We start from the raw sequence: 60,948 nt of genomic DNA on the forward strand, positions 1-60,948 counted from the left end.
GCGCTTGCCTCGAGTGTACCAGTTCCTCCTCGTCTCGGTTCATCCAGCGTATTAGAAACCATAGCTCATCGTTGTACTGAGTAATGCCTAGGATCTTCTCCACTGTGTAACCCTTTGCAAAGCCGGTCATTGCGATTTTTGCTTCCATATTAACAGATTGAGATGTTTTTTTGAATTTACGACGTTCGCGGTGTTGTAACTATTATCCGTTGCGACATGCGTTCAATAGTTGTTACCAAAAACAGCAAAATGTGTTTACTTAAGCACCGCCAAACAAAACTTTCCGAGTTTCTATACTTCTTGTTTATGTTCTCTACGCACGCATACCGAATTCTGATGTTACGACACTTTGCATTGCCTGTTTATGAGCCTCCGATTGAAAACTTGACCCATTTATGAACACTAAATCAACAGATCGGCCTAGATTCACACCAATGTAACGGCCGGGCTTCCTGATTTTCTAAATAACTACGCCAGGACATCAAACGCCGAAACGATTTCGAATAATATCATATCTCTTCACGGAACACCGTCTTTAAAATCATTGCCTCTAGCAACCTTGTCCAAACGGACGGTTGAAACTCTTGAAACTTTGACATATTTTAATTTTAAAATCAACCAATCATAGCAACCGACGCGCACCTTAGAACGGTCCATCAACAACAACATAAGCGAATTACTAACCATCATACTGGAAACTTTCGCCAAAAAAACATATGCTCCTGACGCTCGCAATTGCCGCTACCGTTTGGACCCACAGCGTTCCAACGCCAGGCGGCCGGCAAAATGCCATGAATAATCATTTATTAATTATGATACGGGAAGTTTTCGTAGCCTCCCACCCCCAGGGAAAGCTGTTAATGTTCACCACTTTGGGTCAGATTGTACGAACATTGCTGCTGCTCGTTCGCCACCGCTCGGTATCGGCTTTTCAGAAGGCTCGCTTCTTCGCTTCCATAATGCTGAGCAACTCGACAAGAATTAAGGGCCTCGAGGCTCGCTACAACGTCCCCCATCAGGTCGGTAACTGAGCCACAGGGTGGGGACAAACAGGTCGATACCAGCGTGCGGAAACTTGACCAGGTTTTGTTGTCACCCGGCACTCGGCCGAAAATCTTGGCTCCGGCGCATTGTCCCGATAGTTTCCCGCTGGGTTCCAGAAGCGCCGGGCCGTGCCGGGCAAACTTTGACGGTCCAGAACGTTCGTTTGCGTTCCCGTGTGTTCGGGTTGCGCAGACCCCTATTCGGTCAGGCCCCGGTCGGTCGGTTCCTGTTTGCTGTGTTTGCCACTAGAGGCTCCATGTCCGCCGTGCCACAACCGGAACACCGGAGGCTGGCCGGGCTGTGGTCGGCCAACCGATTTTCACCTGTCCTTCCGGCGTGCAAACACTTGCCAGCAGCCAGCCTCCCACCCTCCGGTCCACCCCAACCACCCACTAATGGGTGCGGGTTTTTCCCGCAACAAGCACCAGGGCCGGGCCAGCATACTTTCGGGTTCACGCTTCGCTCACTGCACTCACTTACTGTCTCGGTGAGTTTGTAATTAAATTAGCCGAAATGTTAATTTTCGGCCCGGTCCCTTTTACAGCGCCACCAGCAGCAGCAGCAGCACATTTGTGGCCACCTAGCCGGGAAAGTTGGTCGGGAGGTCGGGCTCGGCGGGCGCCACCTGCTTGGCCGCTTTTAGGCAAATTGATCTTTTATGCTGCCCCGGTCCAGGCGCGTAACTCGATATGCTCCCGAGTTCGGCCGGCCAAGCTGCTGTGGGCTTTCTTTCTACCGAAGAACATAAAGCACAACTCAACGATCATACACACCGCTAATGGCGGCACTCTTCCGGGCAGGTCAAGTCCACTCCACGTCCAGTCCACGCCGCTCCAACGAAAGGATTTACGCAAATTTGAAACTGTCCAAAGTGCCGCCAGTGGGCTGTCAGTTCCGTTCAGTTTCGGGTGTAGCTGCCCCGTTTGGGCTGCCAGTGAGTTTTGAGCGACGAAGCGAAGTGTTTCAAAGTTGTTGCCGAAAACTTACACACTGTGGGGTAACCGACCGAAAGGTGGTCATTCGATTAGTCTGAAAAATGGCTAATTGTACCAGCAACATTACAGCTGATGCAATAACGCTCATGCTGAAAACCATCCTAAATTAAACCAAATTCTCACATGTGCTGTGGTGCAGAATGTAACACTTTTCCGCGTGCATCAGCAACCTTCCTAGCGCACCATTTTGAGCTCCTTTTCAGGGATGTAAAGGCGCATTAACATCGCGGATGACTTCCACAAAAGAACCCGTCGCCACATTAGTGGGGCTTACCGGGTGGTAGTCGGCGTGGAAAATCTTTCATTCGCACCGACGTTGGACCGGCTGATTATGAACCAACCCGGTGCCCTACACGGTGCCGTACATCGCTGGAGATTATTGCATTTTCAGCGAGCGCCGAGCTCGTGCCGCGTGCATCTAGTCGGGGCCGGCTTCCTCTTGCTGGCTGCCGTGGTTCGTCCCTGTGGAGTAGTTATTAAAAAAGCATTTACTACGGTGGCCATGCAATCTCGGCGTGTGGAGATCCACCGCTCGGTAGCAGGTATTCATTAGAATGCTCCCCGTTTACTGGTTGCGGTTGTGTTGCCTGATCACGGCCCCATGATGAGGATCCGCCAGTTGGCCGGTTTTTTTTGCTAAAGCGCTCTACAGACAGCATTTCTGGCGAGACACTTTGGGCAACAAGGACTGCGCCGGAGCCAAATTACTGAGGCGTGAAAAACTTGCTCCTTCGCACCGTTAATATGCAAAAGTTTTTTAATTATCTCATTTTAAGTATGCTAATACCCGCCCGTCCGCCAGTTCGCCCGGGCGGCGATGTTTCTTTTCCTTTTGTTTTTTTCCCCACGTTCCTTCGAGCTGTTGGCCTTTGAATGAACTCCTGGACCGGGACGTGGGTACGTGGTACACCTGCAGCACACGCGTGAAGTGTAATCTTAACGAACGGGAAGAAGCTTCCAGCAGACACAAACGCCGGAACGAATATGCTTGTTCATCACGTACCGGGCCGCCGTTCCCCGATGCGCACCGGAAGAGCGTGAAAATGAGGCCCGTTCTCGTTCCGGAAGGCCCGGAGACAAGTTTCTTGGAAAATGGCCGGCCCCGAATGCGACAACATTTTGGCTTTGGCCAAATATTATGCAAATGCACACCGAGGACACGCTGGCCGTGGTGCTGCTGGCGAAGTGGTTTGTTAGTTTTGTAACGCGACACTATTTGGTGAGCCGCGGTGCCGTGAGGACTTCGAAGAAAGTAATGAGGCCCACCAGGCAGCAAGCGGCCCTCAGGAACGAGAAACTTTTAATGCAACAATAAGCAAGTGAAAACACTCGACGGAGCCAGTGTCAGGCGCTTTTGGGGCTCTTGTAAAGGATGGCCCATGTGCGGCCCACTGCGTGTGGCCGAGTCTTGGTTGTTTTTACTTTACAAACTCCAATGAATTGGTGTTGTTGTGTTCAAGGGCGCTCAGAATCATCGGAAACAGAATCAGAATCACACAGAACAGAATATTATCCGCCTTTTCCGCCTCGCTGTAATAACACGGTTTGCAGATGTTAACGCTGTGACTCTTCGGTGAGATAAAGGAAACATCGAAAAATCATTCCACACTCCAATTGGCCTGTCCATTCGCGGCCAGAAACAGTTTTCCGCAACAATATTAATGTGTGCGACAAAGATTAAATCTCCTCCGGGCGCGCGCACACGATCGGTCCTGACAGGACTCTCGGTCCCAATCGATGACAATCAGCTGTTGGTCAGCGCGTTGGGTGGATCCCCCGAACGTTTCGGCCATTTTCCACCACCTGGGATTTCTGGTGATCCGAAGAACATCGCACCGAGGCCCGCGCCCTAGGTCTGTTTTCGTTGTTCCGGCGGTTCACGGAGAGCTTTACGGGAGTTTTATTGGTGCTGAAAGCTATTTTTATTTGACAATTTATGAGTTCGGCGCGGCGCTTTTTTTGCTTCCACGTGTTGGTGTTGCGTGTTTTAATTTTAACTCGGCAGCCGAAAGCCGTGCACGGGGTTTGTCACGAGCTTTCCAGGGCCGTCGTCGACGATGTGGCTTGTGGCTAGCCCGATAACACGTGGCCCACACAGAGGAAACCAGGGTGGGGGGAAAAAACAGGACACGCGCAATCGGACACGTTCGGCAAAATCGGAATGAAAGGAAAACAATTGGACGCTGGACAAATTATAACGTTGTCAACATGGCGGTCCGGTTTTTCCGCGTCGTCGTGTTGTTTCCCAGCTTTTTACCGGCCACCGGCGAAAACAGATGCCGGATACGGATGTCGCGCAGCAAAAAAGTGGCACGAATCGAAACAGGATGCGTGATAATTCGGTGCGATACGCACCAGTCGTCGTTTGTGGCGCGTTAGGTTTTTGTTTTCCGAAAACTCGGCCCGTTCATTTATTCGGTACGTCCGCGCGACTGGCTGTGTATTTATATTTCATTTCCATCTTTTTTCGGATTCGTTTCGGTTTTTCTGCCGCCGCTGCCGCCGAATGTTTTCTGTTGCTTGGCCCGGTAAACGATAATATAAGCAGCGGCATCGAAGCGCAGGGGCCGGCCGATGGCCGCCGTAGGAATATAACCAATTCTCGAAAGCAGCCCTCCCGGGGTTGCTCATCCGGGTGAAAAGTTTTTCCCCAAAACACCCCAAAAGAATCATCGCCCAGCGAGGGGGGGGAAAAAAGCGGACAAGACGTGGAATCGCCTCCAACCAGGGGCCTCCCCTCTCGCCCATTCTGTGTTTGTCCCTTTTTACTACAGGCCATCGTGTTAAAACTCCAGCAAAATCGTGCGCTCCAACGTTTATCTTATTTTTCACTTTCGTTCGGGCTTTTTCTTGTCTCGGGTGCCCCACTGAGGGGCAAAAACGGAGAAAATTCTGTGCCTCGAGGAGCTCCATTTTAAAGCGTGCTCGGCCCTCGGTTTGCTTTGAAACTTTTGGCCGAGGCTCCACTAAGATTCGGCGGCCCTTTCGGTGGCCTGCGGCAAGCGAGTGCACTCCAGACGCTGGTTTCGCCCGCCTCAAAGGCCCAATATCGCCAAAGGCCAAACATTAATTGAAAGTTTTTCATCGACTGTCTCGCGTTCTCTCTCTCTCTCTCTCTCGGTCTCTCTACTTAGGGTGGTAATAATTGTGCCCTTCGCCCATCATCACCAACAAGCGCCGACGCCAACAGCAACAGATTGTTGGTCTGTTTTGTGCTGGCGCTTCCTTTCTGGAAAATTCTCACTCTTGCACTTTTTCCATCGCCTCAATCCGGGTTCTTCACACTCGAGGATGCTCGTGAGAGGCCAGGCCAGGATGCTGAGATCAAATCACCCACAGGCTTATCTCGCGTTGGCGCGGAACTTCTTGCCACCGTCTGCCGGCTCGGAGGCGGACTTTAAGCGGGCGCAGGCATCAGGATGTTTACTGCTTTGAAATTAAAGCTCGATTTATCGCTAACCATTAAAGCTTTGTGAATTTCGCCGCATACATTACACACATTTGGCAACATTCATCAGTTTGACGAGATATTCGTTACGGTTTGTGATGTTTACTGAGCTGCTACACGCTCAAGACACCCGCCACGCCGCCGCCGCCCGGAAGTGGCTCATTTCGGGACAGAACACACAATGGTGCAATGATATGTGTGTTACCTTCGCTGCAACCCAAAAACAACCATCGTTCATCGTCGTCACGCTCGTAGCAATCGTAACTTTTGATTACAAATCGCGCCATCCGAGAGCCACGGACCAGGAAGCCCGGCGCACTTATGGCGTTGGCGTGCATATTTACCCTGCCACACACAGGATCAGGAGGATTCGCTGCGCGTCGGTCTCACGCGCGCCTCGCTTGAAGGCAATTTAAATAAATTCACTTCTTTGATCGCAAGCCCCCGGCAGCGCCTCGGTGCCATGATGGTGAGCGATTGCACTTCACATCCGGCGCCTCACTCTTCGGTCGCCACTTTTGTTGTTGATCTACTGCAACAAACGGAGCCAAATGTGTCGCGTCTGCCAAAACCCCCCTTTCGCGACGACAACTGTGTTGGACGCACAGCACATCGGGACCGGATTGCCGGAAGTAAAAACAATTGCAGCTGGTTCGGCCCTTGCGGTTGTTTATCGTGCGTCGTTCGGAATCGCAATTTGTGCAGGTCGGTCGGGCGGTCGGTCGGGCGGTCGGTCTTGCTGCGAGCGTCTTTGTGGTGAAAATTTCGCCCGAGCTACAGAAATTGAACCGCTTTTCGCGATAAACGGAGCGTAATGAAGGGATGCGCGCCCCGTCGTTGGCCAGCCACTTCCGGTGGCCCGGTGCCGTTTGGGATGTCGGACGTTCCTCGGACGCCTCGCACACGTTGGCGTACGAACGGTGGTGTCGTTGCATAAATTTAGAGGCCCAACAAGGATGAGAAACAGCTTCCGGGCCAACCATTCGGACTCTGGGTCTTAACGAAACATTTGCTCAAAGAACCCGAAGAGCAGCAGTTATCCTTAGCACATAAAGCATTTATAAAAACTGCGATCCTGTTTTTAGAAAATCATTAAAATGACTTCTACATACTAAACTTGTTCCACTTTAACGTTATGGAATGTTGCTGATAAAGAGTCTCAAAATGCGACGGAACTGGAACTGCTTCACAATACGCATCGCCGTAACAATAAACAAGGTGCGTCATTGCGTGCATATTTTCGGTGCTTATTCCAACACAGAACTCACCATCACCTGCATCAGCTCACGAAGAATCCTTGCTCGTTCCCGGTGCCTGTTGCAACACCGTTCCTCGTTCGTTCGGAAACCCGGAACACGGATGCATCCCTCCCCCGGGGGGACTAGCGGCGTCTGGCAAAATGGAATGAAATGTAAACAAAACATAAAATAATGATAAGACATCAACAACACGATTAGCTCCTTTCTAGCGTTGCTGGTGTCGGTCTGTCTCTCTGGTGCTGCAGATCGTCGACGATCGACGACGTCGAGGGTTTCTGTCCCCGTCCCGAGTACAGCGCCTCAAGACGCGTGCCGGAAAACGCGTTGTCTACATTCGTCCTTATGCGTGTTGCTTTTCCGGGTTAGAAGCGGGCGAGTTTGTCGAAGTGTTTCCATGTTTACACGGCTGGCTTCTGGGGCGGGTCCCCGAGCCAGCAGGCAGTCCGGAATCTCCTAACAGGCAGCAGCAGCGACACAGAGCTCTTCATGATTGGCACGATGGTATGACAACTGCATCTTCTCGCTGTCGACGTCGTCGTTGGATCCAAGGGCCAAGAACAATAGACAACACGCCCTGTGTATATGCCGTCACTGGGTCGTTGCCGACGTCTTTGAGGATTACGCTCGAGTGTTTGCATTTAGCGCCAGCTATCGATGCACTATCAATGAGCGCCGATGGACGGAGGGGCGTGATCCCTGGATCTATAATCCATGCCTTGATTATTAATTCAATTATGATTATCGCAAAACCGGGAGGGATGTGGATTTCTCTGGAAGTCTTGTTTGAGCCCGGATATTGATATTGCAAAAAGCCATATACGCTCTTTGCGCATTGCCGATGCCGTCTTTAAATATTGGACCGTAATCAATGATAATACATGAAAACCAATGACAAATTAAAACAAGCTTAAAGCACAACAAACCAGGATCGATTTTGGTATTCACCTCACACGCTCCTTTGGAGCAATAATTTCTAAACTGACAATGGCCAGTGAGAGCGTTTCTAGGCAGCGGCCCCCAAATTCGTTTCGCACCGAAAAAAAGCCAATCAACTTGAACGACTAAATCATAAAAATGGCTCATAAACCCCGCGCTCTATCCTCGGCCAGGTAATGGAACCATGCTACGTGGTAGCGAAGCAACGAAGGACAAAATTAACGTCATCAATCGTAAAACTGTCATAACGTTCCTGTTTTCCAGGGGATGGTTCTCCGGTTCCCCGATAGGATTCTGATCCGAAAACTGCAGCCCCACGGTACGAAAACTGACACGGTGGCCGATAATTTACTGCTTAAACTTTTAACGAGTGGTACCGTTTAGCCGTCGCCAGCGACGCAGAGGATCATAATAGGACACCGAAGACATACGCGCCTAGATCGGTGGCTCTACGAATCTATGGTCACCGTAGTCGGCATTGTGACTCCCGTCCGCCGAAAGACGGCCAACCCGAGCCGGTACGGTTGGTTGGGGTTTTTATCTGTTTCTGTTAAGCCATTATGGCCACCAGACATCAGACAGACACCGGGAAGGAACTTTGCGAAAACGCCATCTTCCCAAGGCACGTGAGGCGCGTCCAACCATAACAACGGCCGCGTAACAACACAATAGTCCCGCCGGAGTCCGGAAACTCGGGCTTGGCACGGGTACGAGGTATCGTAAAAATGAGGTATCGAATTCCTTGCGACTAATGGATTGCGAGTGCACCGGGATGGTGGACCGAGCCGGTTCCGGCGGGACCATAAACGCTCAGAAAATTGACATCTTTTATACGCGACACGGGATTTCGTGTGTAAAGGATGTTTTATGATTTGATGGAGTTGTGCAGCCAGTTGACCACCTCGTCATTTTGAGGACCAACTATGGCCATTTTGCAAATTATGATTTGATCCATTAAATTATCCAACCCTTCCTGCGGCAGTCTGCAGGCTCGTGGCGTTCGGGAAAAAATCAGTCTCGTTAGGAAAAGGTTTTCAAGTTTTAAAGTACCGTCCCGACCGGGCACTCCTTAAAATATGCTTAGGCCATGCCCTCGACACTCCCAGCTCTTGCGCATCGCGCGAACATATTAAGCGAAGCAGAACCAATGATGGAAATGGCCAATAAATCACCGCCCCGGGGGCCAGCAGGATCGCAGGGCTGCAGTTGAAGTGGCGTACCAAGAATGACACGCCATTGGCCAGGAGTTCCTTCGGTGCACCTCGCACACATTCGTTATTTGCATTTGCGGTTTGCGTTAGTGGGAAGGGTGCGATCCTGGAATTGACAGTCGATTCGTATGGATGCCCTCGCCTCTGCACCTGCCTGCACCGAGGACGGCGGGGGGCGAGTCGTCCCGGGGGCCACTCGAGACCCCATATTTGGGTCAGCAACTTGTGCCGGGTCCAATCAGGCATTACGTCAACACCGTTCGTGTTCCATTAACGGTGTCATAAGGCTTGGCCCCGTTACGCTCCCTCGCTCTGCGGCGGTAAGATGTTTCCCAGGGCACCGGCCACACCACGCCGTGCCGTGTGCTGCAGTTTTCGTGCCGCCCCACCCCACCCGGAGCTGGCCGTTACATTATTGCTTTACCGCAACAAACACGGTGACGGTAACAACAATTAACGGGCTGTGCGTTCATAAATCTTCATGCACGGCACACCGTAAACGCTAACGACGGCCAGACGGGGGCAGTACCGTCTTTCGCATCGTTGGTCGGTAAGGAGCGCCGAGGTACTGGTAGCACGAATGCCTCGAAAGCAAATTATGCTTAACGTAAGCCGTCACTTCCTAACGACGACGGGTGTGGCCAGAAGCCGTGAACTGCTGAACTTTGAACCGCGGCGGGCTGTGCGGTTCCGGCAAACCCTGGCGTGGAAGTGTTTGATCGTAATTGATTGAAACACATCCGCGGGCCGAACACGTCGATGCCGGGTTGGCGAATAGTTAACTAATTTCGTTTGTATTTTCGGAGTGACTCATAGGAATGGAACAATACAATCGTGTAGTAATCAAGGATCCATTTCTACGGATTCCCGCGTTTCGACTAATGCGTTGGTCTTGTAAGGTTTTAAAACCCGCAAGTAGCTCTCAACCTCTTGAGTTTCTCAGCATAAGAATTGGTAGGATTTATTGTTGAACAACCGGGATTACTTATTAATGCTGGATCATTGTCTTTTAATAATTAGACTGTTACCTTATAAACACTACACACTAATTTTGATTCAATACAATACTACCATCGCCTGTGGTTGGTGAAATATGATTATGACTACCTCAAACTCATGCTGTAGTTTAGGAAAAAATTTAAGAGCAGTAGTATTGTCTATTTCTCTTCAATCATCATTCATTGACTTGAGCAGAGAAACGGTTTGGAAAGTGTTGTGGAATCTGCACTTCATCACGAACATCCATTTGTTGACACAACAAGGAGTTGAGAAAGTTGCGTTAAATTGCGTATTCCCTTTTAAAAAGAATCATTAATTCAGTCCAGAAAACTTTTTCCAACCAAAAATCTCAAATCGAATATATGAATCAAGTTTTCTCACTAGTTCAAGTCAACAGTCATCAGCTATTATCATTTTTAATCAATATAAGTTCAATTACCAACAAACAAAAATTTAATTTTTACAAACCTAACAAGAAGTGCAATCTTGGTGCTTCAAAAACACTTTTACATGGGCAAACATTTCATCAGAAACGAAGGACAAGTTCCTGTTTAACGTACATTGATAGGGAATGGATTGACGGAAAAGACTAGCGCAAGGAGTAAGTTAAACATTACCAATACAATTGATAAAATAATTGTAAATCAATCCAAATTCGTCCGTTAACCAACAGACAATTCTTAAACACTCGAGGCAGGCTCGCTATTCCCATCAGTGTACGGCAAGTCGCTGGAAAGCAGCACATTTTACGACCAACGAACTTATCCCGCTCATCCCATCTACTTTTCGATCGTTAAACGAGAAACGGGCTGCCTTATGCCTTACGCTTCACGCGTCGTATTTAGAGAGTCATCCTGTGCCTGTGCCGGCAATTTATGAGTCTCCGACTCTCCCCAATTTCTTAACCCAAACCCGCACCAACCAAACAACAGGGCGCAGTTCCTACCACGAAGAAGAAAGTAAACTACTAATGTTTTATTAATTCGTGTCCTCGGAATGGGAATAGGCCCCTCGTAAAGTGGAACTTTTTAGCGCGCCCCACGATGGGGAACTCCACAAGGGCTCTGCCGGTCGTGGTTGTTGTTGTTATCGGGACGATTTTCACGTATTTTTTCCGAAACTTCACAAACAGGAGGCACACATTCACGAAAACATTACTATTTTATTCCGTTTGATATTTCATCGTTTTCGTTTCTGTCGCACGGTCGTTATGTGGCCGATTGTCGTTATTGGGAGGCTTCGTCCTTCCGGCCCGGCCGGAATGGCAAAAGTTGCCCTTTGCCAAGAAGATCACCGACTCCTCACGGAACCCTCGGAGCCTACCGGAAAATGGGACAATTTTGCCCCCGCTCACAAACCAATTCCACCTTGCCGCCCGGGGGCGGACAAAATTGGGCTAGACGAGTAAGAACACACAACTCCAGCAACTGCATCCCGCTGTGCCACGTTCAACTTCACTTTCTTCCCTTTTGTCTTTAGGTTTTCCGGCCCACTATCTTCCGGCCACTTGCGGCCATCTTTTTGTGTCTCCCCTTTTCCGTCGCTGCCCGGAAGTTAGATGGTGGAAATTTTCCACATTATGGCCACCATTATGGTGCCTCGGACATCCTTCCGCTTTTTTGTTGCCTCTTAGCGGGGTGGGGAGGGGGGTGACGAACTGTCGGCGAACTGCTGCTCTTAAAGTATCTGGCCGTTGGTTCACCTCAATGAGGTCGTTTCGGAGCCTCGAACAGAATGAAGAAAGTCAAAAGTCTTGAAATACAATACACAAAAAGCACAGCCACAAAAACGGGCCTCGGAAACGATGCCAAGCCGAAGATGTAGTGCCTTAAAGACTTGTGCGCCTGACAACGGCCACTCCACCCGATTGGGGCGGTTCACCTCGGGAATAAAAGCCACAGTATTAAGGGGTGGAATCGAAATCGCAAGAAATTGGAACCATTCGACGGTGGAATTCGCTCCTCCGGAGCTTCTGTTTCTTTTGTTGTCTCTTGTGTCCCTTTCCGCTGCGTCCTTAAGATGCGGCGGGTGGGCTGAACAGTAAAAAGTACAAATGAAAAATAAAACCCCTTGCTACCGACGGAGGACACACAGATTATCTTCCTTACCCGGTTTACTCTAGCAAGGATTCAGCGTCTCTCGGTCGCTTCGGCACCGGGAAAGAGTTAATGGTGCCGGTGTCAGGATCGAAGTCGTGAGGGGCTGGATTTAAATCGTCTCCCGAGCACGTCGGTCCGGAATTTGTGGCATTGCAATAACGCACCGCCACTCGTGGGGCGCATTCTCCTTTCTCGGAAGTCGGAACCAGAACGCGCCGCGTCGGATAAGTATCGCAAACGACAGCTCCCGGGTGGGCCATAAGCACCGGTTGGATTCCATAGACGCTGCTCTAAACGATGGTTCGCCAATAAAGTGCCGCCGACGCCACCGATAGTCGCCAATGATTTGCGCCACGCCAGCAACCAAAAGTCGACTCTCGTGGAGGAAGCAAAGGAAAATCGATTACCTGGCCAGGTACCGGTGCGGCTCTTTAATCTTCATAAATCACCTGAAACCGCCCAATGACCACGGCGGCCATTGCGCGCGCGGCCGAGACGGCAGCAGTTTCCGATTTGCCGATTGCATCTCCGGTTCCGGGGCGGAAGCCGGCGGATCCTCATTGAAAGCCCAAACCGTTTCCTCCGCCGGTCGACGAGAAGGGCCTTCGTCGTTGTCGTCGTCGTCGGTGTATTTCATTTACTCAATTCCTTTGATGACACCTGGAGTGAATTCCTGGAGGTCCACCGAGGACGGTGGACAGCAAAGTAAGTGTTGTAGCAGATTACTTGGGCCCGCCACTTGATGCCTCCCGGCGGGCGGAATCAGATTACCGGCGATGGTAATCCTTCTTCGGCGTTAGTTGGTGAGCTGCGTCGCGGGGTCGCTTGTTACTACTGTTGGTGGTGCCATTTTTCTTCTGTTTGCTGCCCTCGTTTTTATGGTGGGTCGCACTGCAAATTGAGCGTTTAATGTACTCCACAATGGGTTACATTGTGACACTTTGGTTCGTCGATTTGGATCGGAAGGATCAATTTTATTTCGTTGCGTTTTACTTTTACAGTAAAGCCATCGTTGCTGTCCTTTTTCAGACGATGAATGCAGGACGGTAAAGTAATCAAAATGAAGCCCAATGTTATGAGAAAAGTTTAAGTAACCGAAAGCGTTCAGCGTTCGTTCGTCTTCTTGAAAAGATAACGTAAATTATCTACGATAACGATAACGGAAAGAGTTAAAGAGCTCTACGATTTCAATAATTACCAGCCGTATCGATCACATGATCGATAGTCCTTGGAAACTTATTTTTAGAATTCCTATATACGTTTTAGCTATCAGATTTATGGAGAGACCATTCTTGGTTCAACTTCCTCAGGATGTTTTTGGATCACATTTTCACATCACAATAATAATTATTATTATAATAGGAATTATTATAATAGATTTAGAAGAATAGAGAGAGATATTTTGAATCATAAGATAATTTCCAATATTTGTATGAACACAATAGTATTATATTATGGAAAGAGATATCGCGCAACAGTTTCTCAATTCCGTTAAAGGTCAGCATATTTCATAAATTGATCATCATTGATAGGGCGTTTATGGAACTCTTTCTATCTTTATGATCGCTCGCTCCTTATACAAATACAATGCTTTAAGAAAACTGAGAGTCTGCTTCTTATAAACGTTGTCGTGTTCTTTGGCTCTCAAAATATGTATTCGCCTCTGAGAGACTTCCTTCCGTTGACTTCACGCTGAGAGTGTTTTCAGATTGATGTGATTAAGACTCTAATCGGTTGCTAAACTCCTCTAAAGGAAGGCCTCCTCATCCATCCAATCGCCTGCCCCGAGAGCATCGAATTGGGCATACTTTGCAAAGGCCTCACAAACATCGATTCCTTTTCCCGGCCGTTCATGTTCCGGGCAGCCCAACCGAACGATCGATCGATCAGCTCGTGCTCGAGATTAATTCAATCAAACCGTTTCCCCGCCGACACGGTGGCTTCCTTGATTCTTGATCGATTCCGATGGGTTGGGAGGGTCCGCCGCGTGAGAGTTTCACTGCGCCCGGACCGGATCGACCGGAAAAGTCCGGTGGGGGAGGGCAGGCTGATTGATAGTTGGTGCGGAACGATCGGCCCCTCAGCACTTTGTACGCAAAACAATCGACACAACACCGCACCGAATGCGCTCCGACGGGTCGAACAAGTGCTCACTCCTTTTCCACTCTTGGGCAACGCACGGCGTGCACCATTCGGTCGGTGCCTTGGTCAAACGTGCTGACGGTGCCGTCATCGCCGCTTTGTAGACAAAATGTATTTTCTAATAAAGTTTACCTTTCGGCCGAGGCCACCCAGCCACCCAGCGAACATAGAATGGCTACCGTGCCAGTGGGGTGAGTTCGGTAAGTGCTTCTAATATGAAATGATAAAATCGTTCCGGCCACCGGACCCCAACTTGTTCAACCGAACGAGAACGCTAGTGAACAATGGCCAACATTCGGCCAAGTTACTATCTCGCGCGGGGCGCTTTTTATTGTTTTCGGGAGGGGCGGAAAAGGAGACCACCCAACCCGGACAGAGTTGCATCGGTGCATCGGTACACAGCTACACATCAATTCTGCTGATGCCGCTGCTGCTGCTGCTGCTGCTGCATCCGCCAGTGGCCAGTGGAGTAGAAAAATAATACTCTCCAGCGCCGAAAGTCCGGGATCTGTAAAATATGCACAGCCCCAGCCATTCTCCCGATGGCCGCCCGATGCGGGTGTGCTGCTGCCGCTGCGGTTGGTTATAAACAATTTTATGCTCACCGCAACCGAAAGGGGTGATTCCAACCTCCCGGGCGTTGGCGTTTGATGTTGCAGCCACGGCTCACGGTCCCGGTGGCCAAACGCCAATCCTCATTGATCCTTCGCCAAGCGCACAGCTCAACCCGGGCGTCGGTGCTCGCCCGTTTGATGAAGAGCTTTGCCGCGACTGCCGGTCCGGTTCCGTGGCAGGACCGCCAGTGGCGTCAATCAGGCTGCAATGTTCACACACGCGGGATCCGCTCATAATGTGTGCACCAGCGGGCATCACAGCGGACCGGCAGCGTCACCGACCGACAGTTGGGACACGCTGCCAGCAGTGGATCGATGGCGGTGGCAAAGTGTTTGGCTAACAGATTACATGTGCTTTACGCCCGCGCTCCGAGACGGACTTGAATGACATTTATCAACACGCAAAGTTGTCAGATTTTGCGTAATCACATTTTTGCAACTCTGCGAATTGATATTCAACCACTTTTAAATCGCATTCAAACATTTTCACGGTATTCGTTCCCTTTTTAATGTGTATTTTTATTGCTGGACGTTTCGAAGTAGAAATAAATTTTGATCATGTCCGGTGCACCGTGCGCTGCTTGCCAACAGATTAATCTCACGCATTGCGTTTGTGTCCCGATGCCGGAAACGATGCTCACGATTTATATCCCAAAACAATTCCCGAAATTTTGGCACGGTAACCCATATTTTTGCCACGGCCGGATGTTTGTCCGCTTTCGCCGTAAAGCCAACTGGCGCCCGGTTTGAAATAAATTGTTGCCGACCTTCGGCTAGCCCGGTCCATTTTGGTCTCCGAATGGGGAATCGGGAGATGATTGAAGCGAATGCACAACTTCGCTAAGAAACAATTTGGCAATCGGAAAGTTAGCCAAACAGTAAAAAGCGACTCATGTGACGGTGATGGCTAGTTCCATGTTCGATAGCCAGTCGCGAGTGCTAATTATTGTAATTCCAAAACACGGAGGCACTCCGGTCGATGGTGTTAATTAAGAATCGGCCACAGGTTGTCGTGAGTCGCATCATCGCTAGGCTCAGTCCGGGTTTCTTTTTATAAATTAAGAGCAGTCGGCTACTGTCGGCTCCATCTCGGCAATGTTGGAGTTCCCAGAAGATGGTGGACCGCATGGGATGACCGGAGCAAAATCCGGCTCCGGGGATATCCGGGATCCACAATTGGTCACCAGATAGATTTCTGCAGCAGCTTCAAATCGATCGCGATCGTAAATGTTCCCATCCCGCTCTAATTAGCAGCGACTGTTTGCGAGTCTTTCTAATTGCCCAGGAATTCACCGGTCCGGGGAAACCGACCCAGGAGCAAAACATCGATCGTACCACCTTCCGGAGAACCGGATTATTTATAATATCTGCGACAAGCGCCACCCCGTGGTTCAGTGTTCGGGTTAGTCGCTTCGCGCACGGATCGTCTCTAGGTCCAGTATCCGGTAATAGAAAGTAAATTCCAAAATGCAGCTCGTGTCAATCGTGAGTGCTGTGTTTAAGGACACATGTTGTTCCACCAAGCCATTGGTACGGTTCAATGTTGCGATTTTAACCTTGCAGCTAGTGATAGGCTTCCTGAACGGAGCCAAAGCGTACAGCATCGATGTGAACATTCCGAACGCGCAATCGTACCACGAACAGCAAGATGACGAAAGTAAGACCCACGGTCACGGTCACGGTGTTTGGCACATTTGAAAGTTGTCTCCTTTTTGATCAAGATCACTTCAAGTACGGCTACCAAGTGGAGAACATAAGCGAGCAGTTCCAGCACAAACAGCAGGGTCCGGACGATGTGACGTACGGATGTTACGGTCATGTGGATCCCGTTGGCACCAGCCATCTTACGTACTTTGTGGCCGACCGCCGTGGCTATCGACCGGTGCTAACCGGACAAGCCGTGACCGTTTTTCCCTTCTCGGAACCAAATGATGGGTAAGCTGGGACCACCTGCCGAAAGTTGCACCTCTCCTTTCTATCAATTTGTGTCCATATCTGGCCAGCTCGGACGACTCCTTGGGTACGACGATCGAATGGAAAGATCTACCGTTTCCTATCGCTTGTCAATCACCGTCCGCCACGGGTAGCCCTGCAGCACCAGCAACCATCGATCGTGGCCAACGGATCGGCGAGCCTCTGGTCGGATCGGAATCCCGCGGTGAAGCAGGCATCCAGCGTGGCAGTGAGATTGCCACATCAGGCGATGGCCTGGAGGTACCCGTCGAGTATCAATCATTTGCCGATCACGAGCTGGCCGAAAGTCAGCTAAGCAGCAATGACCAAAGTGTGATTTACGTACAACCGAAGCCTGACGACGATGGCCAAGGTTACGCCGAGACAGCGGCATCTGCCAATTATCAAACCCAATCCAGTTCCTGGTTGCCGTCTACTTGCAAAGGTGACTCACTGCAACTGCGACCAGCGGTCTGCGAACAGCAGGGACACGGATCGAGCCCGGAACAGACTCCGGTCACGTTGTACATTCCGTTCCGCGTTCTGTGTTCCGATATCGAGCAATTCCAGGTGGAACTGCAACAGCTCGTCAATCGATTCAGCCACTAGTCGTTTGAAATTCAAAATAAAACGGAAACGGAATCACAATCGGTAGCATTTTTTTGGGGTGTCGCAACGATCGGTCGGAAGTAAATCGATAGACAGTAATACGGAAACTACGGCCCATCGTATTATTTGCCGTGTAGTTTAACATACTCTCGTCAATCGTTACATCAACAAACGGGCGATCAATGCGCTGAGCAAACGCGAATCCTCTGCGAATCCTAAAGAGACGATTCGGCGGAGAATGTTGCTAAAATACACCAAACGGCGGGCAAATTCCAGGCCCAAGTGGCCATCGCAAAAACATTGAGTTCTCCTATTCTCCAGCCTCGAGGAAAAAAGAAGCAAGAAATCCAAACACAGTGAAGAAAAGTCGCCCCGAAAAGAGAACGATGAATTGCAGATCAAACATTGCTGCATAAAATATAAAGACATCGCCTGTGACCTTCAGCCGAGAGGGGCGTTATCCCAAAGGTCATTACTTTCTTTTTCGTCTATCGTTTTGGGTCACCCAAAACGGTGACCAACAACAATGGCGTGTTTACCCATTTCATAACCCATCCTATCAGCGCGATCGCGAGAAATCCGGTTTGGGAATTAGATCTAGCCGCGCGGGTCCTCGAGAATACCGCTGACGGCATGAGGCCTCCTACCCGTTGGGAGGGAAGTTGATGGGGAACTCCCCACTCCTGCAACGGACCGGGTGCGTCTGCCAAAAGTGTGCGCCAATATTGATTCATCGTGTGATGACGCTGACGATGATCACCGAATCGCCGGTGATCGAAAGCTTTAAATTGAACGCCCAACTCCATGGCTACAGTCAGTCCCACCGGAGACTGCCGTGCGATTCCATCCATCTTCGCCGTGTAGACAGTTGACCTTTCACTGCCCGCCCGAAAATCGCCAGGTGGCCATTTCATAACCAAGCCGTTGCCGGGCCAGTGACATCCAGTGCCATTTTGCTGCTCCTTGGTCATTAGTGTAACGAAAGTGGAAGTGTTGGGTCATCCGGGCGCCGTGAAGTCGGAGTGTATTTTTCACGGTCATTCGGAGGTGCTAATGAGCGATGTTTGTGAGTTGTAACCCCAAAACGTACCCTCGGCGCAAAGTGAGTGATTTTACGATGTTGGTGTTTGGGACATTCCTTTACAGCGCCTCGCAGGAACGGTCCTGGCGCTGTGTTCCGTCGCGCTCGTCTCACCGTTGGACGATACGTACAACATTGAGCTGAAGCAGAAAGATGCCGAAGTGTATCACGAGCAGAGCTTCGGAAGAAGTAACTATGCGAGGGACCCACCACACGTCACATTCGCGTAACTTCTTGACCAATCGTTTGCAGACGAGTTTAGCTACGGCTATCAGGTGGAGAAAACGAACAGTCAGTTCCAGCACAAGGTGAAGGGTCCGGATGATGTCACGTACGGGTGCTACGGGTACATCGATCCGGACGGGGAGAAGCATCTCGTGTACTACATCGCCGATCGGCTGGGTTACCGATTGCTGGCACCGGACCAACCGACCAAAGTGTTTACCGATCGGGTGGCGAACAGTGTGTAAGTGTCCGGAACGGAACGGACGGAACCGGCATCGAGAGGAATCATTTTGGAACTTCTTAACAGGAACAAACTGGACGCCGAGTTGCAGGGCCGCAAGCTGGACGAGAAGGTAGTGGCCTGGAACGATCTCTACCTTCCTGCGACCTGCAGACGGCTGGACGAGATCGTCAGCATCACACCACCGCCGACTCCACCGCCGACACCGAAGGCCACGACTGTCCCGAGTTATGGAACAAACTCAATTCGACCCGTCCGAACTGAACGGCCCCTTACGGAGAACAGTATTGACTCGTTCGGTGGCATTCAGGTCAACACAGGTCCTTCGGCATCAGACATTGGCAGCAGCTCGGGATCACTTGTCGAGGAAGCACCCGTGAAGGTTCTATTACCGACCGATATTGACGAGAATGGAACACTTGGAGCTGCCTCTGGAGATGTGCCAGAGCCGGCAAAGGACGTGCCAAAAAGTGCGATCGGTGTGATTGGGATCAATCAAGGAGGTTCCATCGATGTCTCAAGGTCCGAAGTCTTGGATAATGCTATTGTTTCGTTATCCACGGCGGCGAACACTTCACCGGAGGCTAATCTGATCGAGCCCGTTGGCCCCTTTGGAAAAGGACCTCCAACAACCAAGCCACAGCCAAACATCGCCGGGCAGAATCGACCAAATCTCCAACGACAAGCGCCAGATTCCGGGTGTGGTGGCCCAGGAACGCCGGCTGATCGGGAATCTCCACGGCCAAAGTTCCCATCCCCGATGGGCCAGTTTAACGGATTCGTGTTTCCGATCAACCGGAACTGTGATGCCAGTGGCCGCAACACCGAACAGCTGCTCGCCCAAATGCAGACCATTAACGAGCTGGTGCTGCAGGTGAGCGAAACTCTCCACCGACTGATCGGGGACGATCGCAATCGGACCACCGCTGGCTCCGACACCTGCGGGCGAGTTTTGGAGCTCCTTAACATCCAGCAGCCGGTGCCGCTGCTCGTCTACGTGCCCATCATGCTGCCTTACCTTGACGGTGGCATTAAAGGAGCGGAGCCCGGGGGGACGACCCCACCAAAGCTCCTAATCAACCCCGCCAGCTACGCGTACGCCAAGACGTGCAGCGAGTGTAAATAGAGAGACGGTATGGTCAATCGACTCGCAATGTTGACATTTCGACACTCCCCGCGGCGGCAGCGACAGTACTTAGTGCGCTACAGTGCGCCGCTGTTTGTCTTTTCTACCTCACTCTCCTACCCTCTCTCCTCCCCTCTCCCTCGTGCGCTCTATCTCTCTGTCTCGCTCGTGTGGCCTCCGGCCAGGACGGTGTTGGCCTCTGACTTTGAGCATCGTCATTGGCCCGAGGCGTAGATGATTGGCCGCCGAGAGTTTGTGATTAAGCGCATGATGTAATTTGGCGACGCGTGATAATTCTTGATGCGTATGTTTTTTGTGTACAAGTTTGGGAACTGTAAATTATTTTTATTTAAATACAGACACTACTCCATTACAGTTCACTATTTAAATCTTAGATGACATACTATTCTATTGAAAACTTATTCGAAGCAGGGAATTTATTACTTATTATTCTTTTACATTTTTGTCGTTGTCTTTCAGACTTTAGGTTCGTTTAAAATTTGGATTGATTTGGTGTTCATTAATCAAAACAAGACAAAACTTCCAAACTTCCAACGAATCAATTCTATTTGCACCTAAAGTTTCGCTTCTGGTTTGTGAAATTACTCGTGAACACGCTGGTTGTTGGATTAATTTCACGAAGATTCCACAACTCGATGATGCCATCGCCAAATTAAATGATGCTCAAGTTTTCCGCAGCAAATACGATCGATGTCTGCCGATCGGCACCGTCATCGCCTTCACGCCTTGGTGCAATTTCCAATAGCGGAATTTCGAAATTGATTCGCTGATAAAGCAATAAAACAATCTTTTCCTTGCCGTTGGGTGCACTTTTCCCTTCCGTGCGCAAAACACCATGAAAAATGATCCCCCCGCTTTCCGCGGGCCGACCTCGAAGGATGGTAATAATTTTCCCCGGGCGTTCAGTCCGCAATCGACAACTCACGCAAATGCGCTGAAGCCGGAGGAAAAGAAAAAACTACGAATTATGATCAACTTCCGAGGCCAACCGAAAGACGCCACTGCGAGAGCGTCTTCCGAATTTCCCGGCCACGGGGCATCTTCGTTGCAACGAAACCGGGTAAACTTCGTCTCCTCGTGCCGCCCCGCGTGAAATAGTTTTCCCGAGGCGCGCACTTTGACGGGTCGGGAAAAATGAAACAATTTCCTCGCTGCAAATGGAAAATTGCCGGCGGCCCGGATTGTGTGAGGCGGCGGCGCAATGAGGCGCAGTGAATGGAAACTTTTAAATAGATTCCTTGCAGCCGTTCGGAGGGCCACCCGAACCTGCGGGAATCTGGTGCACACGGGATTCATCGTCGGGATTTAAATGGTACCGTTTCCTTAAGCTCCATGAATTTGCTGAGCGATGCCAAATTTTCAGCTGCATCGCAAAAGTATTATTGTTGTCGCGTCATTTAACGAAAAGATTGTGAGGAATCCTAAATGGCGGCGAAATATTGGTTTGCACATTTTAAAATTACTTTCTTTTTGTTTGAGTTTACATATTTCAATATTGCATAGCGCTGGTTCCACTTTAATCCATTCCCTGCAACTTCCGCGGGACACATCTGTGAGTGGAGACCTTTTTTCCGTGTTATTTACTTTACAAGAACATGTCATCCATCGTTGGGCGTGTAAAGTGTGTGCTCAAAAGTAACATTCTGCTTTGAAATATTGCCAACTGGAGAACGCGCCAACAAATCCGCACAATTCTTCCTTCCGCCGGGCGACGAACTTACGAACTTCCGAACGCACACATTCACACACTCAATCTTTGTCCTCGTCAGCCGGCGTACCAGTAGTGTGTTCCGCATCCATTTATATCGTCCGCTCCTGTGCAGCTGGGCGGATGGAGTTGCACTTCGGGTCTACTCAAGCCGCGTCGGGCCGTCATGCATCATCAAAATGAAAACTTCTCACCACCCTTTAATAAACTTTTAATAGTAACATCTGCACACTGCCGATCCGGCGCCGGGACCGGGAACCTACTGCCTGCCTGGTCGTAAGAATCCGAGGCGAGTTTGAGTGCCGACTGCCGAGGTCTGCGCCGTGCAATGTTGCGGCTGCAAAACTCACTGACAGATGGAAAAATAAGACATCGCCCGAAGACTCGGTGGCAAATATTCGGAACTCGGCAGCACGGGCGCCGAGCCGAGCGAGGACCAAGTTTTGCGAATTGCGAATGGCAGACCGAGATTTTCCCCGGCCACCCCTGAGGGACACCTGAGCCCCCCCTGTTCCGCCCGCTGGCAAAACGGATTATAATGAAGAAATGTAGATTTTCTATATCGTGTTTTAATTATCACCTGTTCCCGGGGCTTGCGCTGCGGTTGCGGCTTTACATTCATTTGCCCATCCGGGAAGGGGCTTAACATTTTATTAGCAGACAATCGGAGCGTGCCAAAGTGCCACAGTGTCTCCTAAGCTCCTAGGCCCCCTTAAACCAGCTCGTTAATATTCGCTTACCGATGGCTGGCCGGGCTGAAGGATGAGTTGGGGGCCTCGGGAGGGCATGTGTGTGTCCGGCAGAGATTATGCCAACTTTACGATGTTCCGATGCTGTTGAGCGCGATCAACTGCGATCGGAACCGAACACTGTATATTATGGAATTAAATTAAACTTCAATAATACCGTTTAATGGTGCTTTCGTCGAGTTCGTAGCAACGGTGACAGAAAGGAACAACTTTCCGGTCCCATTCACGCATCAATTGGTCTCATTCTTTAAAACCGGCCGTAAACTATGGTAGCTGAAAACCGCTTTAAACTCGATAAAACCCGGGAACCGGCCCCGGCTGATTGTTCGGTTGTTGTTGATCGCTCGCTTCTCAAAATGGAACGTGGAAACTTTCCCACGAAAAGCCAGCCACCTCGCAAATCACTCGATTTACAAAATTTCCCCATTATGGTACATGATGTGAAAGGTCACATCATGGGTCACCGAAGGGCCGAGATTATGTTGGGCGAAAGTTTGCTCACATGCCTGTATGTGTGTTTATTCCCAACCCAAAACCTGGGTCGAAACTCCAGTGGACAGAGAATGACTTCTGTCCTTTCGCTTTCGCATCGCCTTTGCCTTGGGCTTGACCGAGACCAGGAGGGACCAACTGAAACCACTCTTTAAGCATAACAAAAAACACATCGTTAACATCAACGTTGCTTAACCGGACCGGCCGGTGATCCTGCTGTTGTTCCGTGCTGGCCCAAGGGAGGTTCGCAAAAGTCTTCAGCACGAAAGCTTCCACTCTAGCTGAATAACAACGTTGCACTACTTTGCCCATCGTCATTATGTGCCCGTGGGCCATTGATTTTCTTCCTTTTTTATTATTGTTCCGATGTCCACTCGGCCATCCCTGTACTGATCGCTACACTGAAACCTGGGACCTTCGTCGGGCGAGAAGTTTTCGGAGCTAAAGTTTTAAGTTCCCCAAAACGCCAAAGTTTCACCGAGGCAATTTGTAGCTCACTTTGTAATTGTTTGACACCCGTTAGAACCCGGTGTCCGGTGGGCCATTGTGCTTCGGGGCAACAACGGCCCAGTCATTGTTTGCTCATTAGTGTCACTAAGTTTCGTTCAGTTTCGCCTGAACCCTGTGTTGGGTTCCACTTTCATAGACTTTCAGAGAATGTTTTGGTAGATTTCAAATATGTTACTATTAATTAATTATTAGAAGCATCAAAACCAACAAATAACGTTGTACATGAAACAGAAAAATTATTAACGATTCTCAATGCATTTTCGATGCCTGCCGGTTCAGCATTTTTCCATTTCGGGTCCGTGTCGGGTTGATGCAAAATTAAAATCCGCCAATGCATAGTAATTTAAAAATAAAACGGCCAATTCCCGTGCATGCAGCCGGCTCCGCATCAATCACTAATGAACCGATAAGCTGCCAACCAATATCTGCTCCACGATGCGTCTGCTCGCTGTTCGGTTCACACTTAAACCACGACCGCCGACCGTGTGGCCCTGTGGCGGTTACTTTCGGCACGACCCGGGCCGGATTCGGTTGCTGCCGGATCCGGTGGCCCCGAGCAAAGGTCTTCAATAATTTACGCGGGCGCACCGCAGCCCCAACATGATGTAAGCATGGCCCAGAAAATCCGATACTCCGACGGACCAGATGCCAGTGCCGCCGGACATGGAAAACCCATTTCGCATCGGATAACCGTTTTCCGTCGTTTTGTTCCGTGGTGTTCCCATGGATGTCCCCGGATGGAACTTGTCCGGAGCATCCATGACAACCGGGTTTCCCGTAACCACAGAGACCTGCGGATGTCGAATCTGCGTGATTGGAATTAGATTCGACGCGAACGGAGATTGTATCGTTATTTTGGATTTGAAGTAAAATAATACTTCAGTGCGTTACTTCCGTGCGTTTGGTTTCTTGCTCAAATTTAAAGCCTCAGAAGTTACGTTACTTTAAGATCAATATTATGTCTTCGGATTGGGCGGCCGCAGAAATCTAAGAAATGCTATTTGTTGGGCCAGCAAGGCCCATGTTAAGGCGACCGCCTCGGCTTGTTTGTGGTCAGACCCGGCACTAATACCACCACGATTGTTTGATGACCGCTTGGCCGTTGTTGACCACCGCTCTGAGGAAACGCTTGTGACCAAAACCAGCTGCGAAGGCAGCATGTTTTATATGCAAATCCTTAATTGAAGTTATAAATACTAACGGACTGGGGAAGGACAACCGATTTACAGCACCTTGTTGTTAAGATGTTTCTTTTAAATTAGAAACGCCATAAACTTAAGAGAATCCTACGAGAATTCACGTCGCAATATTTATCAAAAGGAGTTTGATCAAAGGAGAAAGGATACTTCATCCCGCTCACAGGCCAGTTCTTGGAGAACACAACTTTTGCTGCTCATCGTAATTCAGTTTCCCGTTTCGCCTCCAGAATCACGTTATAGAATCAAACTTTATCGGACGAGCCGTAAGGCCTGTTGCTTTTGCCTCAGCCAACGCAGAAAAGACGTTTGATGTTCCTTACGCCGAAACATTTCAATTCATCTTATGTTTATTCAGCTTCGGTTTGGCCTTCGTGCCCAAGCTCATCAATAATTCAAACAGCTGATTGCAAATTTGGAAATTCGAGTTCCGCTGGTCAAGAAGTGCTTCGGGCATTGTTTTAATTCTGTTACCAACAGCAAACACCACAAAAGGATTTCTGGCATCTCTTAACAACTCTAAAGACAACTAATTATTGTCATTTGTATAAGCTTTATATTTCATGTTTGCAACATTGAACTACTGTTCTAATCAACTGGGTACGCCATTCATTAGACATCATCAGCACAATCAGACCTCATCGCGAGAAGCGCAGTGCTTATCAGCGTCTTATGCCTTCAAGGAAACTTCAGCCCCTAGCCATGGCAACCCTTGCAACCGGGTTGCCCCTGAGACTGATACGCTTCCGGGCGGGACGAACCGATCGGTTGGTTAATGTTGTACTGGCCCTGCACGTACGGGATCAGGATCGGCACGTAGACGAGCTGCGGAGTACGGTTCTGGGTCTTGAGCAGCTGCACCACGCTCCGGCAGCTGCTCTCGTTGGCGTTGGCGAATGCCGTCGGATTGGCAGCCATTCCGGCCAGCAGCATGTTGAGCGTGATGACCTGCGAGTTGACCGCCTCGATCTGGGCCAGCAACTGCGTGACATTGAGGTTATACTGGGAGCTCGCGAACTGGCCCGTAGCCGCGAAACCCTGCAGAACTTCCTGGGCCGATCCGTCGTAGCTACCGGTGTGGATCGGATAAACTTGCCCATTGAACTGGTCCAGGTTTATGTTAGCTGGGTTGATGTCCGGAAGCGAACCCTGCCAGGTTTGCGGCTGCCCTGACGGCTGCTGGCGACTCTGGTCCGGTGACTCTGGTACCTGGATCACTCCAACTCCACCCTGGTACACGGGGGGCTGCTGGCCGTCCCGGTGGTGTCCTCCAGCGTACGGGTCTGGCTGGTACCTATCTCCAGTCTCCACTTCATTGACCGTATAGGCCGGTGTCGTTGGAATCGTGTACTGAGTCGGTTGCGGAATTGCTGGTGCAGGTTTCGCGGGGTACTGTACCGTTGGTCTATCCTGTCTCGGAACTTGCTGGGAGATCCTTGGGGGTTGTTGCTGCTGGGGCGACTGATTGCTGGCGGCCGTGTCCAGAATCTCGTTCAGCCGGAAGCAAGAATCGGGCATGTACAGATTGTTCCACTCGACCACCCGCTCGTCATAGTCTTTTCCCTTGACCGCACCGTCCAGCTTGTTCCTTGAAGTTTACCAACCAAACAAAACCCGATTACAACGCCCGAAACGAAAACGAACCATGGGACCAAAGTCGGGTCGAAAACATACAAACTATCCGCCAACTTTGCGCTGAAGATCTTCGTGGGCCGATTCGGGAAGATGATCCGGTAGCCCATCCGATCGGCAACGTAGTACACCAGGTGCTTCCGATGCGAAGGGTCCACGTACCCGTAGCACCCGTACGTCACATCATCCGGACCCTTCACCTTGTGCTGGAACTGATTGTTAACCGACTGGACGTGGTACCCGTAATCGAACTCTCCTGCGTTCGGAGAAAACAGGACACACGATAAGGCGTTACCCTAGAAGCACCTCATCAACCCACAGCGCATACCCTTCTTCATGTCCTGCCGGTGGTAAACTTGAGCGTCCGGTTGATTCAGGTTTATATCCATAGTGCTGCCCACCACCAGCCGGATAATGATGGCCACGACGATCTGAAAATGGAAGGGGGGGCACAAAAAGTTTACCGACAGCTTCGAAGAAGTTTGCAAATTCTGGAGAGCTCCACCGACTTACGGCTCCCAAAGCACCCATCTTGTCGAGTCTGTTCCCGGGTCCTGCTGTGCGGTCTCTCCGAACGGTCACTATCAACTGATTGCCCGCTGCGTTCTCTCGAGCTCTCAGGAGTCGGCTCGGATGTTGGTGGCCCAAAACAACCGCGACCTGAGATTACACGCCTACTGAGGCTCGCGAGGGCACCCGTGTCGAACGGCTTGGGTGATAATAGGACCGAAGCACTCTTTCGCCTCCTTCGATAAGCCGACTGTCGGAGTTCGTTCGCGATGGAAACTTATCAATCCAATTAACCTATTTTTGTTTATTTTATTCAAACCACCGACGGCCGTTTGCGATCGTTACCAAACATGACGATGAGGTAATCTTATTTATTAATTTCAGTCTAGGGGACGCCACAAATACTTTCTTCGTTTGCAAAGGAACCGCATTTTCTTGACGACAAGTTTTCTGGCTGAAGCTGGCAATGTTGATGAATTAAAAGTCCTCTTGAACACAGCATCCTTCGAGGGCGAGTGTAACGTCGGCCAGGTGTTTCGGGTTGCCTGGAACGGAGAGAGAAATCCTGAATTCGTTTGTAAACTTTGACCATAATCTAGCTCTGTTTGACCAACTCAAAGGCACCTCTTACCGACGGGGCGGGTCACAATCACCAATCAAGCGGCATCGTGGACACGGAGTCAATCGGATGTCCGTGCCTAGCTGAAGCACACGGTCAAGAAGACGGCAGCACGGTAGAGCATTAGCAGCACCGACGCGAATGCGGTCACGATGAAGTCCATCTTGAGACTGCTGATTAGCCGGTCGTGCCCGGCGACATTTAAGCTCGGTCAGCTCTGCTCACCACCGTCGGCCAGTACCTGCGGGTTTTTTGCTAAGGACGTCCATTAGATGCTGGGTAGAATGGTAAAGAATGGTACACTCTGCACAGTTCGAAGTCCTTTACCCGTTCGAACCCAGCGACAGTAACGATGTTGTTATGGACCATCGATAAGGGCCATCTGTACCTGGCCTCAGCATTGGCAATCGTGCGGTAGGATTGTATGCTATCCTTTGACAGGATACAAACATCGGCGTCCAGTCGTCCACGTTCCAATTGCCAAAGCTGTGTTTGCCAACCGCCCGGTCCGGCGCCCGGAAATGTCATCGCCCAACCCACGGCACGCCAAGAAGTTTGTGGCCCGGAACGGAACCGGCAACTACAGCAACTCATCCGCAAAGGCCGTGCCGGGTGGCGCTTTTATTATGCGCGAAATTAATTCCCCTATCGCGATTGGCTTGGGCCCAATTTGCGATCGGTCGCGCTCAGCGGTCCGTGCTGGCGATAAATTGCAAACCCATCCTCGGCGCCCACCGACTCGGAGCCTGGCCATGGCGGGTGGGCGGTACAATTTCAATCAAATTAAGTACATTTATGCGTTATTATTACCTGCCATTATCGCACTTTTAGCCCGGTAACTAACCGCCACAACATTCCGATTGGCCGGCGGGCAGTCGCAGGCTGGGAGGAAAATCAAACATCAAACCACCGGACAAGCGGAGCCACCCCGCGTTTCGGTTTCGGTGTTTTTGCTTCATTTCGGTATCATTCCGGAAAGCGGAAATCCCCACACCATCACTCGGGTGACGTGCCCGACGAATGGCCGTTTGCCAGTTTTTACACCATTTAAAGCGAGACAAGGCGCCGCCGTCGCAAAATGATTCCCAGCCGGGCGTGACGGCCCCGGCGACTCCGGTGCTGAAGTAACAATAATTGATATAAAATTTGAATAAATTAATTGAAAATAAATACATCGGCACAATCGCGCAGGACTGGCCTGAAACCGGAAACCGAACCGCGCACCGCATAGCAAGGGCCCGTCGGGGGACCAAGGGATGATTTTAAATACCGACCAGCGAACGCTGCTGGAACGCGGGAAGAAGCGAGCCAGTAAATCTACTCTACCAATTATTGAAACATTTATTAGCCGGTGCCGTTTTTAAGTGGATTACACCGAACAACCGAAATGCACTTTTGCAAACATTCGCCAATATGGCGCACTGGCGTGTGGAAAAAATGGCCCTCGGCATCGTAATTCAGCGAATTACGGCCGGGATGCCTAAGCTCGGGCGCACTGTTTTCATTAAAACCGGATTAGTGGGCTCAAAGCTGCTGACAACTGAGCTGCTGCTGTACGGCGTAAATGTTCGGTCAGTTGTTTAACCAGTCACTATCCCGAAAGCTCGTCCAAACTCCGAAACTTGCCAACCGCGACCGAGGTTATCGCGACGGACTAACGACCCAACTTGGCGCGGCAAGATCGCATGTCATCGCGGACGTGCGCTTTTCGACGAGAAATGATATTAAGTAATCATGCCCTGTAGAGCTCCGGTGAACGGCACGGACTTTCTTTTGAAGTCCTTCGGCTCTCCGTCCGCATCACCCGGCGAGTTGGCGATTTTCGGAGGCACTCGCGAACAACTCCAAATCTCATGACCCGAGAGCATCTTGACGTTTGGCATCATCGGCACAAGACGCTCGGCTTCGATCGCTACTGTAACTTAGCGGGGATTACGGACCCCGACAGGCGAAATCAGCAACGTCGTCATCGCAAATGCCACTCGACGGGATGTACCGATGGCGGGCAGAGTTTGTGCAAAATTGATACCGACCGGCAGCCGGCGGGCCTCGGGCTAGCAGGACACGGGTTCCGTCTAAGTAAGTGAGTCTGGTACGCTCTACTCGGAAGAGAGGCTCCGAGAATCGCATCAGCAAAACATAAACCTCCATCCATAATGCACCGAGCCTTCGGTTGCAATCCGTTGCACTTTGCATCCTTATCGTCCGGTCGGTCGTTTGGTTGGTGGTCGAATGACAATCAAACCGCCCTCACCTTCGCCATGCAGTATGTGTGACCCTAATCCTTGCTGTAATCCGCTCGCTTGGCTCGTTAGAACGGGGACCGGGGGAGAGAATGGTAATTGCTTCGATGTTCCTTCGCCGGGGGCACTCCGGATCTTGTGTTGTAAGTCTCTCGGAATTTTCTTGCATTAGCGTTGAGGGCTTTGATTTCTTAAGCTCCTGAGGAGATTGGTCCTTTTTTTCATTGTTTCGTTGCGCACTGATCGGGTTGATGTCGGATGATCGATTCACTCTCGGTATTGCTCGAAATCTAAACCAATTGCGATTGAATCGCTAGCCTAAGGGTGCTTCAAAACTGTTGCCACGAACTAAACCAAATAGTAACCAAATAGTCACCAAATTGCAGAAAGCTTGGCAAAAACCCACGTCAACCGGAACAGGGATAAATCTGCTGCGAAAGCCCGTCAAACACAAAAAGCAAACCAATCGGGCCCGCGAATCCGCAATCCAGCAAACGCCACAAAACCACAAACGGACCCAACCCACTGCGTTATTTTTAGGTTTTTGTTTAAACAAATATATCCCGCGCACATGAGAGTGGAAAAAACCGGGACGGCAACATTACAATCACGCGCCCACCGGATACGTGGTGAAAATATGGACCGAGCCGCCGCCCCCGGGACGGAAGCATCGGAATTGCGTGCCCCAACGGGCACGCCAATGAAAACATTAACATTTCTTACTAATTTGCATGCCAGACGGCCAGACTTTGTTTGCCGTCCACCGAAGTTCGCTTTGCCCCTCGCTGATGCCTCCGGTGTCATATGGTTTTCGGTGGATTTTGGTGCGTTTTCGGATGCAAAATTGTTAACACGATTCCGGCCGGAATTTTCCTCCTGAGTTCCTCTCGGCTGTTGGCCGCATAATGACAGGATTTTCCCACAGTGTAACACGACACCAATCGGGCCAACGAATTAAAAACCACCAACATTTTGCTAAGCACTTTATTTTATTCACCTTTTTGCCCGGGCACTGTTTTGCCAGCCGGCAGCTGGTTGAGTGATAGTTTCTGGTTTTTACTGGCCGCGGATTCTCCTAAATATTCATGGCCACGCGGCCGTGGCACTTCACCACACCGCGAGGACCACGGAGCACTTGAAGCTTGAGCGATTGAAAATTGCTGCCAAGCGCGTCCACTTTGGGAAAATTAAAATTCATCCCCCAATAGCGGAAACTCTGTGGGGTCCGTGGGATGGTAATAAAAACCCACTCATTGTTTGGGGTCCCAGATTCGTCCCGTTTGCTACATTTTAATTACACCATAACTGTTGACAACAGGAAAGATCGCATCTCGGATATGATGGCGTGCGCCAATTTTTACGCCCATTTCTCTTTGGCCCAATGTGTTTTGGGATGGTTGGTAAAGTTGAAGCAGATGACTCTGATTTGTGCATTTATTCATTACTCTAAGCCTTCCCTTATACAGTTTGGTTGTGTTGTAATTGATTTTGACACCTTTTTATTAGCCACCGCATTTATAACAAAACTATCACCGATCTGCAATCATTTCGCTAAAAACTATTCTCGGCCATCACCGGTGAACCGTGTGACCGACCAGGAAAAAAAACGACCGGACCGGCTTCGGTGGATTTGTGCCAAATTTTGCATCCAGTCACGTGTGATAAATCCGATTCGAAAATGTTCACTCCACTTAATTAAAACAAACCGATTCGTATCCGATGATCGGTGCCGCCGGTCGGAGCACGGCAATCCGTTCGTTTGCTCGTACATTCGCTAACCTCAGCTGAACCTGGGACCAGCTTCCGTGTGAGCTGTTGTTGTTCCGGAATGCATTTTAATTTTTGGTTTATGCGCTGCCCGGGCCGGGGCTTGCAACCGGTGACGCCGTGCAACGATGTTATGCTTTTAGCGGAGGCTGCTCCCGTACGCCATTTTTCTAATCTGCGAAAACTGGCTTCCAATTGACATAAACAACGGATTGCTTTTAGCTAATTAGTGCGCACCGTTTCCCCGGGCCGGACGGCGAATTTTGAAAGCGCTTTGCGATGGCAAAATTTACTCCGTTTTCGATTGGACGCAGGCGCAGGCCCGTGTAAATCCCTGTCCGTGGCCATGCTTCGAGTGTGGCCGGTCATATACTGTGACGTCGTCAGGGCTTTTAGGCGGCCAGCACCAGGACCCTTAGACACACTTGTCGGACATATCGATTGATCAACATAACCTAAAGTTGAAACATGCTTCTGCTTTCGTCGAAAATAAATTATGTTTTATTCAGCGTTTCGTTTCTTGTACCATACGTTTAATTACACCAGAGCCAAAGCAAACAGCCATGATTAGGGAAGAGACGTGCCACCAATTTGTGACTATAAATTAAGTTCCCCAGACTGCAAGTCTTTATAACCAAATTTTAAAAAAAATCCCCAAGCAACTGTAAGAGTTCCTTGATCAGCCTTTGCTTCTACCAGCTTATCGGTCTGCCTGGCCATCCAACCAACCAACCAACTTCGTGCTCGGTGTTAATCCGCCCTTTCGGTTCCTTATCAAAGCACGCAACTCACATCGTCTCACGTCGGCTACCCCCCCAAACGCCACGAAACGCTTTAAAGCACGCAGTGAACGCGGATGGAGCTCAAAAATGGGAAAATTGCTCCTTGCAGCTTCGCCGTCCTGCGACTCCTGCGGACGGGCGGGGAGTCCGCTGTATCAGAATCTTCAACTTTCGAGCCACTCGAACCCAACATCATCTGCGGAGACGTGATCAACAGTCCGATTGTTGATAGCCGCCGCAGATTGTGCATCTGTGTGTGAAAAGGGATGCAGTTTCCCAGGGGTGGTGTGCTTGCGGTGGTGCCGGCCACCGGTCGGGCAAGCGGAAGATGAATGCGCCACGCTGCACCGGTGTGCCGTGTGTAATAATCGAAGATCAAATCGCTTCCGATTCGTGCTCGGCAAGCACAAGCTCCGGCGGCATCGACGTCCCGCTTCCTGCCGACTGCCCGGAAGTCGAGCTGCATTCCGGTGCCGGTCCTTGCTGAATAGCTCGAGGTCCCGTGCAGTACGGGATGGGACGTGCCTTTCCGACAAGGGGGACAGAGCCGCATGTGTGTGCCTTCTGCGCAACCGAAGCGCTGCGGTTTTCGGGGCCCGATGCTGATTGTGCCATTCCGCAGCATATCTCACGGGCGGCGTAATGGCCTCTTGGCGGCCAGCGTGACGGAACTATGGGCTTCATTCTTGTCGCCCGATAAGCCGGCCTGACTCTTAAGTGAGTGATAAATAATTAAAAAACAGGCGTATCAACGTTTGAAACAAACCTCAATAGGTGGAGAAACTGTTTAAAATACTATTTCGGTGTTTAAACTTAAACCCTTTTTAAAGGCATGATTTAATATTAGATATTTCCAATTTATATTTTGCCTCGCAATGCGCCTTAGTGCGCACAAGAAGTTTGGTCAACTGGCTAATTGAGCACACTTTACAACCGGCACGATCAGGGCACGGACCGGTCCTAATCTATGCTTTCCCTGATTGATTGCTTTCTACGGCGGTAATGTCGGTTTCCCGATCCGTGCTTTGGAATCGCCAACTGGACGGGGACCTCAGGCCCCAACGCGAGTTGTCACTATTACAAAACCCGCGAGAACATTGAAAATCCAATGCCGTCGTCATCGTCGTCGTCGTTGGCAGCTTATCGAACAGGATTTCTGGAAGCATGTTGTGCCAGGCCCGGGCCAATCGCAGTGTCAAGCTGTCACAGCCCCGGGGAAAATGTAGCCCCGGCACGGCACAAAGAGTGGCTTGAAGGTGGTAGCACCTCATCAGCGGTGAAAGCTTTCGCGTGGCACACAGGTACACATGTTCCACATCACGGTGGAGAGCCTTTTTCACCGGAATTTCATCAACGGAATCAAAACAAAAACCATTTGCCAACAAACCGAAACAGACTGTGTGCTTGTGTGTGTCTATTGTGATATAAATACGGCCGCCGAGTCACGAAATTCCGGTGAAAAAAAGGCATAGGCCCAGGTGGAACGGATGCCGTTGCTATTCAGTCCGGGCCCCGACGTCAATGTAATTTCGGGCCCCAGCATCAACGGGCCGTCGATGACACTCGAGCCTGCGGGCGCTACATTATGCGACAACAAGCCCGACGCGTGCTTTTGGAATATTTATGAATGAATCAATTTTGGAATGAAATTTGATTCTCTGCTCAAACGGTGGGTCCTTTGTGTGGCTTAGGATGGTTTTTTTACGATTGGCAGGTTGGAAGGATTCTCCTGAAATCCTGAGGTAGGTTGAATCAATTGTGCATGCCGATTTACATAAGAGTTTTCTAAAGTCACTTCCGTTCGGTTTCCATCTAATTTCATGACTTTAATTAAAGAGACGATAGCTTTGGCAACAAGAAAGGACAATATTTTCAAGTTAACCAGCAGCAGCAGTGCCCTCTTATGTGGCCTCCTGTAGTACTAATAAATACAAATCGTCAGTCAGCCAAAACAATATGAGAAGTGATGTGTTGCGTTTTCGGTGCTCCATTTTTGTGTGCTAAATCAACGGACGCCACCGCGGGGGAAGCAAGCGAGTACCAATAACACTTGCCGCATGCTGCCTTCAAAGGCTCGAGAGACGCAACGAGGGGGCTCCGGACACCCTCGAGCTAATCAGTCCTCCGAGAGTCTGTTCCAAGACGACGACGACGACGACGTTGGCGACCAAATTATTCCATCTTGCCACCCAAAGCCCCGGCGGCATCCGAGGTGTTCCCCGTGGAAGAAACGGGGCAGCATAAACCATGGCGGGCCGGGCCGACCGAGATCCGTAGCGTACGTTTTATTTTCGGGTCCCCGGGATTTTTTCCCGCTTCCTCACGGACGCCAAGAATCACGTATCAGCGGCGCATCGCCGTTCGTCTTGAGACGGTACCGTGGGACACACTTGACTCGTTATCCTTCGTTACCGTTGCGTTGGTTGAACCTGTAAATTGAATGATATTAAGAAGCAGTCCTAGGAGTCCCGGGGCTGCGTTGGCTGGCTGGTCGGGTAAGAGGCCGGTTGGGAAGCTCCAAGAAGCTGGTAGCTTACGGGCACGGGGGCACCCAGTTTTCGGGCAGCGGTTCTTTTTTTTCCCCATTTATTTTCTGCCGTCCCCGGGAGGAGACTTTCGGAGATTGGCTGTTAGTGAATCCTGCTGACACCTGGCAACGGCAGATACCCACACCGTCCCAGGGACACGTTTGCTCGCATTCACATCACGCCTCGCCACGGAGCCTCGGAACCCCCCCGCCTTATGTCACCGCCAGGTCCAGGGCCCAATTTCAACCCCCCCACTGGTGTGTGTCTGTATATTACTTTTCTCAAGTGGGCCCCCCGGAACAGGAGTAAGATGTTCCCCGGGAAGAAAGTGATACATTTCGTCGTTTCGGTTCGCGCCGTCGGTGGCCACGGGAGAGCATAATTTTTCTCTCCCGAGCATGGCGCCGTTTACCACTCACTTACGGCTAATAGGTGTCGGCCCCGACCCCGCCAGGGCTAGTGGGGCTCATACTCTAAACTTCCCGCTTGGGTGGTTTTTGGGCGCCAAACCGAGGAACGACCCGAGCCGGTGTTCGGGTGGGAATCATAATGGAAATTAAATACGCTCCATGCTGAAACTGACACCAAATTTGTCGGCAGCAACCCAACACCGGGGTGCCGGAGAAAAAGGGCTCTCCTCGTTCTGTCGTCGAGACGAATAATTTCAGTATTCGATCGGGCGTGACCGCACCAGCAGCGGTCGACGACGACAACTGGAGCATAATTTGTTCGAAATCATTAAAAATATTCGCCTCATTAGGCTCGCGGTGACGCGATACACTTCACTGCTCACTGCCTTGTGCCTCCCGAGTTCTTCGGCACGGAGCGGGAAATCGTCGATTCAAAATCGACCAACTTTTTGCCACCAAAGTACCACCACAATTGCTACAACTCCAGGCTGCAGGTTCGAAACGGGGCGCGTTTCGATACTTTTTGTCGGGCGATTCCCGGTGAGCACTCTCTGGACGCCGGCCTTCTCAAGGGCCTTTTCCGGATGGCCGAATCTTTTGACTAGTTCCACCGTTCACCGGAAGGGAGTAGAAAGTAAGCACCGGTCGATCCGGTCTCATTGATACTGGCGTCTTTCCGAGTCTGGCATGATGCAACGCAGAGCGCACCTCTAAATCGGACTCCTATCTCTTTTTTTACCATTTGAAAGACCACAAAGTTTTGATCCAACGCTTCACAATGTTTCTTCAGTTTCAAGTCGAACCGGATCGTGAGCCTTCGCCGGACAAAGTTTGAAACAACTCCAAAGCCGAAGGGTGCAAATTGTTAGTTACTCCTCCCGTTAATGAGCTATCGTATTGGAAAGTTTGAGGCGCATCGAACACAAACGCTGCACATTGCCGCACCGAAACTCATCCAATTTCAGCCCGGTTGAGGGTCTATAATTTGTTTGTTTTAAGATTCTGATTTCTTTCGTGCACGTCCGCGGACATTGCAACTCCAACTACAGCACAGCTTCGCGGGGAACTTTTCTCACCAACTCCCGTGAAACCTCGGAACCGAAATTAATCACCACTTCACGGGTGGACCACCGTTCCGGGCGGGACCCGAGATCCAGTTTTAATGTTTCCGGAACCATACTCCGGAGTGTACCCGAACAGAATGATGATGATGAAAATCAGTACTCGGTGCGAACTTGTTGATTCATTAAAAAGTTTGATGATGGGAAACTTCATCCGGTCGAGAATGGTTCGTGTCGCGTCCGGGCCCGTTGGCCATGGAGGGCCCAAGAACTAAGACCTTCGGCCCGTCTCTCACTCGCTGTAGTGTCGATATTCAGGCTGAGGTCGCCTGTAAACTATGCAGTGCGAGTCGCCACGCCCGGAGAAAGGGTGTTAATCTACTCTGAAATCAATCAAGCGAACTGTCGGCAGAAATCTGGCTTGTTCGTAGTAATTAACTCGAGAGCCGTGCGGCGATTGGGGAAGAAAATTGAGCGCACAAGGATTAAAATTAGTTTCGTCAAGCCATTACTTAAGAACCGGGGCGCCAAGAAGCGTCACTTGCGGCGCTGTTATAGTGCCATCGTAAACTTGGGGAATAATCTAAAGAACTGAATCGAATTCGAATGATGTTGGTCTAACCACAGCGCCTCGAACTCGATTGCTTGCGTTTGCATTGCTTCTTAATCGGCATTGAGCATTGTTTTTGTTCCTTACAGGGCTCGTAGTTCATTCGCTTACATAATTCATCCTTAAGCTGCACGATCTCATTTCTCTACTTTACTGCTGCTGTTTCATTCAGTCTCTCGTTAAATTGCGAAAGAAAAATTATTCATCCGAACAACTTTAATACCGTCCAAAACGGAACGAATGGTTGCCCTGATTAGCCCCCCGGGTTGCCAGTTTTGTCGCGCTTATGACCATCCCTCCAAAAATTCATCCATCGCCTGCCCATCGGGAGCCGGCTGAGAGGCTGGGCGCTTGTGCAAACATTTTACGCCACTAATCCTCTTTCGTCGATTCCATCAGACGGCGAAAGTGAACGAGCGGCCCCCGGAACTCCGTCCGGCGCCCATCGGAAGGATGGGCTACATCGGAAAATGGAATGTAAAATTCTATCAAATCCGCCGCCGAAAGATAATCAAGATCGGGTGGACCCGGTGGGGAACCGGGCAACCGGAAGCATCGACTTTATTCTTGGCGTTCAAAAACAGAAAGTTTTTCGTGAAAAAGAATAAATTTTGCCGGGCTCGGCTTCGAAGCCGAGTGGCGGAGTAATTCGAATAAAATCCCGAATCGAAAGTTTGGCCCCGAACGGAACGAATCGTGCTCGTTGGCAGCCATTTTGCTGGGCGAAAGTATCTTTTTTTTTGTCGATTGGAGGGTAAAGAGGAAACTCATTTGATGCTTTCCCGGGTTGCAATCATTACAAAACTCTGGTGGCCCGTCTATTTGTAATCAGACTGATGAGATAATTTGCACAAAAAAACACGAAACTACAAGAGGTGCCTATCTTTCTGGTGTGCTCTCCGGAGTCCGGGGGAATCTGCTGCCCCAATCTTTTTGTGGCCACCGGAAATTCCCTCCTAGAGGTGGAACAATCGAAACCGGAGCAAAACCACGTTACCACAATTGGAACGATTTATCCTCGACGATGTGACGTGACCGTTCCACCGTTCGGTGTAATCACAATCGTTCGTTTAATTCCTATCACCTCCGACGATTTTCCGGCTAAAGCCATTCTCTGTCTCAAACTACGACAGTTGCCTTGCCACCGACAACTTGCCGGCTTGAGGACAACAATTTTCGGCACGGCTCTTGCCCGTGGCGATCCCGAACACACAATAGAACGCGACAGAACAGATAACACAAAACACGGCGAAGCGCTTTGCCACGTTCGCGGCAAGTTGACGAGAAAGTGATAAATTTTTAATTAATTAAAATTTAATTAAACGCTTTCCGGGCCATGTGGGGGCCCACCGTTGGGACCCGGGGACACAGATTGCAATTTTCCGGTGGTATTTCTCACTCACCAGGATCTCGCGTGCCATCGAACGCGTTTGGGGTTTGACCGGGTTTTGATGTTGGTATTAATTAAAAACGGTAATTTTTGGATCATAATCAAGCGGCCTTGGGATTGCTTCGTGGCCCAGTTCTAAGTTGCTGAAGTTGCCGGTGAACAGACATTAGGTTGATGGTCTCAGTAATTTACTTGAAAGTGTTTCCCAAAGCGCGGTCCGCAATTGCATCGGGCAAATATATTGCCATTCGTTCGGGTTCTAAGGTATGTCCGGCATGCAGCATTCGATTCCCGAACCGGAATTGCAGTGATTTCTCTTCGCTTTTCCGGTTTTTCACATTTCCCCCCCGATGCACTGGGACCGCCATTTTACTTCACCTCCCTTTCCGAAAAGGCAAACCGATCGTTTGTGGTTTGATTTATCGTCAGCGCTCGTTCCTCCGCGCGCTGGTGGGAGAAAATGAAAATAGAGCGAAGCGGCAAACCCGAACGACGTACTTTTCATTTAAAAAACTATCTGCCCACCGGGAACGTTCCATACAAACCCACATACACGGGAACACATGTATCGATCGAGAACCGATTATTAGAGCAATCAAAATTACCAACGGCCATTAAAGCGGTGCTCTATTCTACTCGGCACATTTTTCCAATTTATATGTGTGGCGCTCCAGCGCCGAATGGAGGCGCCTGGTACGTGGTAGAATCTTGGGAATGTTGGAGAATTGGAGTAAAAAGTTTGCATGACTCGTTCCCGTCCAACAAACCACCGTTCCGGCGCCATATTTCATCTTTGCTGAAGTGCCAAGAAAAAATGATTGAATACTCTTCAATCCAAATAAACATCGAATGCAAATTGGAAGCCGTAAGTGCTCGCTAACGGCGGCCTATGAATGTTGAATGAGCCTTCTTCCTTCCTTGTGGGGCCATTTGGAAAAAAGACACGACCACCACCCATACACCCATAGATTACTTATGCACCATCGGCAAACCTGGAGGCTTAAAAAGTTCGGCGGATGTCCTCGCTCGGTGGGCCGCTATTAAGAGAACATTCAAAGAAAATGATAAATGATGCTGCGGACGGGCGCGCGCCCCTTGGCCGAATCGGTGCAGCCTTTTCGCTGCTTGTGACAATCGATAAGTTGACACTTTTTGCAATCTCGCGGCGCCATAAATGATTGATTAGGGATCTCGCCAAATTGCAAAGTGGCACCCCACACACGTCCGAACCCGGCGGAATATCAGCATCGATTAGAGAAGATTCTGAGGCTGACAAGAGTTTGAGATAAAAGACTTGGAGTTGCAAATCTGTTTGGAAAGATTTTCAAAATTCATTCAGGCAAGATTTTATCGCAGGGCCCACGGAATTCCCACCTGCTCCGAGGATTCTCCCGACGAACATTGACTCCGACGTGGAGGCCAATTCCATCCCGGAATCACTTTTCGGTGAATTACACAAACGTTTCCATTGGCATAATATCAATCACTGGGTGCGGGAAGCGGAAACCGGTAGCTGACGGGGAAAATGGGAAAAAGCTTTCACCCGGGCCCGGTGGCAACCCATTGTGCCGACACCGTGACCGATCTAAACCGCCACCTATAAAGCACATGCTCCTCGAGGATCCTTGGCTCGGAAGCCAACATTTATTTACACACGTGTTGTTAGCTCAGTATAAATTGGTTTCAATTTTTCTTAACCGACACCGGCCGCGCCGGCCCGTCCTGCCATTCCCGGTGCAGGATACGGGCGCTGAGTGATCGAATCCTTCGGCGAAAGCAACGGCACTCGATTCCGCCTGGGTGCCGCCTGGCTGGCTCGGTAAAAGGTAAGAAAACATGACCAAAGTCTTTGTGGTACAATTACTTGAGATCGGGAAATTTATTGGTTCCGCTTCGAAGCCCGGGATCCCGAGGATGTGTGTGACGTTGGACAACCCACATACGCACACATACACACGCTGGCGCACCTTGATCGGCAAGGGTGACCTGCCATGTCTGAAGCGGGAGCATTTTTACCACTTTAAAGTGTTTGTTAAGCCTCCGCAATCCGTAAATCGACCGTGGCCACAAAAAAAGTTGACTGTTGGAGATTGTAAAGCTATCACGCAATAGGTTTAATGTTTACTTTCTGTTACAAAAACGAGCCAGCAAACATTCGTAGGGATTCGTATAATATTCACTTTGCGTAACGTTTTTAAAGTCTGCCAAATGTTTCTAAATAATTCCTTCAGCGAGTTATTTAATAAAAGTCTCATAACTTTGAATTTAGACAAAATAAAATCTAACGAATGATGGATGGGAAGATAAAGATCCTCGAAGTTTCACAAAGTTTTTCAAAATGATTACCAATTATTGGCTGAAAGTGGAAAACAGAAAGTCACTCAACAAAAGAAAACCAATCGTTTCATCAATCAATTTTGGTGTGTTTGTACAAAAAATCAAACTTATTAACAACCACTGCGTTACATTAACCATCCGCCCGGGCTCGGGTTTTGGCCAAACTGCCACAGATCCGGCGAAAGGCTCCGCTACTCCGCTTCCACGCGGCAATCAATTTCAGCTTAATTTGTTCGCTAACCCTAAAGAGCCGAACCCTTATCAGGTCCGCTTTCAACTAGCGTTAAATTTATGCGATTGAATCTCCAGCAAAGCGATGGCCGTGGCGGTCCGTGGGAGGACATCCATCCGTACCGTCCCGGTCGGTGGCGTTTTCCTGCGCTAAGGGAAACCCGAAGTGTGGCCCGAAAAACCCCTAGCCCAGCCGGCGGGAAAAGTGAGCAACACATCTGAATAAACTTTAATTAACAAAGCGCCAAAGCGCCAACAATCTTCGGGTTCGGGTCGGGACGGATCTCTTTCGGCTTCTGTGTGTATGCCCGGTTTCGGAGGACCCCGTCATGCCGTGCTGCTTTTCACTCATTTCGAAGCGGTTGATTTGTTGATTGAAGCTCTGGGTGAAAAACCGGGTTAAGCTCTGTTAACGATACGCGAATGCAACGAGTTACGAGGACCTTCCGGGCCGAATTAGTATTCGAACACGAAGGATCGCCGGACTCGGCCCAAGCTTTTGGGTCCTGCGACTTCAGTTGTGAATGGTTGAATGATTTGCGGGGATACCTTCTTCTTCTACTGGGCGAAAACTAACAATTACAGCCATTGGATACCTTTCTGCCCTGGCGGTCTTTCTGGTCGTCTCCTCTGGCCGACATGGTTCCACCATTTTGGGCCTACAATGGCTCCCGGGCACGCTGGGGTCGCCTATCGGAAACGGTATCAATTTTACAACAATTTCCGTTCGTTGATTTCCCGTTCCCGCTTTTGAGTGATTTCCCGGCCCTGGCCGGCCAACGCAACTCAAAAGTCCACAAACAAATCTGCATTCGAGCCTCGGTCCCGCGGCGCAAATGGAAAAGTTTACCGTACGCATTCCTCTACGTGGCCGGGAAATTCTTATCCCGAAAGTGAGAAAAAAACTCCCCGTCACAGACCGTGGCGCCGAAGTACGTCATTTGCGGAACCGGAGTCCGTTTTGGGCGGAGGCTTTCGGCATTTCTCTGTCACCTTTTGTGTGCCTCGCACTTTTTCTGGTGCTCTCCCGGGGCCATCCGAGCCCCGGGTCGGGAGTGACGCAAAATGGGCACCGCGTTTTTTTTTTGCCACTTTCCGACGGAGACAAACCATCGTCAGCATCCGTGGAATGTTGCAGGTCACTTTTCAGGGAAGCCGCCGGAGAGCCGACCCAAACTGCCCAACACACAAAAAAACGAAGGAAAACCATTTCTTTCTCCGGATTTGTTTATTGTTCATATTCCCACCGATCATTTAACCATCCGATTCTGGTTGAGGGTAGCAGTCGTTTTTCACTTTTCCCGCGATTTCCCCACGCCCGCAGGGCCGTTCCACGGGATTTCTTGCCTACGAATCTCGAAATGGGGGCCCGGTGAAGGAAAGTTTTTCCTTTTCTGCTCGGTGGCTGGCTTTTATTGAAGAATTATTTAAATTATTTCGCCTATCGGTGACCTCGGTTGACGCACATTTTTGGGGCTCCTTATTTTTTGCGGCTATCATCAACGGGGCGATGTTGGTTATCGGTTTCAATTTTATGTTTGTGTTGACAATTTGTTCGTCCCAGAGAATCTTAAGCAAACGCAATCCTGCTGTCCTATGCAAACATTGAGAATAATTTTGATTATTTTAAAAGATCAATAAAATAAACCAGAGGCGCAATAATCTTTGCTTTGGGCATATCATTTCAGTCGTTCGATTTACTCGATTTCTTTTTACTAAATAGTAGAAGAATTGGACATACAAAATAATTATGTGTCCTAAACTAAATTCAAAAATGATATTTTAAACATTCAAAAATTCAAAAAATATCAACCAAACATCCGACAAAATAGTTAGAGCACTTCATCCCTTAACCACCAGATCGCGCCACGATGACGGATGAATCAAAACCGACTTTTTCCCCTTTCTCGAACACATCCAGCCATTTTCTAAGCCATCAAGTCTCAGAGACGATGAGCCCAGCTTTCTCGTGAGCATCGTCGTGACATTCTCTAACCCGAGCCTTCGTTTATCATGTGGGTTGGTCGGTGGCACATCCCGAAGTCGAGCGGTCTTCGTCTTCGCCGAACCGTCGTCGGTCGGACGATGCATCTTCGCGGCCGAGAGACCAACCGATGGAAAATGCCGGTTACTGGCGTACTGTGTCGTACCGATTGATGATGAAGTTCACGTTTCGTAGCGTGGGAATAAAATCAAGGAAAAAGAATCTCAGTCAGAGCCCACCCAAAGGTCGAATATACTTTTCGGTGGCCTTGGCTTCCCGCAAAAGATTCATCGTGGTTAACGTCGATGGCAAGGCGCAAGCCAACTCGACTTTCGGATAACGCAGTAAGCACTGCGACGATAAAATCTTAAAGTTTGGGCTACATTTTTGGGTCTTAAACATTTATGTCATAAAACTAAACCCGATTGGTTCGCGGGATTAATTCAATGTAGTTTAGGTAAGACACAGGCGACCATGTGGCCATGGCACGCAGATTATCACTTGGCCAATCTTTCCTGACATTCACAAGCATCCCAAATTGGCCTCCGGAGAAAAGAAGTTTCTGCCGCGGGCGGCCGCGTTCCCCCGAAAGCCTCTCGGACGCCCATCGGGACCGGGTTTCAGGATCAGGAGCACCTCATCCTCCTGTCCCCGTTTACGTGCGTCACAAAACCGCCTGAGGCCCGGTCGATGTTTCACACAATGTTCCTGCCGCAATAAAGGACGCCCCATTAGAGGAAAATTCTCATCACAAGCCTGCCAGTGTTCTGTGCCTGCCAGTGAAATGCGATGCTCATATCGGGAAAGTGTCTCAATTGGACCCTCGCAGTGGCACAAACTTGGCTGCCCCGGGTCCCCAGTGAGAATAAATCAAAAATACTCTACTAACTGTCCTGGTTGTTGAAGTAAGCGAAGAGTCCCGCTTTGTGTGACACGGCAGGGAGCCTTTTTGACAGACAGACATAAGGCTCCGGAAAAGCTCCCTTTTGGCTGCTTTTGAATGTTTGATAACGTACCGACTGACTGAGACTGGAGCAGTTCTTTAGACGCACACGTTCGTTGGTGGCCGAGAGTGGTGAGGTTTTCTTTTAATCTCCTCACCGTTTTGATAATTCTGGACAGGTCGTAGCTGACACTGAGCAAGATTCGTTGATTAGTTCCCACCAGGGGGTCTCTTTTCCAGGCGCCCAGTTTCTTTCACGTCTTCTCGTAAAATGTAATTAAAGCATGTTTCCCGAGGAACCAAATAGTAGGTCGTCCTTTAAGCGGTTCCCGCAAAAAAGGCTGTCGTACGTCACAGAACACTCGTTAACAACGACAAGCACGGCAATCGAAGGCCCAAGAAGCCCGACCCGAGTTCTCCGTGGGGCATCAAATTAAAACAAAAATCCTCATCAAATGACAGCAGTTTTTGTGCCGTGGCGGGCCCTCATCGCGAAAAACACACTCGAGACGAACAAAATGATGCCCGTGACGAGTCGTTTTTGACGCAGAACCACGACATGACGTTGCTGTTCCCGGTTTTCGGAACTGTCCTTTCTTTCTTTGCCGACAGCGGCGCTGGATGACTTTCGGGAATTTTGTGTTCGCTTTCCCGGAAGTTATGACTGCCACCGGCGTAGAAGACCCGCAAAGAATCTCGAGCTAAGGAGAAATCGTCACAGTCTTCCGGGGCCCGCAGTGCCGTCGGTAAGCAAAATCAGGTACGGATCTGCTGAGTAAGCTGGATCGGTGTGAACTTCGAGACGTCGTTTGACGCGCAGTACCTCGGCGCCTCAGCCTCTGCCTCGGAACCTCGGATGTCGCTCAAGCTGACAACTGCTGCTTCCGCGAGCTGATTGGTTGGGCGTTCGGAGTTCGCTCCGGAGTGCGTGCTTTCCTTGAAACGGTCCCACTTTGACTCCTTCCAGGTCCCAGGGGGAGAAACCGGGCTCCCATCCATCTGTCCGCCCTGTCACCGGCACCCAGTCTCAGGTACAATGGCAAATTTATTCGATTGCCAAAACGGTGATAATGAAGGATTATCAGGGATGTCTGCCGAACGCCCCGTGGCCCCGTGTACTAATGAGACAGAAATGATTAAGCCATTCCATTCGCTGCATTGCAAAAATCGGTACCAACACGCCTTCCACGGGGCTATATGAGCGAATCCTGAGCGTATCGGATGATGGGAACAGATTTATCACTGCCGCGTTCCCGCTACCGGTCCCCGCCGTGGTCCCCAGGTGGTTTCGCGCTTCCGGTGGCGTGCAATCTTCGCGATGGAATGTTTGATAAATCGAAAAATTAATCAATAATCTCGCGCAATATGCTGGCCCGGCCTCCCGAAGCAATGGTTTGGGTTGTACCATCATCATCAAGATGGAAAGCATGATTTTGTGGGCAATGAAGCCGCCATCTGTTGGGCATTATTAATTCATGCGATTGTTGCTGAATAGTTTGTTGTTTTCAATTACATATTGCAACACTATCCCTATTCGGAAAAACCAAGATTTTAAAATATTTTGAACAGAGTTGAGTTAAAGTTCCCTCTTGAGAGGAACAGTAATCGAAACCAGTCTGGGTTGCACTTCTTGCGGTCCAGTTACTTTCTGGTACAGCACGTCTCGAGTGATTCTGTGAGAAGATGCGATCAATTTTTCCGTCCCCCAGTCCATCGGCTCGATGCAGCCAACCCGGAAACGTTGCCCATTTTCTTCAACTCTCCATTACGTTGATTAAGGCAATAATGGCAAAGCCCTCGAACATGATGAACGTGGTGCTTCGGAGTTCAATACGGTGGCCCCCCTGGAAAAGAGTATAAGTCATCGTTACCCGATGTCGATGAGTTGCGACGCTCGGTTTCTCGGGGTCAGCCAGCCGCCCAACGGAAAGTAAAGTTTCGGTTGCCCCCGGGGAAAAGTTCAGGAAGCAAAGAATAATTGCCAATTTTTAATGAACAGATTTATTTCCCATTATAACCGCCGGACGTCTTCATCGGTCGGCGGTGAAATTGAAACGGAACCGGAGTATGGGTGGCGACAAGATGGCCTGACGGCAGACGGCAGAGATCTCTTACCGGACATGGCCCCAAGGCTTTGCCGATGAGCCCATAAACCACCGAGCGATGATTACGCTAATGAAAAAGTCATAAAAATGTAGCTCGCGTGCGGGTTGTGGGCACGTTTTGTCGACTTCCGTCGAATGTTCCGGAACGCTCTTCCAGGAATATGCCGACAATCGGATGGGTTGGGTCAGTTGGTCCGTAGGAGAGCGAACCGAGCCTCAGAACCTCGTGGTGTGTCGGTGGTTATTATTTTTCAATCTCCATCGAAAATACATTTCACCCACGTGGCCAGCCACGCAGAGATCAAGGGCTGACCCGGGAAATTGGCACCGTCGCACCATTTATTCGGTTTTGTTGCGTGTGCGAATTGTTTGTCAGGGTGGTTCATTGTTTGGACGAACATAAATGTCCACAATCAGTGAGCCGAGAACTGAATTAATCAAAGACGGGTTTACATACCGTGTGCGGTTGCAGACAAAAATTACTATTATTTATTCAGTGATGATCGCTGTTACAAGCGAAAGTAAAGAAAAGCATCTTGATGGAAATAAAAATAATAAGATTATATGTGGATAACTTGAATAACTTTGACAACACGTTTCAAGTGTGATAAATAACCTTTTACTATTATTGATCCTCGATTGGATGATGATTTATCGTTGTTAGAAATTATTATTTTGAATCATACAAACTTGTGAAACACTCTATAACTGATTTTTCAGTGAAATCAATGTTTAGCCGAGTTTTGCTCCTTGATTTTCGGAACAGCGCCCTCTTTTATCGAGCACAAGTTGTCGTTGACAGCCGGGTTGATCAGAAAGAGCCATATTTTGTATGATCAGAAAGAGCTATATTTGACATGGGCAGAAAGAGCCATATTTGACATGGGCAGAAAGAGCCAGAGGCGACACGATTTTGACGTTTACCGTCGACGTGTTTTCAATTCAACGACGTGGATCGCTCGCCTCCGCGGAACGCACAACGAAGCAATCGCTTTTCACGGTGGAACTTCCCATTCACAAATAAACGTTCCTCCAGTGCGTGAACTCCGCCTGTTTTGGCCACGATTTGCCTGCCCGAAGTTGTTTTCACTGTTGTGTGTCGTATTCCACGCCACGGTTCCCTGTTCGGACGCCAATTAATAGAGCAAAATGGTAAGTCTGTGATCCGGATACGTTGTGAGGGTGCTAACCCGCTTTCCTTTCCCGGCAGCCTACTCCAGCTAGCGCTACGTCCGTCGGCAGCGGTAGCCGATCGCCGTCAAAACCGACCGCTCCGCGTGCGGCCGCAGGCGGTGCCAGCAATCTGAAGCAACGTAAAACGACCACGACCACCACCGCTGCCCGGAATCGCACGACAGGCACCGGATCCGGTGGTATGTGGCGCTTCTACACTGACGATTCCCCCGGCATCAAGGTGTAAGTGTTCCCAAGCTCCCCAGTGGCCGGTTCCGGGGTGTAACAAACTTCTTTTCTTCGCCGTAGTGGTCCCGTTCCGGTGCTCGTGATGTCGCTGCTGTTCATTGCCTCCGTGTTCATGCTGCACATCTGGGGCAAATACACGCGCTCGTAAAAGGCTACTCGCGTCACCGCCCGAGTGGCACGGGATTTCCATCCGCTTTTCGTTATATTTTCCGTTCTTCAATCGTCATCGTCTGAGTTGAAAGTGCATTCTGTTTTTTTTTGTTTTATACCAATACCTTCTGTCTCACTCCGCACTGCCCCACGGCGCACTCCGAGACTGATGGTGCGAGCGAAAGTTGAGGAACTTTCCTGTCGGAGTGTAGTGGTGGCTACATGAATGAGCGACCTATGGCGATCGCTCGATCTTCCGAAAGACGTAGATCCTTTGCGGACGCCGGATCGGAGAATATGACTGTGTCTTATGTTCTACCGATACCGGCCGGAACGCCGCTTGGTTAGCCACTAATTTAAATATGCAATTCTCTAGATCTACGTAAGGCAATCTTTATTATTCGTACGGAATGAGAAATAATATAATTATATACAAAACAACAACCTCTTGTTCGTCTTTTGTGATGACCAAATGAGGAACCGAGCTCAAAAATCGTGGGGCTAACCGTCGAAATTATTGGCCAACAGTCAATGAAATGAAAGAAACATCGAAATCATACGTTTTCCATTGCTTTATTTTTCAAGCTGTTGTTGAGTAGATACATTGAATTGAAAAAAAATGATTAAATAGTCCGATTAAGATTGAACCCCTACTACAATATGACCGTGTGCTGTGTGTGCTAGCGACACATCTCCCAGTCGGGCACGAGCCTGGTACGGCGGAATGATGATCGAGGCGCATACTTTAACGATGGCGAATCTCAAACGAAACGACAAAGCCGAATAATTATCTGGAACTCTTCTCTTCTGTGCCGGTCTCTTGAAAACGACGTTAATATAATGTTTAAATTTAGTGCAAAATGCTCCGCTGCGTCTTGCTCGCGAAAACTGAAATGCTTTGCGATCCGGAAGGTGTCGCGTATAATAAAGACGAACAACAAGTTGCTTAACTGCACACAAACACTGATTAATAGTTATGAAACGAGTGAAATTCAAGAAACAAACTCGACTCAATCCGTCGTCGTCGTCGTGCCTGCGGTTTCTACGAGTTAAGTGACCAATAATATACGTGCTTTTCATAGAATTGTAGATATTGTGCACAAAATATTTTCTTTAAAAGATGCAAGAGAGAGAGAGAGAGAGTAACTCCTTCTAATTATCTGCCGACAGTTCGTTAATGTCGCTGTTGATCTCCAGCACTTGCGCCACGAAGTCGGTGTCGTGGATCGATTCGCAAAGACCGCCCATCAGATCGATCAACTCGTTCACCTCCATGCGCAGCTGCGGGGCCAAGTTCTCCAAGTGCACCAACACCGGATCGGGGATCTGCGAATGGCAATGAGGAAGGTTAACGCCTCAAATCTCCAAAGGGATCGCAATCGCGTGCTTACCTTTTCCGCATCTTTGAAGACGGCAAACTTAAACTTCTGCTTCACCTGGTTCTCGAGCGGCCCATCGTAGAAGAGCGTGACCTGTGCATCGAGCGGATTCGGCACGACGGGAAAGTAAAGCCCAGCGCAGACGCGTCCCTTCGCATCGCGCGACAACAGCGACCGGAAGTTGTACACCAGGTTGCGGCGTACGGTGACGTCAATCGCCGTACGGTACGGACGGGCGATATATACCATCGACAGTTCGTACTGCTGCTTTCCGCCGCGAGTCATCCGCTCCGTCCACGTGACGTAGTCGTCATTGTGATCGTGCATGGCGTAAATGTACTCACGCTTGCAGTGCGCTTCGTCGGATTGCGTGAACCACCCCGTGTGTGGATACTTCTGATCCTTCATCACGGTGACGGCACGGGCCACGTGGTAGCCGGGGTCAAGGATCAGCACACCCTTACGCCCGCCGACGACGATCTTCATCGCCACGAGGGCGTGCTCTTTCTCCAGGGTGGATCCTGCAAACTCGATACCATTCTCCTCGCAGTGCTGGATATAGGAGTCCGACTCGTCCAGTGCTTCCTCGCACGACACCAGGTACATCAGCCGCCCAATGTCCGGATAGTGTTCCGCAATTCTGTAAGCAAATCCAACACGGTTAATAATCCGTTGCACGCCACACTCAAACGCAGGGTTCCACCATACCTGGAGATAATTTCCATGCCCAAGCTGACGCACATGTGATGGCGCCGGTTGATCGGGATGGTATAGTGCTGGAAGTGTTGCCTCAGATCGGCACCTCGCACGCTGCGGGCCGCCTTGTAGGTGCGGTAGAAGTCCACGAAGTTGTTGGCCGTGTTGTAATGCGTTTCCTCGAGCATGCGCTGGAGCTTCGTTTCAATCAGACCGATCAGATCCTCGTACTGCCACAGCTTGTCCACCACGTACGCCGGCACGGTGCTGGCCGACCACTTGGGCAGCGGCAGAGGCTGCTCGATCGGCCACGGACCGTTCGTTTGATCGAACGTGGCCATGTTGTAGCTGTCGCCATCGTCCCCAACCCAGCGGCCATTTTTGCGGCCACCGGTAACGGTGACGGAGGCGGCGGCCACTTCGGTCTCGTCCGCACCTTTCGCACCAGCGGCGGCGGTGGCGAGGGCAGTGGATCCGTCGTCCACTCCCGTGTCCCCGGGGGACACGGGTACGTCCTGGGTCGTCGTCACATTGTACCTGTGACTATCCGGTTCGGTCAATCGTCGGGCAGATCGACCGAGCCCGTGGTCATCCCGTACCACGGGCAACAGTTCACGGCGCGCGGGTACGAGTCAACTTGGCCACTCGTTGCCCCAGCGGCCAACGGTTGGTAGGTAGGCGCCATCCTGTCGTTCGACGCTTGCAATTGAAATGGCGTTTGCACCGCAAAGATCGCTCCGGCCCTGCTGCTTGCCAGCCAGGCCCGGTTCGTCCCCTTTTATAAACGTTGGTTTTTCACGCTCTGCGAACAAGAGAGAGAGAGGAAAATGATGAAAATGAAGAAAATTTCAGGAAACTTAAAATTAAACACAAAAAAGCTTCCAACCGAAAAAGCTCAAAGCAGCCAGTGAGAGCTTCATTTTCTCACCGAGTTTCTCTCGCGCACTCTCGCGCTTTCTCTCTCACTCGCGCTCACGTGGCACGCCTTTCTCGCTCTCGCACTGTACGCAATCGCGCTTTCAAAACAAAACAGTTCGCGGCCAGCTGTTACACCGAAAGCGCAATCCATCCCAATGTTGCCATGCTTGAACAACGAATGGAATGGAAATCACTTTCCAATACCGTTTCCATTGTGTGAAGACGACCACACCGTGACTGATAGCAGGACAATGATTGTTATCGGCCTCGAGGGGAACCACCAACCCCATCGGGCGCATAACGGGTGATACGCGATATGTCACGTGGCGCTCCGCGCAGCTGTTGCCTTTTGCGCCATCAAAAGGCACACGCCTCGGACGCAAATAATAGAGCGTCCATAACGTGGCGTGTGTTGAGAGTAGAAAAAAGGGGGGAAATTCTTGCAACTGACGGGCACACACTCAGCATAAAAACACCCGCCGCTGACCTTAATATAACTTCTTCTGGCATCTCGCAGTCAATTGCACACATGCACAGAGCGCGCTAGGAACGAAGACGGCGCGATACCACCGATGGCGAGCGTGAAAGAGTGAAAAAAAAACATTACCATAGAGAGGCAATGTTGGCCTGTTTCTGCGAAGCACAAAGTCCAACCAACGGAGTGGCCCGTCGGTTGTGGTGGTAGTGTTTGCTAATGATTCCACGGATGTGAATCATCGGCCACGTTCCAGGGAACAATCATGTGTAGTTATCGTGTTCGCGCTGTTCGTTTGCGTAGCGCTGTGACATCACACCGTGTGGGGCAGTAAAAAAAAACCCGGAGATAGTCATTAGCAACAACTGCTGCCATGTCAAACACAACGTGGAAGTGTACACATGGCACGCATTTTTTTCTCCAACCACCGTCAGAGGCTGATCGTCACGTGATCGTGTTATCGTCACTATCGAGCCTTCGAGTTCAATTGTCACAATCTCTGTGGCGGGGTCTCGTTGTCGAAGGTCATAAGAGAACGGACGGTCGGTCATTTCGGTCATCTGACGATTAACTCAATTACCCACTCCGGGGGCAACCTAATTCAATTACCCTTAGGAACAGTCTACTGTTTGCCACGAGAAAGGCGATTTCCGAAAAGGTGCCTTCCCCGTTAAACCAATTTAATTTTGGTACCCCCCGTGTGCCATTTGCAATTTCGCTACAAGTTCATGTACCTAGAAAGAGAAAGATATTTAATCGGTGTGTTAGGACACTTACCCATACAACGGCCTAAGCCCCAGTGAGAAAAATTTTCCTTTCGGCCACCTTCCTGGACGAAAGAAACACTCGTCGCCGAAGACTCTTCCAGTGGCAGAGGTTGTCGGTTTCTCTGGGGTAACTTCGAAACTCACTCACGCCGTTCACAGTACGCCTTTTTCGTTAAAAGTTTCTGCACGAGTTTTGGACCGTTTTTTTTTTTTAGTTTGTCTTTACACAGGTAAAAATGCCGCAGAAAATGGCAGCGACACAGGAAACTGACGTTCAATAGTTCAGAAAGGCTGGAAAAGGGGCTCGCCTTACTACGCGTCCCTTTCAAAGTGTGTAGCCTTTACCCGCGTCTAGGCTTTGGGTTTCCTTTTCTTCGTCAGCGTCACACGGTTATAGAAGTGATAAGACATGTATGAAACGACACAAACGACGGCTCTCGCAGCCCGTGGCACAATGGCACCTCACTTTCTAGTCCAACGTAACGCGTTCATCGGTGCGATTTGGTGTGCTCAAAGGGCCTTTGAGCGGGTCACAACACAACACAAAAATTGAGGATCGCGGTTAGCTGGCTGATCTCTCTTCACACTGTTTCGCTGGGGGTGGCGCCTTCCTGGCTCGCTTACTCACCAAAGGGTTACCGATCAGCTCAATCGCTCGCTTGCGACTGCTTTGTTTTCGTCGTGCGCGGCGCGCGGGATTTTATAAGGCTTGCGGACCCGATTCCGGGGGTTCAACAACACGTCCGCGATCCGCGGGTGCGAGCGGGACAGCCGAACAGTGCGCACTGCGCTGTAGTGGTACCTGCTTGCGCGCACTCACACTGGCTCGTCGATCGTACGTGATGCTGCGATCCGATGACGTCCTTTAAAGGGGGAAAAGAAACAGATCGTAAGAGAGAGAGAGATCGTTAATTCGAGTGAAAACAAAGCGGATTGAGAACAACAATCGCCGTTAGATGTAGGGCGTGAGCCTACAGCTTGACATTCTGGGTGATGCGATCCTCCCCCCCCGATCACGATCGTAACATATGAATTATTCCCAACTAACAGGCACGTGTCGTGCTTTCAAACGCCTAGGTAATTGCCGTCCTATGCACCGGTTAACTGCATTCCCGTCCCTGCGGTGTCATAAAGGATGACAATAGTCCCCGGTGGTGAGTGCAGACATTTTGCACGACGCAATAACGGGACACATTGTTGTGGTGTTGTCGCGAGGCCAAGATTATTCTCAAGACGCCAGTGTTTGGCCAATTTCGCCGTAAAAATCCTCGCGACACGATACGGCACCTAAAAAGCAAGATCTCGTCTCTTCTGCCAAAAGCAAACCGCAAACATTTGAAAAAAAAACCAGTGTACTCTTTGTCCCCTGAGGTTTTGCTTCGGTGACCTTCTGGTTCATTGTTGACCATTTCTGCCAAACGGACGTCAACAAGATGGCCCCGTTCGCAAATTTGAAACCATCGTCACGTGGGGCATCAGGCGTTTAAATTGCAGCGCGCCGCAAAAGGGGCCAGATTCGTTTGAAAATAAATTCAGCGTGCCCCCCCGGGACCGGCCGAGCACGTGAATCACGTGGATTGAATCGATCAAATCCGCGCGATTAGAGAGGGACGAAAAACGTGTGTCCAGTCGAGCGGGCTGATGGAAATTTCCACTCCAACGACCCGCATCGCGTCGGACTCGGCAAAAGACAATATGGTCAGGCGCGCTAAGTCGGTCAAACAGCCCCGTGATTGATAAGATTGTTAGCTCAGGAACAGCTGCCGCTGGCAAGGTTACCGGCGGGCCCATTCTCAATAAGCAGGGGCTCGGTCGACAGCATCTCGACAGACGACTCGACGAAATGCGCCAACAATTTCGGTGCATAAATTATGAAGCAGCACAAGGCAAGCGAACCCCACTTTCGTACGTTCCATAAATCACGTGTTGCAGTCAGCATAAGCGGCCGTGAAGGTCAAACTGGCGCCGTTCTTTCCGCGTGTGCCTTTCGGTGGCATAAAATGATGCAAAATCGTTTCCAATCTCGGAAGGGTGGGTTCAGAACGGCTTTTGCTAGTTACTCGGCTCGTGGCAGTTGTTTACATGGCGGAAATTGCAGCCTAGAGAGAGGCGGAAGTTTGGTCGGTACCGGGGTCTTGCTGGTACCTAGCTCGGTAAACATAGCCCCAGCCGGCCGTTGTATTTCGCTATACAGAGTAGATAGTTATTTACAAACGAAACTCCGGCCCTCCTCCGGAAAAGGATTAAAATGTTGCGCTACGACGGAGCTACAAGTCCGACGTGTGTGTGCAGGAAATCGAATTTGGCAAAAGAAGCGTCGGTCATGCTCCGCCGGTCTTTGCCCCGGGGGGGTGCCGCGAGATCTGGACGAATCCGGAATTTTCTGCCCACCCTGTAAACAGCAAAACTTTCCATTCGCTGCAAATACAGAGGCTCATAAACCTCGCGCGTCACATTGCGGGCGTCGCTGCTAACGGGACGAGGTGATGATAATGGCGATCGGTCCCATAATCACCTCATCAAAACAGACGCCGTCGTTGTCACGCCGTGGAACGCACGCACGACAGGTGATAAACAAATTTCGTGATAATCAAGACTCGTATGCTGTATAAGACTCGTTTTGTTGTATGCAGAATCGATAAGCTTATTGATAAATTGGCTTGACAACCCAGCAAACTATTGGACGAAAGTGTCGATTTGAGGTAATCAATTTGCGTAACGCTTTTCCTGTGATCCAAGAGGGAACGTCATAATTAAATCTCGCGTCCACCACGTGTGTGCCACATTGCGCAACACAACATTCTATGGGTCTTTCTCAAATCCCAAGACCATGAGTCATGCATGATCCTATTTGTATGGACCAAATCTGCTCCACTGCGCGTGATCGCTTGTTAGCACGTCTGGATGTTGGTCATCGCATGTAGACAAACACAGCTAAACATCCGGATTACGAAAAAAGAAACTTACGAAACATCTGTGGATGTTCCCTTCCCTCCGAGTTGTGTTGATAGTCGCCCAGATTGGTTGGGTCGCTTTTTTTCCTCTTTTCCAAACACTTACCGAGCGGACCGAATTGGCTTCTCCTGCGTGGGGCCGCAATTGCCTGAACTAGGCCTAGGCACTTGATAAGTGCCACTGGCTGGCACTGGCGAGTAGTGGTCGCTAATCGCTTGAGCAAACCGCATCCGTACCGGTCAGCGATGACAGTCTGGACACTTTGGCTGTGAGTATTTTCCCCCCATCCCAGTGTCACCCACAAATCTGGTGATCGTTTATGTGTTCCTCTAATCAGCAGCCTCCTGATCGGTGTTACCGTTGGCGCCTTTGGGGCTGGCACCCGAACAACGGCCAAAAGTTCAGCCCAACTGTTCCACTACGAATGCAACCGACTACAGGAAAGTGATCAGTCGTGGCACTGCTGGGCCGAAGGGTACAGACCAGTGGCGGCCAATGCCCAAAAGTTCCACGAATCGGCCAATGCGACCGAAGCCGACATACGGCGTATCTTACGGTTTAACCAAACCAACACCGTGCTGTTCATGGTAAACAGTAACTCGGACAATCAGAATCTTCGCACCGAGTTCAGCCTGCGGCCGAACAACATCGTCCGCCTAGCGCTGGACAACGTTGGACTCGAGACGCTGCAGATTGGTCCATTCGTTGGCGGTGAGAATGATTGCCGTTTGGGGGACCTTTCTGTGCCCCGGAATCGCCTCCGCGAGCTACCCCCGGGTGTCGAGCGGTTGACGGTACTCCGGAAGCTCGACATGAAACACAACCTGCTGCAGCACTTTCGGCTCGATCGCCTCGCAAAGGCCACCTCTTTACGGCGCTTGTTATTGGGTCACAATCGATTGGAAAGTTTCACCACGGACGGGGACGTTTCGTTCGATTCGCTCCAGGAGCTCGACCTATCAAATAATCGCCTTACGACGCTAGACTCCTCCGGGTGGAACATGCCAGCGCTGGCTACGTTCCATGTGGACCATAATCGCGCCCTAGCCTCGATTGGAGGCTGGTCGAAACGACGGTTCCCGCTGGTGAAGGGTTTCGATCCGACCGGTACGAACAATTGGAACCAAACCTGGCTCTCGACGGTTCAATAGCGGTTAAGGACGGAAGTGGCTCACAGAATCAACCATGACAGATATTAGGGAAAGGTCTTTCTCAAGGGTTAGGTAATGTAACTCATTAACTGTCTCAACCTAGAAGGCAGCACAATAAATCTTAAATGATCCAATACTCGCTGTCAATATTGGACTCGGATATAAAATAGTTTGCAGTACTCGTCAAGGTTGTTTGAACAATTCCTCATCGATTAAACAATTCTACTCCCTGGTCCGTAATCACCGATCCTTGGCCCGATTCTTTTTATGTACGCTCCCCGGTCGTTTGCATGATTCCCTTTCCAACCAGCCGTTAGCTCTACCGTTTTCGATTTAAAAATACATGACCAACAATTGCGACTTGTTCCCGGTCGACGTAAATGCTGTTTGTTGGCAAGGAACCGCAATCCGAGGGACGCAAAACATAAGCAAGGTTGTGTCGTTAGCGACTCGACATCCTGCCACGAGAGGTCCGGCAAATTGGACCACCCGGTGACGTACGACGACTGCATTCCGATCGATAAATACGACGAAAGCATCGCCACTTTCCGCGGCCCCGTTCTAGAAGGTGAATGACTTTTCTGGGCCCAATTGAGGCTTGGGTCAACAAGCGCAAAATGGAACATACCGATACCGATTGGATCGATCGCCGTGAGCGCGTATCTAAATTGGGACTTAATAGTTTTCAACTTACCTTGTCTACAGGTATCTTGGACAAGTGGTAGGGAAATTTGAGGCTGATCGTTGCTTGACGGAGTCCTAGTACCGATCGTCGTATTGACTGTTTATGGTTCACATTAATCGACGCCACACAGAAAACACAAAATGGGTTCGGGCAAGAAAGAGAGAGGCTTTCGAAACGGGCGACCCCCAAACACTTTAATGTTTATTGATATTTTTAACGTAAAATATTAAATCACAATTTAAATAAACCAGAATCACTATCAGCGGCTCGACCATCTTCGCTGACACCATTTCCTTAACTGGGCAGCGTGTGCAGAATCGTTTTCCTTGCCTTGCCGTTACTTTTCAACTAAGCTTTGTCTGCCCACCATCGGTCGGACGGCCCACGGTTCTTATGTGTTGCCAGGAGGACTGCTGGCCCCTCGGAACGGCTGCTGCTGCTAATCGATACCGAAGAGCTCCACAACTTTCCTTGGCGCACGGTTTTTCACTGCGAAAATGGAGACGCAAACACCACCATACGGTACAGTCGACGGTTCGATTGGGAGAAGAAAGGCAGCCAGATGATAACGAAAAACTGTGACCCCGATTGGCCACAGGGGAGGAGAAACCAAACAAAATGTCCCTGCAATGGGTGTTGCTAGGGAAACTTAAAACTGTTTCTCCGTTTTTTGCTGCTTTTCACTTTTCCACTTTCAACAGTAGCGCTGAGCTGGCCACTACTAGAGCGCCCTGTTGGCGTTGCTGCCTGAGAGAAACTGATCCGAATTTTCTTTCGTGTCATTTTCCTCGCCAACCCAGCGAGTTGTGTAAGTGGAAAACTCTCTTCCTCTCTCTCTCACATTTTGGTAAAATGCAACGTGGTCCGATTGAACCGCTCTCTTCGAACCGTTCTCCCACACGAATCCCCGGAGCACGCTTGTTACCGTGAGGAAAACGGCGTCTGGCACATTACGTGGCAGGAAGTTAGGGGTTTCCTGCTCCGTCCTGCGCCCGCCACTGTCTCGCGGGAAAACACGTCACGTTAGTCATCGTAGAAAAGTAGAGTCGGTGGGGCAGCAACGCGGGAGATAGTGAGAGAGAGGGGACACACATCTTGCTATCACGATATAAATAAATCCGACATATCCTGCGTAAGTGTCGATGATCATATTGCCAGCACCGTCCGTCTGGTAATTATTGAGTGGGCTGGTGGATTCGTTGACGTAATGGACATTGTCCCGTGAGGGCGTCTTTTGATTGATAGTTTCAATTTTGATAAAAGGCTGCTTCATAAGTCATACCTTTCTTTTATGCTCCAGAACGATCTATTATGCAAACCAAAGCGCAATACCATCGGACGAATATGATTAAGATAATTAGATACCCGGTCAGTACCTCGCCACGGTATGGCCATAAAATGTCGACCACAGTTAGTTCTTATGTGGCGAAAACCATGTCGATTTGTAGACTGATTTGTTCTTCTTTGGCGGCTCATGAGAAACAAACTAATCCCAAAGGTTTGCACTAATCTCACTTGTGGTAGTCTTAAGAATCTCTAGAATCAAACATACTTATAGCCGTAATATTTACATAGAAAACAGTGCCAAAAATATTCAACAAAAACTTTAATTAGAAAGAAACGAAGTGACTTGCAGACTTGCACTAACTAGACTTGCCTTGAAGGATTGCAAAGAAACGACTCAAAAATTATTACGATACGTTTTATAAAAGGAAAAGTCGAGGCAAGCACGGTTGAATCGGTTTTTTTCTTCAACAAATTTCAAACAAATTTCTTCTACGCGTAACCATTCTGCTTCAGTGTGTCGCTAGCTGCAGGGATCGTTACAGCTTTAAATTGACAGGCACGTCAACTGTCAAATCGCCCCATTGTTTATAAATATTGGCTAAATCTTCGTACTTTCGTTCTAAATTGTTGAAAATGACGGTATTTTAACAACTTATCACACAAATAATGGCTTGTTAAGCGATCGAGCGATGGAAAGCACCGGCTTCAACGATGGCCAACTCGCATCGTCGTCGTCTGCTTCCTCCAGCGTTACGGTGCTGCAGTATTTGCTGCAAACCTCAGCGGACGGTACTCCGGCTGGGCGAGCGGTTCAAATTTATGCTTGTTCACAACCTGGGTGTAAAAAGCAGTACCTGAACGAGGGGCACCTAAAGGCGCACGAAAAGTTCCACTCAAATCCACCGCTGCCGTTATGCGACTCTCCGCCGGTGGACAACCTACCAAGCGAGCGCAGCGGACTACAATTTCTGCTGGAAAATGAGCACATGGAGTTGGTATACGAAACAAACGACGACGATGAGGCCGAATGCTGCTATGAAGAAATTCTAGAGGAACAGGTGGTAGCCGAAGAGACTGAGGAAGAATTCGTTGACGTGAATGATCTTTCGTGCGATTCCGAGGAACAGGCCGTTGAGGATGATTGGGATGTTCACCCGTTGTTAGATAACGAAGACGTGCTCGGAGTCGAACAGCTAGACATTTCAGGCACACCGAAGGAACAGAAAGTATCCTCTTTACGGACACGGAACTTTCCCTGCCAGTGGCCCGGATGCCAGCACACTTACATAAAGTCTTCCCACCTGAAGGTGCACCTGCGGAAACACACCGGAGAGTTGCTCTTCGCATGCCACTGGCCCTCGTGCGACAAGCGATTCGCGCGTGCAGAAGTGTTGAATCGCCACCTTCTGTCGCACACCTGCAAGCGAAACTTCGGCTGCCGGTGGTGCAGTTTAACGTTTTACCGGCGCGATCACCTTCAGCAGCACCTGCGCCGGCACAACATGCCGCGCGAAGAGTGCCGACAGTTTATGTCGGAGATAAAGCGAACCCCATCGAAACCGCAATCACGTTTGCGATGCATAAACAAGGAATCGAGCCGTGCGGGACATGGCGCTGGGGATCCTTCGAATCGACCGCGCAACTTTCACTGTTCATACGAGGGCTGCGAAAAGACGTACTTCCGCCAGAGTCATCTGAAGGCGCACGAACTGCTGCACGAGGGAGCGCTACCGTTCCGCTGCCCGTGGGAAAACTGCGAACAGGCTTTCGCGCGATCGTTCGAGCTGTCCCGGCACCGTCGGAAGCATACCGGCGAGCGCAAGTTTGTGTGCCATATCTGTCAGCAAGCGTTTATGCGTTCGGACCATCTTTCGTGCCACGTGAAAAGGCACACCCCCGGAGCGGTAAGCGCAACACGGTCTCCCGATTGAGTGTAGATAATTCATTGGCCCTTTATTTCCCTTTTCAGCCTGCTGGCCAGTGACGCGACGAAAGGACGATTCGTAGAGCTCCCCCCAAGGTTCCTTCCACATTATTTAACTAAGTCAGGTTGAAAGCAAATAATCAAACCCCTGTCGTGATTTTTTAATATTTAAATAGAATGACAAACAGTAAAATGAGTCCCTTTTGTGCATTACCTCACGAGTAAAGTATTCATCAAATGGCAATAGAGTCTTATTTTGAGGCGCGTAAGCTTGGCGGTATTGCCAAAATATGCTGCCAAAGGGAATTGTTGTTTTGGGCGTGCTCGTGCGTTTCGATCTTGATAATGCGTGGCCATCCGTGGAGTAAACAAACAGTGAGCAAGAAGGTTCGGGCGGCTGATATCACAAGCCTTGGTGGGCGGGTGGCTGAACGACATTTGTTTGCACATGACGCGGAGCGGGGTCACAGACTCGTGACCCATATATCTCGGGCTATCTTTGCGTCGTTGGGCCATGGTCCGCAACGCAACTGTATGTTGCCTGAGTCAGCAGTTAATTTAATTTTTGTCGACAACGTGTTCGATACCAAGATCGATACTAGAAAAATTAGTAGGAAGGAATGTTTTAGTAACGTGTTCTGCTGTGACGGCGGAATGGAATCATCCATCATTAAAATTGATGATGCACGTTGCTTCCCCATATTTTCCGCATCGACAGTTGGCCTCTCTCTGTCTCGCACTCTCTGTTATGTTTTGACTCGGAAGGTATGGCTTCCCAGAATTCCTTCCTGCCCAGTGCGAATGCAACCCTTTTCCGCACACAAATTACTTTCTCTCGCGGCAAAACTGAGACTCTTTCTCTCTCTCTTGTGGTGTCTCTTGCTAATCTCTCTCTCCCGGAAGAGAAAACCCGAAGCCGAACTCGCGCTCTCTCGCTCGCACAGGAAGCGAATCCGTTGCGTGTTTTTTTCTGGTTGGCGCCGAGAAACGAAGTTTTGTTGTGACGTGGATTCGAACGGCTGGCGACAACGCACGCACACCACCGCACAGCACTCGGCGAGACTTCCTTTGAGGACATACCAAAATATTAATCTACTGTCCCCGGGAAAGGGGGGGAGGCAAGGTTGGGGTGGTGGTCCAGCTTCATTGATTCGAACGCGCCGTGAATGGCGGCATGATTCATCTTCCGACATGCCCAGCTCTGCTGGTCCACCAGCCACCGGAGAGTCGCAAGATTTGCGTTGACTCGGCTTCGGCTGGTAAATCGCCGGTGCTCCGGCGGCGACCATCGGCTCGTCGGCCGCAGTCTGGATCTTTCGCTCGAGTTGT

The 60,948-nt window shown here is 50.0% G+C and overlaps 6 protein-coding genes across 7 annotated transcripts; 4 read left to right on the forward strand and 2 right to left on the reverse strand.

Moving 5' to 3' along the window:
• Nucleotides 1-18,369: 18,369 nt before the first annotated feature.
• On the forward strand, nt 18,370-19,982 carry LOC131215089 (uncharacterized). The gene is made up of 4 exons (XM_058209466.1): nt 18,370-18,375; nt 18,456-18,579; nt 18,643-18,856; nt 18,923-19,982. The coding sequence occupies exons 1-4, from the start codon at nt 18,370-18,372 to the stop codon at nt 19,980-19,982; spliced, it is 1,404 nt and encodes a 467-aa protein (XP_058065449.1).
• A 5,024-nt stretch (nt 19,983-25,006) lies between these two features.
• Nucleotides 25,007-26,888, reverse strand: LOC131212191 (uncharacterized). Its single transcript, XM_058205964.1, has 4 exons — nt 26,804-26,888; nt 26,619-26,721; nt 26,333-26,546; nt 25,007-26,246 (listed from the first exon to the last, which is right to left on the reverse strand). Exons 1-4 carry the CDS (start codon nt 26,819-26,821, stop codon nt 25,355-25,357), a joined length of 1,227 nt encoding a protein of 408 aa, XP_058061947.1. The 5' UTR covers nt 26,822-26,888; the 3' UTR covers nt 25,007-25,354.
• A 19,880-nt stretch (nt 26,889-46,768) lies between these two features.
• LOC131216126 (protein transport protein Sec61 subunit beta) lies at nt 46,769-47,707 on the forward strand. Its single transcript, XM_058210538.1, has 3 exons — nt 46,769-46,962; nt 47,021-47,226; nt 47,293-47,707. The coding sequence occupies exons 1-3, from the start codon at nt 46,960-46,962 to the stop codon at nt 47,378-47,380; spliced, it is 297 nt and encodes a 98-aa protein (XP_058066521.1). The 5' UTR covers nt 46,769-46,959; the 3' UTR covers nt 47,381-47,707.
• A 430-nt stretch (nt 47,708-48,137) lies between these two features.
• On the reverse strand, nt 48,138-50,078 carry LOC131206854 (uncharacterized). The gene is made up of 3 exons (XM_058199437.1): nt 49,470-50,078; nt 48,774-49,401; nt 48,138-48,708 (listed from the first exon to the last, which is right to left on the reverse strand). The coding sequence occupies exons 1-3, from the start codon at nt 49,796-49,798 to the stop codon at nt 48,535-48,537; spliced, it is 1,131 nt and encodes a 376-aa protein (XP_058055420.1). The 5' UTR covers nt 49,799-50,078; the 3' UTR covers nt 48,138-48,534.
• Nucleotides 50,079-54,686: 4,608 nt separating this feature from the next.
• LOC131206828 (chondroadherin-like protein) lies at nt 54,687-56,008 on the forward strand. Of its 2 annotated transcripts, none has more exons than XM_058199433.1 (2): nt 54,687-54,840; nt 54,913-56,007. In XM_058199433.1, exons 1-2 carry the CDS (start codon nt 54,818-54,820, stop codon nt 55,721-55,723), a joined length of 834 nt encoding a protein of 277 aa, XP_058055416.1. In that variant the 5' UTR covers nt 54,687-54,817; the 3' UTR covers nt 55,724-56,007. The 2 variants fall into 2 exon arrangements, with proteins under 2 accessions (XP_058055416.1, XP_058055415.1); XM_058199432.1 differs by having other exon boundaries at nt 54,693-54,840; nt 54,910-56,008.
• A 2,376-nt stretch (nt 56,009-58,384) lies between these two features.
• LOC131215090 (zinc finger protein 320-like) lies at nt 58,385-59,768 on the forward strand. The gene is made up of 2 exons (XM_058209467.1): nt 58,385-59,599; nt 59,665-59,768. The coding sequence occupies exons 1-2, from the start codon at nt 58,385-58,387 to the stop codon at nt 59,677-59,679; spliced, it is 1,230 nt and encodes a 409-aa protein (XP_058065450.1). The 3' UTR covers nt 59,680-59,768.
• Nucleotides 59,769-60,948: the final 1,180 nt, after the last annotated feature.

Source organism: Anopheles bellator, chromosome 1 (assembly GCF_943735745.2).
Source record: "Anopheles bellator chromosome 1, idAnoBellAS_SP24_06.2, whole genome shotgun sequence".
NCBI classification, from domain to species: Eukaryota; Metazoa; Arthropoda; class Insecta; order Diptera; family Culicidae; genus Anopheles; species Anopheles bellator.

Coding starts and splice junctions, on each gene's coding strand:
- LOC131215090 (XM_058209467.1), top strand. CDS start 58,385: ATGGAAAGCACCGGCTTCAACGATGGCCAACTCGCATCGTCGTCGTCT.
- LOC131206854 (XM_058199437.1), bottom strand. CDS start 49,798: ATGGCCACGTTCGATCAAACGAACGGTCCGTGGCCGATCGAGCAGCCT. Junction 49,402..49,469: donor GGCATGGAAATTATCTCCAG/GTATGGTGGAAC, acceptor ATTTGCTTACAG/AATTGCGGAACACTATCCGG. Junction 48,709..48,773: donor TCTTCAAAGATGCGGAAAAG/GTAAGCACGCGA, acceptor TGCCATTCGCAG/ATCCCCGATCCGGTGTTGGT.
- LOC131215089 (XM_058209466.1), top strand. Junction 18,580..18,642: donor CGAGCAGAGCTTCGGAAGAA/GTAACTATGCGA, acceptor AATCGTTTGCAG/ACGAGTTTAGCTACGGCTAT. Junction 18,857..18,922: donor GATCGGGTGGCGAACAGTGT/GTAAGTGTCCGG, acceptor ACTTCTTAACAG/GAACAAACTGGACGCCGAGT.
- LOC131206828 (XM_058199432.1), top strand. CDS start 54,818: ATGACAGTCTGGACACTTTGGCT. Junction 54,841..54,909: donor ACAGTCTGGACACTTTGGCT/GTGAGTATTTTC, acceptor TCCTCTAATCAG/CAGCCTCCTGATCGGTGTTA.
- LOC131212191 (XM_058205964.1), bottom strand. Junction 26,547..26,618: donor CCGGCAGGACATGAAGAAGG/GTATGCGCTGTG, acceptor CTCCGAACGCAG/GAGAGTTCGATTACGGGTAC. Junction 26,247..26,332: donor GCAAAGTTGGCGGATAGTTT/GTATGTTTTCGA, acceptor GTAAACTTCAAG/GAACAAGCTGGACGGTGCGG.
- LOC131216126 (XM_058210538.1), top strand. Junction 47,227..47,292: donor GATTCCCCCGGCATCAAGGT/GTAAGTGTTCCC, acceptor TCTTCGCCGTAG/TGGTCCCGTTCCGGTGCTCG.